Consider the following 72,089-nt stretch of genomic DNA (forward strand, 5'->3'; position numbering starts at 1 on the left):
CCACCACATTTGTGGTAATTTGTTAGAACAGTCCTGGGAAACTAACACAGATGTCACATATGGAGATTTGTTTTAATTCGTCACTTCTTTCCTATATGCATGGTGGTCACAGCTCAAAAATGTTCTATAAAACCAGCCTCCACAAAGAATGAAGCACAGAATCAGCTGTAGCTCCTGTGGCTTCTAAAGAAATCACCTCTGCTGTCTCAGCCATCAAGAATGAGACAGACTCACAAAGGCTTCACTCAGAAAAGGAGTCCATGGTGTTTCAGCCCCCAGTGAAACTCACAAGCATCCCAACCCAGCTCAGGAACTCAAACACCTAAATTCATAACATTTTCAAGAAACTTTCACTGGCTAAAAAAGGAACACTTTTTGGAATTCTTTTATGAATAGACTTTCTGGAACTCTGTCCAATATTTTTTTTTTTTTTTTTTTTTTTTTTTTTTTTTTTTTTTTTTTGAGACGGAGTCTCACGCTGTTGCCCAGGCTGGAGTGCAGTGGCGCGATCTCGGCTCACTGCAAGCTCCGCCTCCCGGGTTCCCGCCATTCTCCTGCCTCAGCCTCCTCCAATATTTTATATGAGTATTTGGTTTGGGAGTTCTGAGAGGGCTGCAATCATCCTCTCCCTGCAGAGTCCTGGACAGCATTACCTCCTACAGCATACAATATGTGATACTACTCAGAGTTTTGCCAACCAGAGAAGCTCATCCAAACTTTAGCATACAAGAGTTTTCACTGGGGCTTCTTTACATAGGAGCATGATTGATTAATTCACTGGCAATGTGATTAATATTATTTGGAACTCACAAAAATCCCTGGGAGGGTGGTTGTATTAGTCTGTTCTCACGCTGCTATGAAGAAATACCCAAGTCTGGGTAATTTACAAAGGAAAGAGGTTTAATTGACTCACAGTTCTGCATGGCTGAAGAGGCCTCAGGAAACTTACAATCAAGGTGGAAGGGAAAGCGAAGATGTCCTTCTTTACATGGGCGGCAGGAGAGAGAAGTGCAGAGCCAAGGAGAGGAAAGCCCCTTATAAAACCATCAGATCTCATGAGAACTCACTCACTATCATGAGAACAGCATGGGGGAACCACCCCCATGATCCAATCACTTCCCACAAGATCCCTCCCCCAACATGTGAGGATTATAATTCAGATTACAATTCAAGATGAGATTTCGGTGGGGATGCAACCAAATCATATCAGTGGTTTTGTTTTGGAGATGAGGTTGCTCTACATGCTGGGGTATCTATGTAGATAGGGGCTTAGTCAATGCAGACTGAACACAGGACACTTTAACAGAACTATTAACTGAAAGCAAGTTTAATGTGTATCATTCTGGCTGCATGGCATAAAAAAAAGTCTTCCAGTTCTCAAATGGGAAAGCACACGTTTTCTGAGCCAGTGGCTATAAAATTGACTCACATCTGCATCTTAATTGCATTTTACATATTCTGTGTTTAGTGCCTATTAATTAAGGTGCAAGATGAATAAGTTTCGAGAGGCTCACAGAATTCTCGCCTGGGAGTTTTCTTTCTTAAGGAGCCTGTATACAGCTCTCCACTAGCCTGGATGCCTGGTTTTCTTTGACAAATTTCAGCTGGGATGCACTGATAATATAAAGTGAGCTTTTCCCCTTACAGACTCCTGCTTATATACAAACAGGAAAGCCACAGCATGGTTACTCCCAGCACAGAGAATGGAAAATAATTAGAGAAGGGAATTTCCCCTCCCCCTTCTAAATATGAAACATACAAACATTGAAACTTCAGAAAGACAAATTCCAGGGTGGTCATTTGCCTTGCACAAGGCACCTCCAGGTGTTTATAAGCAACAAACTTTCCACTGTTACTTGTAAACACCAACTACCCAGAGTTAAGCCATACCTCACAGGTTAAGGGCACAGTCCTCTATAAGACTTCTCTCATTTTCAGACACCAGCTGCAAGTTTGGGGTCCCCAGGGCCACCCTCACTTCTGATCAGCTGGCTACAAATCTAGAGGTCCTCATGAAGCCCCTCATATTCAATAATTCCCTAGAATGACTCATAGAACTCAGGAAAGAACTATACTTAAAATTACAATTTTGTTATAACAAAAGAATACAAGTCACAACCAGCCAAGGGAGAGACACAGAGGGGGAGTTCTGGGAGGGTCGCAATCATCCTGTCTCTGCAAAGTCCCACACAACATTACCTCCTCCAGGATACGATGTGTGATAATACTCAAAGAGTTTTGCCAAACAGAGAAACTCACCCAAACTTTAGCATGCAGAGTTTTTATTGGGGCTTCATTACACAGGCATGATTGATTGATTCATTGGCAATGTGATTAAACTCAATCTTCAATTCTTCTCCCTTCCCTAGAGGTTGGCCTCAAAGCCCCAAACCTGTAATCATAGGATTGGTCTTTCCAGTGTGTCCAGCCCCCATGCTGAGTCACCACATTAGCATAAACTATCAGGTGTGATCTGAGGGGCCCACCATGAATAACATAGATAATGCTACCACTCAAGGAAATGTCCAGAGTTTAGAGGCCCCTTCCCAGGAATGGGGGACAAATGCTAGCCAAATTATTTGTTGTTGTAGTTGTTTGGTTTTGTTTTTTAAAAGATATTAAAACTCAGCTTTTATTTGTTCAGTTATAAAAACTTAAAGTTTAAATGTATGCTGTATTTCTTCTCAGAGCAAAGGTGTACTTCTGTATTACTATCCTGTATAAATTTGTTTTTGTTTGTGTGTTTGTTTGTTTGAGACGGAGTCTAGCTCTGTCTCCAGGCTGGAGTTTAGTAGCACAATCTTGGCTCACTGCAACCTCCACCTCCCAGGTTCAAGGAATTCTCCTGCCTCAGCCTCCCAAGTACCTGGGATGACAGGCACGTGCCACCACGCCCAGCTGATTTTTGTATTTTTAGTAGAGACGGGGTTTGACCTTGTTGGCCAGGATGGTCTCGATCTTCAGACCTCATGATCTGCCCACCTCAGCCTCCCAAAGTGCTGGGATTACTGGTGTGAGCCACTGTGCCTGGCCAATTCTGTATAAATTTGTTAGCCAAGATAGCTACTTGTATGAAAGGAGAGGGAAGGGTGATGGACGGAAATGATTGCTACAGGACCGTCCATCCTTCCAAATCTACTGGGACAGGGGAGTGAGGGTGGGAGAGAGATGGTCCCACAGAGGCTCCCGTGGGTAAATGATGGGTGCGTCCCTCTCTGCAGTCAGGCTGTACCTATACTTCCCAGTCCTCTAAGAGGTGTCACTCAAGCCACCTCACTCAGCCCAGTCCCTAATCCCATTCATGTTCCCTTTCCTCATGGGCTGCTCCTGTGCCTGACTTCCATCATGACTGGTTCTGATTAGGCCCCTGGTTTCTCTATCAGCCTTAGATCATTAAGACAAAGACATACTTGCTACCTTCAAACCCGTGCCTGGCATGTAAAATCAAGCGAAAAATGTTGGGAAGTCTTGGAGTATCTCTTCATATCCTTATTAATCACATCTAGATCACATTATTTTCTGATCACAGTTCCATATTATTTTTTAATATAAAATGTGCATGTAGTAAAGAGTGTTTCTCAAAGTGTATCAATAGGAGATCAGCTATGTTTGAGTGAGCTTTATTTTGCTACCGTGGTCTAAGGATCACCCAAAGGCTCAAGCTTGAACCCTGTGCAACTGGTTAGTTTCTTTGCTCCAGCTGGTTAGTTTATTTGCAGCTGGTTAGTTTTTTTGCTCCGTGACCACAGTCCTTACCCGAAGCTTAGCCAAGTCACTCCCCAGGAAGATCAAACCCTAAAGTAATCACGATTCAGTACAAATTCATCATTCAATGATACTAGAGGGGGACAAAAAGTTCATACTCACTGGAAGCATTATCTGCACATGTGTGTGTATATTAATATATTTTTTCTGCACATTAGACAAATGCCACTGGCAAATCTAAAACAACTTAGATGGCTGAATTTGGAGTCACACTGTCTTTATCTTATTTTAAATTATTCAGTGCACTTCACAACCTCAGCATCTCCCACACTCTTCTACAGCCTCTGCAATACTAGGCAAACTCAATGAGTGAATCCCCACCACGCGTGAACCACTTTATCCTCGTGGCCATTCTCTAGGAATCCACTGCAGCATTTTTCCCAGCAGATAACTTTCCCATTCTCTACCAACACAAACTTCCATTCCACCACTGCACCTGCTGGCAGGAAAACAATATGAGTCTAGAATGCACCCTTGCAATAGTAAGGTGTGATGTAAGTATTCCATCTTCTAAGGCCCTCATGGTTTCCAGTTTGCAATGAATTGCACATCAGTACTTATGATATAATGGATCTAGAACCTGACACTAACTTGCTGAGACTCTGAAGATATTGCTACTACCCTCTTTGTTTTCCGTGCACTCTTTCTTCCACTAGAGTACTTCTGCCATTATCCATTTCCTGCTTTAGGTTTAACCCTGGAGCCTCAAGACTGCCACCGAAACCAACATCTCCCCTAGAAGAGTTCCTTCTCATAGTCAACTAAGTCCAATTGTGCTAGGCTCACTTCTTTGGCTCTGTCTATGAGCAAGTTGCTAGAAGGCAACTTCTCTGCAAAACATGTAGCTGCTTTAGCAGATGTCTCTTGTCCTTTTCCAGAATACCCATTCTGCTATAGGAGATTCAAGTCTTTCATTTCTTGAAACTTCAGAATAACTCAAGTTACCAGTTTCAAAGGTAACTAGAGCTTCTGTGTCTGAAATCTGTCGAGCAGGAACATGTTCTCTTGAATTGTCACAGGATGTTTCCATGCTGCTTCCTGTGGGTCTTTGGTTTTAGAAATCAAATGTCCACTGTTTTCTTGAAGATGCTCTGGTTTGGTGAACAGCTCCTGCCTGGAAGATCCAGGGTTAAGTTTACCACTGACTCCCTGATTGCCTCCCAGAACCGCAGCCTCCCCAAGAGAAGCATCCTTCTCTTGTTTTATGTCCCAGTCCTTCCTCGTGTCCCTGTCCTTCCCCGTGTCCAGAGGCTGCCCTGCAGCAGCCAGGCAAAAAGCATTCTGGCAAGACCCTCTCCAACAAGCAGGGCAGACAATATGGCACCAATGGCTGAGAGGCTGTGACTCCAGGAGACAATGGGACCAGGAAGGGGCTCAGGTCACACAGGAAGAGTCACCCAAATTCTTTATTATATACTCCTATAGAAAGAGGACTCATCTCTAAAATGAGGAGAATAATAATGCCCCATGCATGGGCATTTCATAAAGATTAAAGTAATATGTATTTCTGGCATATAATGCTCATTCTTTGAGTGTTAGCTATTATTATTATCTTACTGAATTTGTGGTCACTGAACTTCAAAACATATCCACTGCTAACTCTGTTGTAAGCACCCGAGCATAGGGGAAACATTTTATTCATCTTTATATACTTCACAGTAACTGTGTCTTGCATAAAAGGTTTTCAATATGTATTTACTGGTTTGTTTTAAAAATATATCTACATTTAAGGTTAGTGCATGTAAGATTGATATCTATTTGGCCTTGTTTGATTTAAATGTCAGAACACCTTCATATGAGAGATCAGAGGAGCAGCAGAAGCTGCATTTAAAACAATTTGAGCAATAGGCAACTCCAGGGCTACTCAAACACTGGGGAGAATAGACCTGACATCTTGATGAAAAAAATGCTTGTATGCATTTCTGTCCACCCTTCTAAAGCTTTAAAGAGATTTTCTCAGCATTGAAAAGAATAAGTTCTATTATGAAAAAAGATTTAAAAGGTACTATCCTATCCTATCCTATATACCTGAAGAAAAAGTAATTTTTAAAATGCCATTTGCAACAACAACAAAACTGTAAAGTACTTCAAATGAATTTACAAAAATGTGCAAGACACTGTAAATTTTTACTGAAAAGTATATCAGATTATGAGGGACAAGATTCAATATTTGTAAACATTCAATTGTCCACAAATTTATCTGTAAATTCAATGCAATTCTAATAAAAATCCCCAACCTATTTTTTATATAACTTAGCAGTATCACGCTAAAATTAATATGTAAGAGTCAATGCAGAGCAGTAATCAAGGTAATTTTGGAAATAAAAAATAAATTCTAGTTCTTTAATTTCTAAAACCAAACTTTATTATAAGGTGGAGTAACAAGCAATATAGTACTGAAGTAAGAATAGGTAAGTGGATCTTTGCAATGGAACAGAAAGTATACATATACTGTATATGGAAATTTAGTATACGCTAAAAATGACATTTCAAATCTGTAGGTAGACAATTATGTAATAAGTGGTGTTATATCAACTGGGTATCCATTGGTAAAAAGAAATAAAATATATCATTTTTTCATGCTAATTACAAAGTAAATTACAACTAGATTAAAATCCTAGGGTAAGATTAAAAAGTGTATAAAAGTGTTTGGCCAGGCGTGGTGGCTCACGCCTGTAATCCCAGCACTTTGGGAGGCCGAGGTGGGCAGATAATGAGGTCAGGAGATCGAGACCATCCTGGCTAACATGGTGAAACCCCATCTCTACTAAAAATACAAAAACAAAATTAGCCAGGTGTGGTGGCAGGCACCTGTAGTCCCAGCTACTCAGGAGGCTGAGGCAGGAGAATGGCGTGAACCCCGGAGGCAGAGCTTGCAGTGAGCTGAGATCACGTCACTGCACTCCAGCCTGGGCAACAGAGCTAGACTCCATCTCAAAAAAAAAAAAGAAAAAGAAAAAAAAAGTGTATAAAAGTGTTCAAAACAAATAAATGAAAATGCATGCATGAAATTGAGTAGATAGATCCTTCTTAGGATTTTTTTTAAGTCATAAGAGAAAGAATTGGTAAATTGACTACTTTAAAATAAAACTTTTATAATATGACGAATAATATACAGAAAGTTTTTTTAATGGAAGACTAAGAGACGATATATCAACATATGATAGATAAAATATTGGTTTTTGGATAGACAGAGGAAAATTCTCTAAAAATGGAAGGAAGTACAAACAATCTAATGTAAAAATGGACCAAAAAAACCTGAGTGGGCAATTCACAGAAGGGAAACACAAATAGGGCATTAATCATATAGAAAACAATGCTCGATTCCGTTAGAAATCAAGAAAATGAAAATTAAACAATCACTTACTCTTGTTATACCCTTCAGGTTGGCAAAAAAAAAAAAATTGTTTGACATTATCAGCTGTAGCAGAGAGTATAGGTAAATGTGTATTCTCATAGCCAGCTAACAGGATTCTATATGGGGCATATCTTATGTTCTGATAATTCTGTTTTCTATGTTCAAGGTATGTAAGAGTGAGATTGGCAACACGCTAAATGTTCACCAATATAAGAATGGCCAAATAAGCACATCTTTACAACAGCTGATGTTTAAGTGGATAATATGAGATATGTATTATATAAGATACACTTATGCATACTGACATGGAAGATCTTGAACACAGACTGTTGAGGGAAAAAAGCAGTTGCAAAACTACACATATAGAATGTAATCATTGTGTTTGTTAAAAATACATATTTCCCCAAAATAGTATATATTTTCTACATGTACTAAATGTTTGTGACTGCATGAGTAAATATATTCAAGAATGCTCACAAATTTTTCCTGTGCAGAGGGCACTAGGATTTGAGGAAGTAGGCAGAAAAGAATTTAGCCTTACCTGTAACATTTTAATTTTTACAAGGTGAATGGTCTACTGTATTATACCTGTAATAGTAATAGCTGGAGAAAATGTATCCCAACTCCTCCCTAGACTTTAGGGCACTGTTTACTGTATCCTTGGTTCATTGTGATGTTAAACATTTAAAACTCTGTGAAGTCAGTTCTACAATTCTCATTCTACTGATAACCAGATATTGGATTATATTGGGCTTCACTGTTTTTTCCCAATTTCATTATTCAAGTTCTCTACATTGTATTTAATGCCTTCTTGAAGAGATTTTTTTATCTAACATTCTATTTTAGGAGGACAGAATGACAGAAAACTTTTTGATGCCTAATTTTCTCCTTAGCCTTAATTGGCTTGAATAATTCTCTTTCTCTCTCATGTTGTAATCCAAATGGATTTATCTTGATAAATCGTGTTGAGGAAAAAGCAAATATTTTTTGTATCCCAAGAGACTTCACAGAATAAAAAATAATTGCTTTGTTGTTTTTTTCTGTGCTTGTATTCGTACCCCAAATATTGCACAGTTGTCTTCAGAAACATTGTGTACTTTAAGAACTCAGCAAATGTTTTCTTTAAAAAGAGAGAGAGATCACAAGCCATCAGCCCATTTGTTTCCCCTCTAGACCTAGGTGAAATCCATCTACTCTGATGCTCATAAAATGGGGACCCTCCTGTCCAGAACATCATTTCTCTATGAGTATTTTTCTCATCCCTTTGATTTATTTCCCTGCTCTTGTCATTGTAGAGAGCTATCTTGAATCATAAAGAAAGCCCTATTTTTTATATATCTGAAAAAGACAGGGATATAATTGAACTCTACCCACAGGTATAAAATAAAATAAGCCCATAAATACAGCCATAACACTGGAAAAGTATAGAAAATGTTTGTGTTCTCATTATTTTAGGAAATAAGGCTTTAAGCAGCAAACAGCATATGAATCTGAACTGACGGGTAATATGAAAATGAGCAGAAGGAGGCAAATAAGGTGTGAATCATCCCTAGGGTCATTTATCTCCAGGAAACAGGTTGCACATATTTCTGAGCTTCTGCCCCTTGGTGGGGAGTACCTGAAGGGTAGAGGACAGAGCACCCACCAGCAACTTCTCAGTGCCCACTGACCTCTGGGTTGGTGGGCCTGCTATCCTCCTTCTCTCCACACCAGAGAATTTCCCTGGGCCCTGAAGCTTTGAACCCTAACAAATGGTGCTATGGTTATTCATCCTAATCCATTTTAAGCTCACAGGCTTCGCAGCCACCTCAGCATCTGTTACTGTCTAATGATCTTATATATCCGGTCACAGAGATGGCAGGATGTGGTAGTAAAAATATCTTTTCTCCCTCTCGGGGCAACCCAAGGTCTCAAATCTGGCACGTACAAGTATCAAAGTGAAAATGGAAGCAAGGAGAGGCATATAGGCAAAACAACAACAACCACACACACACACACACAAAGAGGTGACAATAGCTGGAATGAAACCACCTTTGAAAAATTATGAAAGTGAGACAAATCTGACATAGCTGACTCCACCTTGCTTCTAACCTCACAAGCTAATGGTCTTTGCTCATTCCTGGGCATAGGTTAAGTTAACTATGGAAGGAATTTAGTTTATAGTTTAACTTTAAAAACAAAGATATTAGTCCCTTCCCAAAACTAACCCTCTCCTTGCTTGGATATAAAAACCACCTTCGTAAAACTAACAAACTGGCCACAAAATTAGAATTGTGGTTCAAGAGTAATGTAGCCAGAGGTCAAAAGATTTGTAACCTCCCCAATTTCTCTTTTAGATAACATCGCAATTGTAAAACCTAAGACTAATGTTTGAGGTATTTTTCAGACCTTGCATTTTGATGCTATCCCAGCACCATTTATTGAATAGGGACTCCTATCCCCATTGCTTATTTTTTCCAACTTTGTCAAAGATTGGATGGCTGTAGGTGTTTAGGTTTATTTCTGAGTTCTCTATTATGTTCCATTGGTCTATGTGTCTACTTTTGTACCCGTACCATGCTTTTTTGGTTACTGTCTTCTTATAGTATAGTTTGAAGTTGAGTAATGTAATGCCTTCAACTTTGATCTTTTTGTTTAGGATTGCTTTGGCTGTTAGAGCTCTTTTTTGGTCTAATATGACTTTTACAACACTTTGAGTTCTGTGAAATACGAGATTGATAGTTTGATAGGAATAGCATTGAATCTGTAGACTTCTTTGAGCAGTATGGCTATTTCATAATATTGATTTTTTTTTTTTCCTATCCATGAGTGTGAGACGTTTTTCCATTTTTTTGTCTCATCTCTGATTTCTTTCAGCAATTTTGTAGCTCTTTCTTAGAGGTCTTTCACCTCCTTGGTTAGGTGTATTCATAAGGTTTTCTTTCTTTTTTTCTGGCTATTATAAATAGGATTGTGTTCTTGATTTGGATCTCAACTTCAACACTATTGATATATAGAAATAGCACTAATTTTGTACATAAATTTTGTATCCTGAAACTTTACTAAAGTGGTTTGTCAAGACTAGGAGCCTTTTGATGGAGTCTTTAGGGTTTTCTAAGTATAAAGCCATATCATCAGCAAAGAGAGATAATTTGAATTTTTACTTTCCTATTTGGATGCCTTTTATTTCTTTCTCTTGCTAATTGTTCTGGCTAAGACTTCCATTACTATGTTGAATAGCAGTGGTGAGAATGAGCATACTTGTTTTATTCCAGTTCTCAAGGGGAATGATTCTAGTATTTGCCCATTTAGTATGATGTTTACTGTGGGTTTGTGATAGATGGTTCTTATTATTTTGAGGTATGTTCCTTTGATGCTTACTTTCTGGAGGGTTTATATCATTAAGGGATGTTGGATTTTATCACAAGCTTTCTCTGAGTCTATTGAGATAATCAGATGGTTTTTGTTTTTAATTATGTTTATGTGGTGAATCACATTTATTGATTTGTGTGTTCTAAACTGACCTTGCATCACAGGAATAAAGTCTACTTGATCATGGTGAATTAACTCTTTGATGTGCTGCTGGATTTGGTTTGCTGAGGATTTTTTTTTTCTTTTTGCCTATGTTCATCATGAATATTGGCCTGTAGTTTTCTTATTTTGTTGTTGTATCTTTGTCAGGTTTTGGTATCAGAGAGATGCTGGCTTCAAAGAATGAATTAGGGAGGAGTCTCTTCTTGATTTTTTGGAATAGTTTCAGTAGAAGTGGTACCAGCTCTTCTCTGCACATCTGGTAGGATTCAGCTGTGAATCCATCTGGTCCAGGGTTTCTTTTGGTTGGAAGGATTTTTATGAACGACTCCATTTCAAAACTCAATATTGGTCTGTTCAAGGATTCGATTTCTTCTTGGTTCAGTCTTGGGAGGATGTATGTGTCCAGAAATGTATCCATTTAGTCTAGATTTTCTAGTTTGTGTGCATGGAAGTGTTCATGATAATCTCTGGGACTTCTTTGTATTTCTGTGGTATCAGTTGTAATGTCACCTTTGTCATTTCTGATTGTGTTTATTTTTATCTTCTCTCCTTTTTCTTTGTTAATCTACTTAGCAGTCTATCAACATTATTTCTCTTTTCAAAGAGTCAACTTTTGGTTTGTTGATTCTGTGTATGGATTTTTTCTGTCTCAACTTCATTCAGTTCCACTCTGATTTTAGTTATTTCTTTTCTTCTGCTAGCTTTGGGGTTAGCTTACTCCTACTTTTCTAGTTCCTCTAAGTGTGATGTTAGATCATTAATCTGAGATCTCTCTAACTTCTTGATGTAGGTATTTAGAGCTATTAAATTTCCTCTTAACACTGCTTTTGCTGCATCCTAGAAATTTTGATATGTTGTATCTCTGTTTCCATTTATTTCAAACTTTTTTGATTTCTGCCTTAATTTCATTGTTTACCAGAAGTCATTCAGGAGAGAGTTGTTTAATTTTTATGTAATTGTGTGGCTTTGAGAGATCGTCCTGATATTGATTTTTATTTTTGTTCTACTGTGGTCTGAGTGTATGGTTAGTATAGTTTTGAATTTTTGAATTTATTTATTGCTTTATGGCTGAGCACGTGGTCAATCTTAGAGTATGCTCTATGTACAGATGAGCAGAATGTATATTCTGTGACTGATGGGTGGAGTAGTCTATAAATGTCTGTTAGGTCCAATTGGTCAAGTGTCAAATTTAAGATCAGAATTTCTTTGTTAGTTTTCTGCCTTGATGACCCGTCAAATGTTGTCAGTGAGGGTGTTAAAGTCCCCCACTATTATTGTGTGACTGTCTTTTTGTATGTCTAAAAGTACTTGTTCTATGAATCTGTGTGCTCCAATGTTGGGGGGGTATATATCTAGGATAGTTAAGTCTTCTTGTGGTATTGAATTCTTTATAATTACGTAATGCCTTTCTTTGTCCTTTTTTACTGCTGTAAGTTTAAAGTCTATTTTATCTGATATAAGAATAGTGACTCCTGTTCTTTTTTGTTTTCCATTTGAGTGATAGATTTTTCTTCACCCTTTTACTTTGAGACTATGGGTTTTATTGCATGTCAGATGGATCTCTTGAAGACAGCAGAATGAATGGCTCTTCCTTTTTTTTATCCAACTTGCCACTCTTTGCCTTTTAATTGGGGTGTTTAGACCATATACATTCAAAGTTAATATTAGTATATGAGGTTTGGATCCTATCACGGAGTCATTAGTTGGTTGCTTTGTAGTTTGTATTGTATAATTGCTTTATAGCATCTCTGGACTATGTACTTAAGTGTGTTTTTGTGGTAGTGGGTATTGTTCTTTCTTTTCCATGTTTAGACCTCTCTTGAGGGACTCTTGTTAGGCCAGTCTAGTAGTGATGAATTGCCTTGGCAATTGCATGTCTGGAAAAGATTTTATTTCTCTTTCACTTCTGAAGCTTAGTTTGGTGGAATATAAAATTCTTGTTTGGAATTTCTTTTATTTAAGAATGTTGAAAATAGGCCCCCAAACTGTTGTAGCTTGAAAGATTTCTGCTGAGAAGTTTTCTGTTAGTCTTATTGGGTTCCCTTTGTGTGTGACCTGATCTTTTCTGTTGCCTTTACAATTTTTTATTTAGCATTGACCTTGGACAGTCTGGTGACTATATTCCTTGGTGATGTTCATTTTGTATAGTATCTTGCAGGTGTTCTCTGGATGTCTTGTACCAAATGTCTACCTCTCTGGCAAAACTGGAAATATTTTATTTGATTATTCCTTCAAATATATTTTCCAGGTTGTTTACTTTTTCTCTTCTCTTAAGAATGCCATTAATTCATAGGTTTGGTTGCTTTACATAATCCCATATTTCTTGAAGATCTCATTCATTTTTAAAATTCTTTTTTCTTTATTTTCTGACTGAGTTAGTTTAAAAGATCAGTCTTCTAGCTTTAAATTCTTTTTTCTGTTTGGGCTAGTCTATTGATAAAGGTTTCAGTTGTATTTTGAAATTCCTTAAGTGAGTTGAAAAACTCACTTGATTGATTTGTTTTTAAGATGTTTATCTCTGCCTTCATTTCCTAGATTGCTTTAGAAGTTTCTTTGTGTTGATTTTCAACCTTGTCCTGGATCTCATTGGGCTTCCTTGTAATCCACGCTTTGAATTCTTCATCCTTCCTTTCTGAATTTTCGTTTTGATTAGAGACTGTTGCTGGATAGCTAGTGTGATCCTTTGATGGTGTCACAGCACTCAGATTTTTCATGGTGCTAGAATTTGTGCACTGGTTCCTTCTCATCTGAGGCCACTGACACTTCTAAATTTTGTCATTATTTTCATGCAGATAGGATTTTTTTTCCTTTCTCTCATTTCCTGCGTTACTATTTTCTTCCCTTTTCCCCCTCTCCCTAGGGGATATGACTGTAGAGAATGTAGGGTAGGATCTTTTGCCTTTGTTTCAATATCTCTATGCACTTCTGTCAGCCAGTTTTATGTTGGGCAGTTCAACCTACAGACAAGTTAATGGTTCTAATGAGTAAGAGCCAGATGTGGCCAACATAGATGGGTATATGTTTAATCCTTGTTTACTGGAGAAGGTCTCTGTTTCTGGGGGCAAATGGCAGATCTGTGGAGTTCACAGTGGCCTGAGCACCCTATTCAGCACCATAGCTGAGGGATAAAGATCGTTGGGGCTAGATCAGGCCTGCTTACAAGTCACCCAATGGCAGGCACAAGCACCAGCACCAAGGGAGGTCCAGAGCACAGCCACCAAGTGCCCAGAGGTGTGTCTAGGTGTGCCTTGGGGCTGAAGAGGAACTTCTTTGGCTTCAAGTTCTCGGCACAGGGAATGCAGTCACCTAAATTCCAAATCTAGGAGAATGACTGCTCTAGATGCCTGGAGCTCTGCCTGAGCATGGAGTTTAGAGGGCCCCATTCCACTACAATGTCTGCATAGGGAGGGTGGAGTGGCTCAGGCTGCTTATGCAGGTGATGCACTCCAAATGCTTAGAGATCAGCCTGGACATGGGGCAGAGATGGCACCATTGCACCACAATCTATGTGTAGGATGACTGGGCAACTCAGGCTGCTGGTCTAGGTGGGTGGGAGATCCAAATGCCTGGAGATCTGCTGGAAGTAAAGTGGAGAGGGCCCTGCTGCACCACATTCTATGTACAGGAAGGGTAGGGTGGCTCAAGCTGCTGATTCCATCAAGGGGGTGCTCTAACTGCCTGGAGATCTGCCTGGATATGGAACAGAAGAGGCCCCATGGCATCCAAATCTGTGCACAGGAAAGGTGGAGCAGCTCAGGATGCTGATCCAGAAGAGCGAGTGCTCTGAATGCTTGGAGATCAGCCTGTGCGTGGAGCAGAAAGGGCTCTACTACATCACAATCTCAGGGGAGCAGGCTGGGGCACCCAGCAATGGCACATGTAGATCAGTTCCAGGTCCCCAAACTGGCCCTGGCTGCACATCTTCTCACCAAGGAGAAACTGGCTGTTGGCCTTCTCCTCCTGCACCAGACCTGCAACTGGGGAGAGAACAATTCCAGTTCCTACAGCTTGGCTCTTTTCCATACTTGTCACTCAATTCTGACTGTGAAGGCTCCTACTCAGCTCCGGAGCAGGTGCTCCAATCTCTAGTCCAAGACTAAAATGCTGCATGGCCATGGTGCCAGGCTACCAAATAATGACTGATGTTTTATGCACCCAGATTAAAAATGGTGCCACAGTCTCCAACTCAGGCCTGGGAAACTGCCTGCAGCTTTATCTGGTGTCCTTTCCTTTCAGTGTCTCCAAGCCTCTCCCCAAGTTGGTGCCAAGGCTTTGGAGAAACAAAGTGCTCTTCCTTAGCCTGGGTTGTATGGATTCCCAGTGCAAAGGTGAATCACAGAGGGAGGCTTTCTACCTCCTCCTGTCCCGTTCTGGGGCTTCACTCACTTTTGTCAGACAAATGCCATCATCGGGGCAGCTTGCCCGCCTTCTCCTCTCTGGGACCTGGGATGAGATGTCCTTCACTATTCTGGTGGATTCCTGTTTTCCTTCTTGAATTAAAGCTCACAGAGTTGATCTTTATGACTGATTTTGCTATTTCCAAGCAGCTAAGGCACACTGAAAACCTCTAATCAATTATCTTGGAAAAAAACAAAACCAAACCTCTGTTTTATAACATTACATAGAGCTCTGCAACTGACTCAAGCATGCGGTTTGTCACACAAATAGGGTTGTTAGACTGACATCAGGTAGTCACATGAACTAAAGGTGGCTAAACATATTCCCAGGAGTATTTGCCATAAAGCAGAATCTCATAATACAATCAACAATAAAGTGTAATCTCTGTTAGCATTACGGCCTTTCCATCTTATTTTCCTATAATGTCTACACTTCTGAAGAATTGATTTAGAAAAAACAATCAACATTTGTATAGCACTTTATAATAGGCAGAGCACTTCAAATACGCTAGTTTACTGATTCACTTAGTAATTTGAACTACAAGTGGATTCTATGGTGCTCAGGTTTGTGTTTATGGGTACTGTGTGGATGTGTAAACCTCTTAAACTCCCTTAATCTCATGCTTTCGAATTCTACTGTGATTCTTCTGGAACAGAAGAGACCCTTTTCTCTGATAGTCTGATCTTCACAAGGGCTTTATTACTGTAAAGAAACATTATTCCTTGCTATGACTAAATTCTTACACATGGAGACAATGGTAATAATTTAAAATAGTGGGAAGTGGAAAATTACAGTACTCGATGTGAAAGTAGCCTAATGATTACAGCTTTTCTTTTTAGCTCCAAGGTTTATGAGTTACAGTTGAAATGAAAGTGAAGCTATCCCTTATTATTATCCGAAGTAGGATATTAAAATATAAAGCAGTCCTCATAAGGTGTTTTGTTTTAGCTTTTTACTTGGGTGGTAGTATAGCACTTTCTTTAAGAATGTAAACTCTTGACTAAGAATCTAGGCTTCCTGGGTTTGAATCACAGTTTCACAACTTTATTAGTTAAATATTCTCTTGGGCAAGTTGTTCAAGCACTTGAAATCCAATTTCTTCGCCTTTAACATGAACATCAGAGCAGTGCTCTTCATAGAATCACAGGGAGAATTTAACAAGATCATCTATGAGGAGCTCTTGGCTTAGTGCCTAGACTCTGTGAGCTCTGTTTATGTGGTCTGTTGTTAAAGCATTTTACAGTCAAAAAGAAACAATCACATCAGCTGAATGGGAAGCTGAAATTCTATCCTTTTCTTGCACATAAATAAAATAGAATACTGCTTTTATTTCTATTTTTCCTTCTAGGAAGAGAGGGAAGAAGCTGTTCCTGTCATTTAGTGATGGAATCTAACAGTTTATTTCAGCAGTCCCCAACCTTTTTGGCACCAAGGACTGGTTTCATGGAAGACAATTTTTCCATGACTAGGGGATGGGGGATGGTTTTGGAATGAAAATGTTCCACCTCAGATCATCAAGCATTAGATTCTTAAAAGGAGCGTGTGACCTAGATCCCTCGTATGTGCAGTTCACAATAGGGTTTGCACTCCTGTGAGAATCTAATGCCACTGCTGATCTGACAGGAGGCGGAGTTCGGGTGGTAATGCTCACTCGCCTGTCTCTGACCTCTTGTTGTGCAGCCTGGTTCCTAACAGGCCATGGACCAGTATTGGTCTATGGCCCAGGAGTTGAGAACTCCTGGTTAATTTGACTTAATGAGTTTGCCAGGGTGGTAGATTTCCCGTTGTTGTTTGTTTGCTTGTTTCTTTGTTTTTACTTAGATTCATCAAGGAATTAGAATTTAATTCTGGCCCAAGATGCTCTTCCTTAAAGCACAGTAAGCTTTCTGTCAAATATATATGAAAACGAGATTTTTTAATATCCTGCTTTGATTTTTGCTACGTAATAAAACATCTCTAAACTTAGAAGCTTAAAAATAATCATTTATTAGCTGATGATTCTGTATGTCAAGCAATTTCACCTGGGTGTCACTAAGCAGTTCCCCTGCTAGTCTCACCAGGGTTCACTCATGCTATTGCAGCTGGCTGGCAGATTGGCAGATTGGCCAGGGGTTGGTCTTGCATGTCTGGTGGTCAGCTGTGGTAACAGAGTGACTGGGACACATGTCTCCAGTGTCCAGCTGGGCTTTTTCACATGACAGCTGGGTTCCAAACGCACTAAGGTAAAGAACAAGTCCCAGTACACAAGCATTTGTCAGACTCTGCTCATACCATGCTTGCTAATGTCCTGTTAGTCAAAACAAGTCATATGGCCAAACCAAGATTTAAAGAGTAGAGAAATAGACTCCACCTCTTGATGGGAGGAACTGCAAATATAGTGTTATCACTTGTTCCTTAGTACTGAATTATAATCTTCTTTAGAGAAAATTAAAGCTACCTTATTACAGATAGCATGAACGTACAGAGTAATGAAGAGAATCTACCAAACTGAAATACTGTGTGTAACTCAATGTTGGGGTAGGAGTTGTATCCAATTCACATAAGTAAGTCACAGTCCTTTGGCTCAAGGACACTGTAGAAATGAGATAACACATACAGAAGGCCATACTACAAGGCCGTTTGTGATCAACATTATGAGAATGACCCAGCTAAGAGTTATTGGAGTTATCTAAAGAAAGAAATCCCTGGTCCCTGTGGGAAACGGGGGATGAGAAAAATTCCTTGGAGGAGGTGAGGCTTAAATGGAGCTAAAGAAATGGCAGGATTTGCAAATACAATTTAAAATATAGTATATACCAAGGGGGTGGGTGTCAAGTTCAAGGATATTAACATGAGCATGAAGTCGGAATATTTAAATACAGTAAAGATGCCTTAATGGGTTGGCAGAAGTGAGACAGCAGAATGCATTTGAGATTCATAGTTGACCAATTTCTTTCCATGCCTAAGTTAAACATAGAACTGAAATCAAGGGTTTGGGGTCTCTAAAGCCCAGACTGTTATTCCTAAAATATTGTTCCTACCCTTTTCCTCTTTTGCTCATTGAAAAATCTTTGATAGTTGCCTTTTCTGCATAGAATAGAGTTTGTGCCACAGAGCCTGGTGTCAAATGTGGTTTTGTCATATGCCTCAAATCGTGTTTCCAGTCTTGTCTCTCACTACTTCCTATTCCATTTAAAAATTTTTCTCAGGAGTGGTATTCGTTAAAAATTAAGTGTAGAATCTCTCTTCACCTGGCTTAAAAATTTTAAGGCCTATTTTATTTTCAAAGTTAATGTTGGGCTTTGAGTAACAGCATCAGTGAGTTCTAGTCCCTTAGAAGCAGAATTTGGAATGAAATTACAAATGTTCTTTGAGAAAATAATCAAAAGTAGCTCTACCATCTAACTTTTATTTTACATTTTAAGTATTTTGCTCAAAGGTTTTTTGTTTTTGTTTTTGTTTTTTACTACATAGGTCCTAGCAAAGGATGGTGTATTAGCCTGTTCTCATGCTGCTAATAAAGACATACCTGAGACTGATAATTTATAAAGGAAAGAGGTTTCATTGACTCACAGTTAGTTCAGCATGGCTGAGGAGGCCTCTGGAAATTTATTATCATGGCAGAAAGGGAAGCAGACACATCCTTGTTCACATGACAGCATCAAGGAGAAGTGCCATGCATAGAGGGTGGAAAACCCCTTATAAAACCATCAGATCTCGTGAGAAGTCACTCACTATAACAAGAACAGCATGGAGGTAACCACCCCCATGATTCAATTACCTCCCACTGGGTCCCTCACATGACATATGGAGATTATGAGAACTACAATTCAATATGAGATTTGGGTGGGGCACAGCCAAACTGTATCAGATGATCTGCCATCAGTCAACATTGAGTTCCCACTGAGTACTCTGCACTGTCCAGGATTTACTTTTAAATCCTATCTCCTGTTTGTCTGGACTATCTGAACATTTATTACTTAAAAAATATGTGAGTTTGTGAACTTATCCTGGTATTTAGGCAGTAAGTGACAGGATATGTTCTCTTCAGTATATAGTATAATAACAATTAACATTTACCAGAAAATACTTTCTAAATGAAGTAGTTAAGCAAAAGTAATTTTTCTAATGTTTGAAGTTGTGAGATATTTCTTGACAGGCAATGTTCAACTTTTTAAAATAACAAAATCATATTTGCCTAAGAACCAAAACAAAGTTTGATTAGCAGTCTCTTGATTTTTCTAGGACATTGAGTGTGGCAGTGAAATTTTTTGGTGTAAAATTTATTAAAATAATGTGATTTGTTTTTTATGAATTCTCAAAATTCTAGAATGGAAGATGCTTTGTACATAAATTTAGATCTGCTTACTATTTCTGAACAAAATAAAACAGGGCAAATCAAGGACTCTTACCTAAGAATAGGCAGCCTCAGACCTCTGCACGACCTTTTTTTCTCTAAATTGTTGTGGCGTTAACACAGTCTGAGGAAAGCTCTGTACATACAATCCAATTACTGCTCTTTTTACATTTAGTTTACTTTTGTATTTTAGAGGGATGAAATCTTGCTATGTTGCCCAGGCTGGTCTCAAACTCCTGGGCTCAAGCAATCCTCCTGCCTCAGCCTCCCAAAGTGTTAGGATTACAGGCATGAGCCACTGCTTCTAGCTCAGTGATTATTCTTTTAACATAAAAATTCCAGCCATTTTGATACGATTTATTCTGGACTTCTCAAGAAATTGGATTCACTGCTTCTAGAAAGAAAATAGGTTTAGTAACCCAGTCCTCTGGAAAAGTTCAGCTACATCCAGCATCCCATGTTTTGGACTCAACGCAGGAAGATGAAAAGGCCATTCATGTGGATTTCCATCAGTTCGGATATTTCCAGGCACAATGAGTTTCCAGAGCACATCATGTTTAAGGGGAAGCTTAAAATAATTGTACCAAAAGCATTGCCCAAGGGAGCTCTTTTTCTTGTAGCCAGTTCTGAAAAAAGGTCTTTCTCTTTTGCTGAAGTACTATTCTGTTTAAGAATCTTTTCTCTACCATTAAATTTAGCCTAATTGTACCCTTTTGTCTGTGAGTCTTTGATGTTAACAGCAAAGAAGAGTTTCCAATTCTGAGATCTGTTTGAGCCAAATTTTGAACAAATACTTATATGCAATATTTGTTCCCCCTCTCTGAAATAGTAGGATATGTATGATAATGTAATTATTTGTTTATTTTTAGTGCAGGTAGGATAGCCCTGGAAAATGGAAAATGGTACCCAGGTGCAGTGGTTCACCTCTGTAATCCCAGCACTTTGGGCAGCCGAGGCGGGCAGATCACCTGAGTTCAGGAGTTTGAGATCAGCCTGGCCAACATGGCAAAACCCCATCTCTACTAAAATTACAAAAATTAGCCAAGTATGGTGGCACGTATCTGTAATCCTAGCTACTCAAGAGACTGAGGCAGGAGAATTGCTTGAGCCCAGGAGGCAGAGATTGCAGTCGGCCAAGGTTGTGCCACTGCACTCCAGCCTAGGCAGCAGAGCAAGACTCTGTCAAAAACAAAAAAAAAAGTTAAAATAACAAACAAAGCCTTAATAATTTTTTATATTAAGATATATAAAAAACATATAGTTTATACTTTGTATACTACAATTCTCCAGACTTGATATTAGCTTCTAAGTATATATGTTTACCTCATATTTTGGTCATGCATATATCAGATACTCCTCCCATGCTTAAAAAGGTTTCATATGCTTTGGTTTGATTTGATTTGGTTTGGTTTTCACACAAACGAGCCAAGCTATGGCCAATGATGCAAATTAAAAACAATGGTATCAGTGAATTACAGAAAGGTATCCTACAGGAGCACAATCTATGCATTAAACACAAATTGGCAAAAAAAAAAAATGTAATTTCTACATCTCTCAAAACCTTTCTGTTCCCCCCCCCCCCCGCCCCCGCCCCATGGGCCCCTACTCCACTGGATATCAGGAGAAAAAATAATTTAACCAAATCTGATAAATTCCATTCTATTTAATCCTTTAAGCAGTTTTAAGAAAACTCCATATCAACAGGATAAATGTCCAGACCTTCAGCTTTTCTTCTCCCTCACTCTTCATGATATCACCCAGGTGTGTAAGAAAGAGACTCTGTAATATCATGATGATTTTGAGACTTGACCTATTCCTGGTGCTGTCTTCTGCCTCCTCTGTTCTCTACAGCATTAGCCCCATGTCCACCTTGTTCCTGGGTACTGTGAAGGTAAGTAAAAACATTTAGAATTTTCCCTGTTGCCCAAAGGGAAAGAAACTTCATCTCCTCCTCTCTTTTTTAAAGCATTTCCATAAGAAACCTAATATCTATGAATCCTTCCTCTCCTCCTTCGACATGTATATCAATCTTTGCAAAGGTTAGGTAAGCTTTTTGCCAGCTTCAAAAGCCAGAAATGTTTTGCTCAAGGTCTTGGAACCCATCTCTTCTGAAATATGAATACTGAGAAACAAATATCTCCTCATCACTGTGGGAGATTAGTTTAGGTGCCCTGCTCCAAGCTGTCGCCACCTATTTGTCACAGAGGGGCATAGACTCTAAAACAAGGAATCTAAGCAGAAGAAACTTTAAGGAACCAGAAAAGAATGTTATACACACCTTAATTTAAGGCATGAGCATTCATTTGCACAAAACTAAGACAATTATTTTATTTTGAACAGGTAAAAGGTGTAAGTAACTGAGAGTGTGTCCCATAATAGGCTTTCTCCTCAACATTTTGACTCAAGGAAATTGTGGGATTGAGGCTAGAAAGTGTCTTTTATTTGGTTACTTTTGTTATCTACATTATAACATGTAGTACAGGGATGTAATTGACTTATATTTGACTTATAAGCTAAAAATAATATTCACATAAAATATGCTAAGTAGTTATAATTTGGGAGATTAAGCTATGACTCAGATCACAGTTAATGCATATATTACCACAGTTCTACTAAACCAGGGGTTCCCAGCCCCTAGACTGCAGATCAGTACCAGTCTGTGGCCTGTTAGGAACCAGGCCACACACCAGGAGGTAAGTAGTGGGTGTACAAGAATTACCATCTGAGCTCTGCCTCTTGTCAGATGAGTGGCATTAGATTCTCATGGGAGCATAAACACTATTGTGTATTGCACATGAGAGAGATCTAGGTTGCTTGCTCCTTATGAGAATCTAATGCCTGATTATCTGAAGTGGAAGAGTTTCATCCTGAAACCCCCTAGGTCATCCAGGGAAAAACTGTCTTCCGCAAAGCCAGTCCCTTGTGCCAAAAAGGTTGGACACCATTGTACTAAATAAAACACTAGTTTTGATTTAGTCTCAATCTCAATGAGTTTCAGACATGATTTATCCACATTTTCACAGTTTATGGCAAAATCAATTTTATTATTCCACTAAAAACTGCTCAAATACAAACAAATTCAAAAGATAGCAGAAGACAGGAAATAACTAAGATCAGAACAGAACTGAAGGAAACAGAGACAAAGAAACCCCTTTAAAAAAAAACAACGAACCCAGGAGCTGGATTTTTGAAAAGATTAACAAAACAGACAGACCTCTAGCCAGACCAATGAAGAAGAAAAGAGAGAAGAATCAAATAGACACAATAAAAAATGATATAGGTGACATCACCACTGATCCCACAGAAATACAAACTACCGTCAGAGAATACTATAAACACCTCTATGCAAATAAACTAGAAAATCTAGAAGAAATGGATAGATTCCTGGATGCATACACCCTCCCAAGACTAACCCAGGAAAAAATCGAATCCCTGAATACAACAATAACAAGTTCTGAAATTGAAGCAGTAATTAATAGCCTACCAACCAAAAAAAAAAAAAAAAAAACCCAGGACCAGACAGATTCACAGCCAAATTCTACCAGAGGTACAAAGAGAAACTGGTATCATTCCTTCTGAAACTATTCCAAATAATAAAAAAAAGAGGGAATCCTTCCTAACTAATTTTATGAGACCACCATCATCCTGATAACAAAACCTGGCAGAGACACAGCAAAAAGAGAAAATTTCAGATCAATATCCCTGATAAACATCAATGTGAAAATCCTCAATAAAATACTAACAAACCGAATCCAGCAGCACATCAAAAAGCTTACCCACCATGATCAAGTTGGTTTCATCCCTGGGATGCAAGGCTGGTTCAACATATGCAAATCAATAAATGTAATCCATTACATAAACAGAGCCAATGATAAAAACCAAGTGATTATCTCAGTAGATCCAGAAAAGGCCTTCAATAAAATTCAACACCCATTTATGCTAAAAACTCTCAATAAACTAGGTATTGATGGTATCTCAAAAAAAGAGAGCTATTTATGACAAACTCACAGCCAACATCACACTGAATGAGCAAAAGCTGGAAGCATTTCCTTTGAAAACCATCACAAGACAAAGACGCCCTCTCTCACAACTCCTATTCAACATAGTATTGGAATTCTGGCCAGGGCAATCAGGCAAGAGAAAGAAATAAATGGTATTCAAATAGAAAAAGAGGAAGTCAAATTGTCTCTGTTTGCAGATGACATGATTGTATATTTAGAAAACCCCATCGTCTCAGCCCACAATCTCCTTAAGCTGATAAGCAAATTAAGCGAAGTCTCAGGATACAATGTCAATGTGCAAAAATCACAAGCATTCCTATACACCAACAATAGACAAGCAGAGAGCCAAATCATGAGTGAACTCCCATTCACAATTGCTACAAAGAAATAAAACACCTAGGAATACAACTTACAAGGGATGTGGAGGATCTCTTCAAGGAGAACTATAAACCACTGCTCAAGGAAATATAAGAGGACACAAACATATGGAAAAACACTCCATGCTCATGGATAGGAAGAATCAATATTGTGAAAATGGCCATACTCCCCAAAGTAATTTACAGAGTCAATGCTATTCCCATCAAGCCACTATTGACTTTCTTCAAAAATTAGAAAAAAATAGTTTAAATTTTGTATGGAACCAAAAAAGAGCTCATATAACCAAGACAATCCTAAGCAAAAAGAACGAAGCTAGAGGCATCATGCTACCTGACTTCGAACTACTACAAGACTACAGTAACCAAAGCAGCATGGTACTGGTAACAAAACAGATATATAGACCGATGTAACAGGGCAGAGGCCTCAGAAATAATACCACACATCTACAACCATCTAGTCTTTGACAAACCTGACAAAACAAGCAATGGGGAAAGGATTCTCTATTTAACAAATTGTGTTGGGAAAACTGGCTAGCCATATGCAGAAAACTGAAACTGGACCCCTTCCTTACACCTTATACAAAAATTAACTCAAGATGGATTAAAGACTTAAACATAAAACCTAAAACCATAAAAACCCTAGAAAAAAATCTAGGTGATACCATTCAGGACATAGGCATGGGCAAAGACTTCATGACTAACACACCAAAAGCAATGGCAACAAAAGTCAAAATTGACAAATGGTATCTAATTAACCTAAAAAGCTTCTGCACAACAAAAGAAACTATCATTAGAGTGAACAGATAAACTACAGAATAGGAGAAAATTTTGCAATCTATATATCAGACAACGGGCTAATATCCAGAATCTACAAGGAACTTAAACAAATTTATAAGAAAAATCAAACAACCCCATCAAAAAGTGGGCAAAGGATATGAACAGACAGCTCTCAAAAGAAGACATTTATGCAGCCAACAAACATATGAAAAAAAGCTCATCATCACTGGTCATTAGAGAAATGCAAATCAAAACCACAATGAGATACCATCTCACACTAGTTAGAATGTGGAGAAATAGGAACTCTTTTACACTGCTGGTGGGAGTGTAAATTAGTTCAACCATTGTGGAAGACAATGTGGTTATTCCTTAAGGATCTAGAACTAGAAATACCATTTGGCCCAGTAATCCCATTACTGGTTATATACCCAAAGGATTGTACATCATTCTACTATTAAGATGCATGCACACATATGTTTATTGAAGCACTATTCACAAAAACAGAGACTTAAAACCAACCCAAATGGCCATCAATGATAGACTGGATAAAGAATATGTGGCACATATACACCACGGAATACTATGCAGCCATAAAAAAGGATGAGTTCATGTCCTTTGCAGGGACATGGATGAAGTTGGAAACTATTGTTCTCAGCAAACTAACACAGGAACAGAAAAACAAATGCCGCATATTCTCACTCATAAGTGGGAGATGAAAAATGAAAACACATGGTCACAGGTAGGGGAACATCACACATTGGGGCCTGTCGGGGGGTGGGGGGCTAGGGGAGGGATAGCATTAGGGGAAATACCTAACATAGATAAAGGGTTGATGGTTGTAGCAAACCCCCATGGTACATATATACCTATGTAACAAACCTGCATATTCTGCACATGTATCCCAGAACTTTAAGTATAATAAAATTAAAAATAAAATAAAAAATAAAAAAATTTAGAAAAAACTGCTCAAGCAATCTAACAGAGGAAAAATAATATAGCTTCAAGCTGATAAAGCAAAGTGAAAATGACTACATTTCTGCTTAACTGTCACATTTGGGATTTTCTAAAGAATCCATTCATTTCTAGAAAGCACCATTACGTTGTTTGTGCCCAAAAGTTGATGAGCTATCCTTAAGCAACAAATTGGTCAGTTGGTCTGTTACATATGGTTATACTGGTTCTCCAACAGATGGCTTCATTGTCTTTACATAGTTCTTTATATCCAATAAGAGGTGGTAATAAATCCCTTGAGGAACAGTTATCATGTCTCCTTTCTTCATACAAATCTGAATTAATTTATTCTCTTTATCCCTTACATAAAAATATCCACTTCTATCAAAGATATATTGAATTTTAGCATCCACGTGTAGATGCTCTTGATCAATTATCTTAATCTACAAGACAAAACTTCTGTTTCTTTGTACAAGTATTTTTCTTTTTTTTTTTAATTTATTTATTATTATTATACTTTAAGTTGTAGGGTACATGTGCATAACGTGCAGGTTTGTTACATATGTATACTTGTGCCATGTTGGTGTGCTGCACCCATCAACTCGTCATTTACATCAGGTATAACTCCCAGTGCAATCCCTCCCCCCTACCCCCTCCCCAGGATAGGCCCCGGTGTGTGATGTTCCTCTTCCTGAGTCCAAGTGATCTCATTGTTCAGTTCCCACCTATGAGTGAGAATATGCGGTGTTTGGTTTTCTGTTCTTGTGATAGTTTGCTAAGAATGATGGTTTCCAGCTGCATCCATGTCCCTACAAAGGACACAAACTCATCCTTTTTTATGGCTGCATAGTATTCCATGGTGTATATGTGCCACATTTTCTTAATCCATTCTGTCACTGATGGACATTTGGGTTGATTCCAAGTCTTTGCTGTTGTGAATAGTGCCACAATAAACATACGTGTGCATGTGTCTTTATAGCAGCATAATTTATAATCCTTTGGGTATATACCCAGTAATGGGATGGCTGGGTCATATGGTACATCTAGTTCTAGATCCTTGAGGAATCGCCATACTGTTTTCCATAATGGTTGAACTAGTTTACAATCCCACCAACAGTGTAAAAATGTTCCTATTTCTCCACATCCTCTCCAGCACCTGTTGTTTCCTGACTTTTTAATGATTGCCATTCTAACTGGTGTGAGATGGTATCTCATTGTGGTTTTGATTTGCATTTCTCTGATGGCCAGTGATGATGAGCATTTTTTCATGTGTCTGTTGGCTGTATGAATGTCTTCTTTTGAGAACTGTCTGTTCATATCCTTTGCCCACTTTTTGATGGGGTTGTTTGTTTTTTTCTTGTAAATTTGTTTGAGTTCTTTGTAGGTTCTGGATATTAGCCCTTTGTCAGATGAGTAGATTGCAAAGATTTTCTCCCATTCTGTAGGTTGCCTGTTCACTCTGATGGTAGTTTCTTTTGCTGTGCAGAAGCTCTTTAGTTTAATTAGATCCCATTTGTCAATTTTGGCTTTTGCTGCTGTTGCTTTTGGTGTTTTAGACATGAAGTCTTTGCCCATGCCTATGTCCTGAATGGTACTACCTAGGTTTTCCTCTAGGATTTTTATGGTATTAGGTCTAACATTTAAGCCTCTAATCCATCTTGAATTAATTTCCGTATAAGGAGTAAGGAAAGGATCCATTTTCAGCTTTCTACTTATGGCTAGCCAATTTTCCCAGCACCATTTATTAAATAGGGAATCCTTTCCCCATTTCTTGTTTCTCTCAGGTTTGTCAAAGATCAGATGGTTGTAGATGTGTGGTATTATTTCTGAGGACTCTGTTCTGTTCCATTGGTCTATCTCTCTGTTTTGGTACCAGTACCATGCTGTTTTGGTTACTGTAGCCTTGTAGTATAGTTTGAAGTCAGGTAGCGTGATGCCTCCAGCTTTGTTCTTTTGACTTAAGATTGTCTTGGAGATGCGGGCTCTTTTTTGGTTCCATATGAACTTTAAAGCAGTTTTTTCCAATTCTGTGAAGAAACTCATTGGTAGCTTGATGGGGATGGCATTGAATCTATAAATTACCTTGGGCAGTATGGCCATTTTCACGATATTGATTCTTCCTATCCATGAGCATGGTATGTTCTTCCATTTGTTTGTGTCCTCTTTTATTTCACTGAGCAGTGGTTTGTAGTTCTCCTTGAAGAGGTCCTTTATATCCCTTGTAAGTTGGATTCCTAGGTATTTTATTCTCTTTGAAGCAATTGTGAATGGAAGTTCATTCATGATTTGGCTCTCTGTTTGTCTGTTACTGGTGTATAAGAATGCTTGTGATTTTTGCACATTGATTTTGTATCCTGAGACTTTGCTGAAGTTGCTTATCAGCTTAAGGAGATTTTGGGCTGAGACAATGGGGTTTTCTAAATATACAATCATGTCATCTGCAAACAGGGACAATTTGATTTCTTCTTTTCCTAACTGAATACCCTTGATTTCTTTCTCTTGCCTAATTGCCCTAGCCAGAACTTCCAACACTATGTTGAATAGGAGTGGTGAGAGAGGGCATCCCTGTCTTGTGCTAGTTTTCAAAGGGAATTTTTCCAGTTTTTGCCCATTCAGTATGATATTGGCTGTGGGTTTGTCATAAATAGCTCTTATTATTTTGAGGTACGTTCCATCAATACCAAATTTATTGAGTGTTTTTAGCATGAAGGGCTGTTGAATTTTGTCAAAAGCCTTTTCTGCATCTATTGAGATAATCATGTGGTTCTTGTCTTTGGTTCTGTTTATATGCTGGATTATGTTTATTGATTTGCGAATGTTGAACCAGCCTTGCATCCCAGGGATGAAGCCCACTTGATCATGGTGGATAAGCTTTTTGATGTGTTGCTGAATCCGGTTTGCCAGTATTTTATTGAGGATTTTTGCATCAATGTTCATCAGGGATATTGGTCTAAAATTCTCTTTTTTTGTTGTGTCTCTGCCAGGCTTTGGTATCAGGATGATGTTGGCCTCATAAAATGAGTTAGGGAGAATTCCCTCTTTTTCTATTGATTGGAATAGTTTCAGAAGGAATGGTACCAACTCCTCCTTGTACCTCTGGAAGAATTCAGCTGTGAATCCATCTGGTCCTGGACTTTTTTTGGTTGGTAGGCTATTAATTATTGCCTCAATTTCAGAGCCTGCTATTGGTCTATTCAGGGATTCAACTTCTTCCTGGTTTAGTCTTGGAAGAGTGTAAGTGTCCAGGAAATTATCCATTTCTTCTAGATTTTCCAGTTTATTTGCGTAGAGGTGTTTTTGTATTCTCTGATGGTAGTTTGTATTTCTGTGGGGTTGGTGGTGATTTCCCCTTTATCATTTTTAATTGCGTCGATTTGATTCTTCTCTCTTTTCTTCTTTATTAGTCTTGCTAGTGGTCTGTCAATTTTGTTGATCTTTTCAAAAAACCAACTCCTGGATTCATTGATTTTTTGGAGGGTTTTTTGTGTCTCTATCTCCTTCAGTTCTGCTCTGATCTTAGTTATTTCTTGCCTTCTGCTAGCTTTCGAATGTGTTTGCTCTTGCTTCTCTAGTTCTTTTAATTGTGATGTTAGAGTGTCAATTTTAGATCTTTCCTGCTTTCTCTTTTGGGCATTTAGTGCTATAAATTTCCCTCTACACACTCCTTTAAATGTGTCCCAGAGATTCTGGTATGTTGTACCTTTGTTCTCATTGGTTTCAAAGAACATCTTTATTTCTGCCTTCATTTCGTTATGTACCCAGGAGTCATTCAGGAGCAGGTTATTCAGTTTCCATGTAGTTGAGCGGTTTTGATTGAGTTTCTTAGTCCTGAGTTCTAGTTTGATTGCACTGTGGTCTGAGAGACAGTTTGTTATAATTTCTGTTCTTGTACATTTGCTGAGGAGTGCTTTACTTCCAATTACATGGTCAATTTTGGAGTAAGTACGATGTGGTGCTGAGAAGAATGTATATTCTGTTGATTTGGGGTGGAGAGTTCTATAGATGTCTATTAGGTCTGCTTGCTGCAGAGATGAGTTCAATTCCTGGATATCCTTGTTAACTTTCTGTCTCGTTGATCTGTCTAATGTTGACAGTAGAGTGTTGAAGTCTCCCATTACTATTGTATGGGAGTCTAAGTCTCTTTGTAAGTCTCTAAGGACTTGCTTTTTGAATCGGGGTGCTCCTGTATTGGGTGCATATATATTTAGGATAGTTAGCTCTTCCTGTTGAATGGATCCCTTTACCATTATGTAATGGCCTTCTTTGTCTCTTTTGATCTTTGATGGTTTAAAGTCTGTTTTATCAGAGACTAGTATTGCAACCCCCGCTTTTTTTTGTTCTCCATTTGCTTGGTAAATCTTCCTCCATCCCTTTATTTTGAGCCTATGTATGTCTCTGCATGTGAGATGGGTCTCCTGAATACAGCAGACTGATGGGTCTTGACTCTTTATCCAGTTTGCCAGTCTGTGTCTTTTAATTGGAGCATTTAGTCCATTTACATTTAAGGTTAAGATTGTTATGTGTGAACTTGATCCTGCCATTATGATATTAACTGGTTATTTTGCTCGTTAGTTGATGCAGTTTCTTCCTAGCCTTGATGGTCTTTACATTTTGGCATGTTTTTGCAATGGCTGGTACCGGTTGTTCCTTTCCATGTTTAGTGCTTCCTTCAGGGTCTCTTGTAAGGCAGGCCTAGTGGTGACAAAATCTCTAAGCATTTGTTTGTCTGTAAAGGATTTTATTTCTCCTTCACTTATGAAACTTAGTTTGGCTGGATATGAAATTCTGGGTTTAAAATTCTTTTCTTTAAGAATGTTGAATATTGGCCCCCACTCTCTTCTGGCTTGGAGAGTTTCTGCCGAGAGATCTGCTGTTAGTCTGATGGGCTTCCCTTTGTGGGTAACCCGACCTTTCTCTCTGGCTGCCCTTAACATTTTTTCCTTCATTTCAACTTTGGTGAATCTGGCAATTATGTGTCTTGGAGTTGCTCTTCTTGAGGAGTATCTTTGTGGCGTTCTCTGTATTTCCTGGATTTGAATGTTGGCCTGCCCTACTAGGTTGGGGAAGTTCTCCTGGATGATATTCTGAAGAGTGTTTTCCAACTTGGTTCCATTTTCCCCCTCACTTTCAGGCACCCCAATCAGCGCTTCATTTCATTCATTTGATCCTCAATCGCTGATACTCTTTCTTCCAGTTTATCAAGTCGGTTACTGAAGCTTGTGCATTTGTCACGTATTTCTCGTGTCATGGTTTTCATCTCTTTCATTTCGTTTATGACCTTCTCTGCATTAATTACTCTAGCCATCAATTCTTCCACTTTTTTTTCAAGATTTTTAGTTTCTTTGCGCTGGGTACATAATTCCTCCTTTAGCTCTGAGAAATTTGATGGACTGAAGCCTTCTTCTCTCATCTCATCAAAGTCATTCTCCATCCAGCTTTGATCTGTTGCTGGCGATGAGCTGCGTTCCTTTGCCAGGGGAGATGCTCTCCTATTTTTTGAATTTCCAGCTTTTCTGCCCTGATTTTTCCCCATCTTTGTGGTTTTATCTGCCTCTGGTCTTTGATGATGGTGACGTACTGATGGGGTTTTGGTGTAGGTGTCCTTCCTGTTTGATAGTTTTCCTTCTAACAGTCAGGACCCTCAGCTGTAGGTCTGTTGGAGATTGCTTGAGGTCCACTCCAGACCCTGTTTGCCTGGGTATCAGCAGCAGAGGCTGCAGAAGATAGAATATTTCTGGACAGCAAGTGTACCTGTCTGATTCTTGCTTTGGAAGCTTCCTCTCAGGGGCTCCACCGTGTGAGGTGTGGGGTGTCAGACTGCCCCTAGTGGGGGATGTCTCCCAGTTAGGCTACTCAGGGGTCAGGGACCCACTTGAGCAGGGAGTCTGTCCCTTCTCAGATCTCAACCTCCGTGTTGGGAGATCCACTGCTCTCTTCAAAGCTGTCAGACAGAGTCATTTGCATCTGCAGAGGTTTCTGCTGCATTTGTTATTCTTTACTGTGCCCTGTCCCCAGAGTTGGAGTCTACAGAGACAGGCAGGTTTCCTTGAGCTGCTGTGAGCTCCACCCAGTTCGAGCTTCCCAGCAGCTTTGTTTACCTACTTAAGCCTCAGCAATGGCCGGCGCCCCTCCCCCAGCCTCGCTGCTGCCTTGCCGGTAGATCACAGACTGCTGTGTTAGCAATAAGGGAGGCTCCGTGGGTGTGGGACCCTCCCGGCCAGGTGTGGGATATGATCTCCTGGTGTGCCTGTTTGCTTAAAGCGCAGTATTGGGGTGGGAGTTACCCGATTTTCCAGGTGTTGTGTGTCTCAGTTCCCCTGGCTAGGAAAAGGGATTCCCTTCCCCCTTGCACTTCCCAGGTGAGGCAATGCCTTGCCCTGCTTCAGCTCTCGCTGGTCGGGCTGCAGCAGCTGACCAGCACCGATCGTCCGGCACTCCCCAGTGAGATGAACCCAGTACCTCAGTTGAAAATGCAGAAATCACTGGTCTTCTGTGTTGCTCGCGCTGGGAGTTGGAGACTGGAGCTGTTCCTATTCGGCCATCTTGCTACACTCTTGTACAAGTATTTTTCTAATTCACCCGTGCCTACAGAAACATTTTCTTTACACTTTGATAGTTTATATTTGCACATGATTATTATGTCAATATAGAAATAATTTCAGTCTTTTAAGATCTTTTCTAATTTTGGATCATTCTTACATTTGTCCTTGTCCAGTTTCCACTGAAAGATATCCAGTGAATGGGGTTGCTCCAGGCTGACGGGGCACCTGAGCTCTCATTAATGAGTTTCCTTTAGCTTGAAGAATTGATTACATTAATTGTAAATTAATTGTAATCCTGGATGGCATGGCTCAAGCCTGTATCTTAAACCTCATCCTTTTACTTTTAATCTATTTATCTTTATTTTGGAAGCAGGATATAATTGGCTCTTGCTTTTAAAAAAAAAATACAATCTGACAATCACTATCTTCAATTGTGGTGTTTAGGCCATTTACTTTTATTGTGAGTAAGGAGATGATTGTGATTACATCTACCATCTTGCGATTTGTTTTTTATTTGTTCCATCTGTCTTTGTTCCCTCTTTTTTTTCTGCCTTCTTTTGGATTGAGTTTTTCTTAATGATACCATTTTACTCAATTTATTAAGTTGTTAGCTGTACAATTTTGTGGTTATTTTAGTGGTTGCTCTAGGAATTACATATTTTTAATGTAATGCAGTCTATCTTCAATATCATACAACTTCACATGTAGCATAAGAAACTTAGAACAGTATACTTCTATATCCTCCCACCCATCTTTTTGCTATTGTTGCCATACATTTTAGTTCTTCATATGTTAGGAACCCCACAACACATTGCTGTTGATTTTGCTATAAAAAATTAATTATCTTTAATAAGATTTAAATAAGTAAAAAAAAGTATTTTATATTTATCAATATAGTTTCCAATTCAGGTACTCCTCATTTCATTGGTTGATCCATATTTCCACCTGATGTAACTTTTCTTCTGCCTGAAGGACTTCCTTAAATGTTTCTTTTATCTCTGACTACTTTTAAGACTTTTTTAAAATACTGTTTATAAGTAAATTGATTACCATGTATCTTGGTATAGTTTTCTTGATATTTCTTATACATGAGGTTTGTTGAGTTTCTTGGATTTGTGGGTGAAGGTTTTCATTGAATTTGGGAATTTTTGTCTTTTTGTTTAAATATTTTTTCTGTCCTCCCTCCATTGGGGACTCCAATGACACATACATGAGGCCACTTGAAGTTTTCCCACAGCTCAGTAAGGATCTCTTCAATTTATTTTATTTTATTTTATTTTGGTCTTTTATCTCTGTGTGTTTAATTTTGTATAGTTTATATTGGTTTTTCAAGTCATTAATCTTTTTTTCTGCAGTGTCTAAAGTGATGTTAATCCAATCCACTCTATTTTTCACCTTAGACATTGTAGTTTTCGTATCTGAAAGTTTGATTTTTTTAACTTAGCATGTTAAATCTTTCCTCTAATTTCTTGAACATATGGAAAATAGTAACAAAAGCTGTTTTAATATTTGGTCTACTGGTTCTATATCAGTTCTGAGTTGGTGTCAATAGGTGGATTTTTCCCTCATTCAAGGCTGTATTTTTCTTATTCTTTGTATGCTGGCAAGTTTTGATTGGGTGCCAAACACTGTGAATTTTATCTTGTTGAGTGCTGGATATTTTTATTATTTATATTTATTTTATATTATTCCTATAAAAATTCTTAAACTTCACTTTGGGATAGAATTAAAGTACTGTAAACAGTTTGAGTCCTTCAGGCCTTGCTTTTAAGCTTTATTAGGAGGGACTAGAAGAACACCATACTCCACTACTGATGTTAAATTCTTCTGAGTACTCTACCCAATACCTCAAGAATGAAGAAGTTTTCCACCCTAGCTGACAGGAACAAGAACCATTCCTTGCATTATGTGAGCTCCAGAAATTCCTTTTAATCTTTTCAGGTGGTAGTTTCTTGACCTTGAGTTTCTTCATCAACTCCATGCACTGATCAGTAGTCAGATGATTACAGGGGGGACCCTCCGAAGGTCCCCTGGGTGCGCTCTCTCTCTCTCTCTCATTGTTTCCTCCTTAGCATTCAGCACTGTGCACTCCAATTTCCTTTCCTACCCTCCCAGAGAAGTATACTCAATTCAGGGAGACCACCTGGCTCCATCTCAGTCCCCGCTCCCTGTGACATAGACCAGAAACTCTCCAGGCAGTAATATGGGACAATCATAGCCCACTTCATTTGTTTCCCATCCCTGTCCATTGTCTGATGTCCAATGTCTTGAAAACTGTTTTTTCATATATTTTGTTTGATTATTTAGTGTTTCTGGTGAGAGAGTAAACTCAGTCCCCACTGCTCCTCTGGGCCAGTATAGAAGTCTGGTTGAGTTATCCTCAAAATGTCTTGGTTTGTACAATATATTACATTGCCACTCTACTTACAGATAATATGTAATAACATTGCAAATTGGTTTGATGTAAATGTGTTCCTTTTTTTATATTATTTCCCCCAATATTCAGACAAAAGCTTTTCTTGAAGTAGGACCTTTCTATTAAAGTGAGATAGGAACATCTTTCTCAGGCCCTCCAAATAGCAAATGTAAAATAAGTTGAAAACATGACACTTTGAGAATTATTTTTAACTCAGGTCTCTAATACGTTCCCAAGGCTCTTTGGGGAAACTAAAGCTGTCCTTGAATTGCATTCTCATTCTTAAGAGTAAGCAATTCAGAATATGAAAACAGTAGAAGGGCAAGAATTTCAGATCCTATGTCAAGAGAAAATTCCTATTTCCTTTCTTTAGCAGAGTATTAAGACAGTAGAAGTGGGACTGACATTGTTAATAGATGAAAAGAGATAGTATCAACCAAAACCCACAATTTTCTAGGAGATGTGACTAAACCCCTATTTCATCTTGAATTCTGAAATAAGTGTAACTAGAAGTATTAAAAAATAAAAAACACTCTCCATTCAGCCTCCTCAAACAAAAAGTAGGCTTTATAGGAAAACTAATCAGGCTTTTACCTGATTATTATAATTTTGGAGCTTTAACTTAGCTTCCATGGAGATTAAGGAGCAGCCATTAAGAAGTCAGTGGCTCAGTAACGGCTCCATTTCTTATTCCAGTTAAGTCTAAAGTGCACAAATTGAGAGTTGAGGTGAGGATGAACATAATGTGCTAAAACAGCTGTGAATAACAATGTAGAGAGACTAACATTTCTGTGGGCAACAATTCCTTATGGACTATGCTGCACTTGGAAAAATGTTTTCTTCCTTCTTATAAATGGTAGTGACTTCAAAGCATCTAAGAATTAATATTTTCTCTTAAGGAGTGTGTGTATTTAGTGGGAGAGAAAGACAGAGAGACTGAGATTCTGGTCCTTCAGATCCCTGTTGGACTCAGAAAACAAAGACACTATCAATTTGGTAACTATGTCTTAGCAACAGAAAACTCAACTCAAACTGACTTAAAAGATAAAATATATTGTCTCATATAACTGAACAGTGGAAGAAAATTCAGGCACAGCTTGCTCTAGAATCCAAGATTTCCTCTTCTGCTCTCTCTCTCTCTCTCTCTCTCTCTCTGTCTCTGTGTGTGTGTGTCTGTGTGTGTCTGTGTGTGTGTGTGTTCCTGCTACTTTGGTGCAACATCATCCTCAGGCAGACTCTGTCCTCTGGGTTCCAAGATGGCTGCAGCAGCTCCAAGGTTATATTCTTCCTCATACAGGTCCATCGAAGGAGAAAGATTTGGGAGACAAAAAGCTACTTCAGGAATCTCCTGCAGAAGCAGCCGGCATTGCCAGAAGCCCCAGCAAATGTCTCTTCTTGTTTCATTGTTTGTTATTGGCTATGTTGAACTGTATCCTGAACCAATCATCAGAACCAGGGGTACAGAATATATTTATTGGATTCAGTTCACTCCTGGAACTAGGGAGAGGAGAATCATACCCCAATCTCATGGCCCAGCATAGGGAGAGAGTGACTCCCCAAACAGGAAACCAGGTAGTGTTTGTGGGAGAAGAGTAGAGGAGGTGACAGATAGGGTGTGGGTGTGTACAAGGAACAACCAACAAATATCCCTTAGAGAGACATATTTGGTAAGATTTTGTAGAAGACTGCTCAGTGACTGACAGTGTCCATCCTGGACTCTCCTGCTGATGGTCCCAGTTAGGGAAATGGGATGAATTCAGGGCCAAGAGTTTTACACAGATAGAATGAGATTGTCTGCAAAATAGATGTTGGAAGGAGATCCAAAAAAATAGAGAACTTAAAACAAAGGCATTTCAAGAGAGAATGAAACCCCCAGGAGAAAAATGAAGATTAGGAAGTGAATCATTTCCTGGTAGGCTTTAACTTCTGGAGGACTTTTCCATTGGGTCTTGGGGAAATTGAGTTTTACTTAACATTTCTAAGTCCTCTGCCTTTTAAAATTCCACTCAACTTTCTCCAACCTTCTCATAAACTTTAATGCATTTCTACAACGCAAGGTGATGGTGCTGTAGAGGTATGAGAGACTGGAACTAGAAGTAACAGTAAGATGAAACATTGTACTTTTTGAATATGTACTATGTGCCAGGGCTGCTTTGTGTCCTTTACCTGTATTAGCTCAGAACAACTCTACAAGGTAGGGTATATTTTCTGCAGCAGCATCCTCATTTTACAAACGAGGAAACTGACATACAAAAAGATTAGGTGACATGTCCAGCTACAAGTGTTTATGTTCTTAATCACTGTGGTATGCTACCACCAAGGTGGTGTAGACCAAATCTCACCTTCATTCATCCCACTATGGATACTAAAGTTCATAAATTCCAGGCTAAGGCATGCAGCCAAGGCTGGGACTAGTGCACACCAACACTGCCCTTACACAGCCCTCAGAATAAAAACCTCCTTGCACTTTTCTCCCTAGGTGCCTCACCCTAGTCCCAGCCCCATGGTATCACAGGGAGGAGTAGCCCATAGGAAGCAGAGGGTGATAGTGCCAATCCCATGACTCAGAGGACTGGCCATCACTGGAATGAGTATATGATAACAAAATCCCCCTTTTCCAATAAAGCAAGAATACAGATAATTTAAAAGGGAAGGAAAAGCTGACACTGGAGCTATCCATAAATGAGCAGAAATTGCTCTCTATTAAGATGGTCATAGAAAGCCTCCTGGGAGAGAGTGCATATGAACTGAGACCTGAGAAACTAGATCATTAGATATGGTTTGGCTGTGTCCCCACCCAAATTTCATGTTGAATTGTAGCTCCCATAATCTCCACATGTCATGGGAGGAACCTGGTGGGAGGTAATTGAATCATGGGGACAGGTTTTCCCCTGCTCTTCTCATGATAGTGAACAAGTCTCATGAGATCTGATAGTTTTATAAAGGGGCAGTTCCCTGTACATACTCCCTTGCCTGTCACCATATAAGATATGCTTTTGCAGGGGGGAGGTTCCAAGATGGCTGAATACAAACAGCTCTAGTCTTCAGCTCCCAGTGTGAGCAATGCAGAACATGGGTGATTTCTGCATTTCCAACTGAGATACTGGGTTCATCTCACTGGGGCTTGTCAGACAGTGGGTGCAGCCCACGGAGAAGCATGGGGCATCACCTCACCTGGGAAGCACAAGAGGTCAGGGAATTCCCTTTCCTAGCAAAGGGAAGCTGTGACAGATGGTACCTGGAAAATTGGGACACTCCCACCCTAATATTGTGCTTTTTCAATGGCCTTAGCAAATGGCCATTGAAAGGAGATTATATCCCACACCTGGCTCAGAGGGTCCCAAACCCACAGAGCCTCACTCACTGCAAGGACAGCAGTCTGAGATCTAACTGCATGGTAGCAGCGAGGTTAGGGAAGGGGCATCCACCATTGCTGAGGCTTGAGTAGGTAAACAAAGTGGCCAGGAAGCTCAAACTGGGTGGAGCCCACCGCAGCTCGAGGATGCCTGTCTGCCTCTGTAGACTCCACCTCTGGGGGCAGGGCATAGCTGAACAAAAGATAGCAGAAACTTCTGCAGACATAAACGTCCCTGCCTGACAGCTTTGAAGAGAGTAGTGGTTCTCCCAGCGTGAGTTTGAGATCTGAGAATAGACCGACTGCCTCCTCAAGTGGGTTCCTGACCCCCCCCTGCCACGAGTAGCCTAACTGGGAGACACCTCCCAGTAGGGACCAACTGACACCTCAAACGGCTGGGTGCCCCACTGAGATGAAGATTCCAGAGGAAAGATCAGGCAGCAACATCTGCTGTTCTGCAATATTTGCTGTTATGCAGCCTCCACTGATCATACCCAGGCAAACAAGATCTGAAGTGGACCTCCAGCAAACTGCAACAGACCTGCAGCCGAGGGTCCTGACTGTTAGAAGGAAAACTAACAAACAGAAAGGACATCCACACCAACACCCCATCTGTACATCACCAGCATCAAAGACCAAAGGTAGATAAAACCACAAAGATGGGGAGAAACCAGAGTAGAAAAGCTGAAAATTCTAAAAATCAGAGCGCCTCTTCACCTCCTAAGGAATGCAGCTCCTCAAGAGCAATGAAACAAAGCTGGATGGAGAATTACTTTGGCGAGTTGAGAGAAGAAGGCTTCAGAAGATTGGTAATAATAAACTTCTCCGAGCTAAAGTAGGATGTTTGAACCCATTGCAAAGCTAAAAACCTTGAAAAAAGACTAGACAAATGGCTAACTAGGATAAACAGCATAGAGAAGTCCTTAAATGACTTGATGGAGCTGAAAACCAAGGCACAAGAACTAAGTGAAGGAGGCACAAGCTTCAATCGCTGATTCAATCAACTGGAAGAAAGTATATCAGTGATTGAAGATCAAATGAATGAAATGAAACAAGAAGAGAAGTTTAGAGAAAAAAGAGTAAAAAGAACCAAACAAAGCCTCCAAGAAATATGGGATAATGTGAGAAGACCAAATCTACGTCTGATTGGTGTACCTGAAAGTGACAGGGAAAAGGGAACCAAGTTGGAAAACTCTTCAGGATATTATCCAGGAGAACTTCCCCAACCTAGCGAGGCAGGCCAACATTCAAATTCAGGAAATTAGGGGTAGACAGAGAGAAAGGTTGGGTTACCCATAAAGGGAAGCCCATCAGACTAACAGTGGATCTCTTGGCAGAAACTCTACAAGCCAGAGTAGAGTGGGGGCCAATACTCAACATTCTTAAAGAAAAGAATTTTCAACTCAGAATTTCATATCCAGCCAAACTAAGTTTCATAAGTGAAGGAGAAATAAAATCCTTTACAGACAAACAAATGCTGAGAGATTGTGTCACCACCAGGCCTGCCTTACAAGAGCTCTTGAAGGAAGCATTAAACATGGAAAGGAAAACTGGTACCAGCCACTTTAAAAACATGCCAAATTGTAAAGACCATCAATGCTAGGAAGAAACTGCATCAACTAGTGAGCAAAATAACCAGCTAATATCATAATGACAGGAGGAAATTCACACATAAAAATATTAACCTTAAATGTAAGTAGACTAGATGCCCCAATTAAAAGACACAGACTGGCAAATTGGATAAACAGTCAACACACATCAGTGTGCTGTATTCAGGAGACCCATCTCACATGCAGAGACACACATAGGCTTAAAATAAAGGGATGGAGGAAAATCTACCAAGCAAATGGAAAACAAAAAAAAGCAGGGGTTGCAAGCCTAGTCTCTGATTAAACAGACTTTAAACCATCAAGGATCAAAAGAGACAAAGAAGGCCATTACATAATGGTAAAGGGATCAATTCAACAAGAAGACCTAACTATCCTAAATATATATGCACCCAATATATATTGGAGCACCCAGATTCATAAAGCAAGTCCTTAGAGACCTACAAAGAGACTTAGATTCCCACACAATAATAATGGGAGAATTTAACCCCCCACTGTCAACATTAGACAGATCCATGAGACAGAAAGTTAACAAGGATATCCAGGAATTGAACTCGGCTCTGCACCAAGCAGACCTAATAGACATCTACAAACTCTCCACACCAAATCAACAGAATATGCATTCTTCTCAGCACCACATCGCACTTATTCCAAAACTGACCACATAGTTGGAAGTAGAGAACTCCTCAGCAAATGTAAAAGAACAGAAAGTATAACAAACTCTCTCTCAGACCACAGTGCAATCAAATGAGAACTTAGGATTAAGAAACTCACTCAAAATCACTCAACTACATGGAAACTGAATAATCTGCTCCTGAATGACTACTGGGTACATAACAAAATGAACACAGAAATAAAGATGTTCTTTGAAATCAACGAGAACAAAGACACAACATACCAGAATCTCTGGGACACATTTAAAGCAGTGTGTAGAGGGAAATTTACAGCACTAAATGCCCTCAAGAGAAAGCAGGAAAGATCTAAAACTGACACCCTAACATCACAATTTTAAAAAGTTGAGAAGCAAGAGCAAACACACTCAAAAGCTAGCGGAAGACAAGAAATAACTAAGATCAGAGCAGAACTGAAGGAGATAGAGACACAGAAAACCCTCCAAAAAATCAATGAATCCAGGAGCTGGTTTTTTGAAAAGATCAACAAAATTGATAGACTGCTAGCAAGACTAATAAAGAAGAAAAGAGAGAAGAATCAAACAGATGCAATAAAAAATGATAAAGGGGATATCACCACTGATCCCACAGAAATACAAACTACTGTCATAGAATACTATAAACATCTCTATGCAAATAAACTAGAAAATCTAGAAGAGATGGTTAAATTCCTGGACACATACACCCTCCCAAGACTAAAACAGGAAGAAGTTGAATCCCTGAATAGATCAATAACGGGTTCTGAAATTGAGGCAATAATTAATAGCCTACTAACCAAATAAACTCCAGGACCAGACGGATTCACAGCCAAATTCTACCAGAGGTACAAAGAGGAGCTGGTACCATTCCTTCTGAAACTATTCCAGTCAATAGAAAAAGAGGGAATCCTCCCTAACTCATTTTATGAGGCCAACATCATCCTGATACCAAAGACTGGCAGAGATACAACAACAACAAAAAAGAGAACTTTAGACCAATATCTCTGATGAACATCGACACGAAAATCCTCAATAAATTACTGGTAAACCAAATCCAGCAGTTCATCAAAAAGCTTATCCATCACGATCAAATTGGCTTCATCCCTGGGATGCAAGGCTGGTTCAACATACACAAATTAATAAACGTGATCCATCATACAAACAGAGCCAAAGACAAAAACCACATGATTATCTCAATAGATGCAGAAAAGACCTTCAACAAAATTCAACAGCCCTTCATGCTAAAAACTCTCAATAAACTAGGTATTGATGGGACATATCTGAAAATAATAAGAGCTGTTTATGAAAAACCCATAGCCAATATCATACTGAATGGGCCAAAACTGGAAGCATTCCCTTTGAAAACTGGCACAAGACGTGGATGCCCTCGCTCACCATGCCTATTCAACGTAGTGTTGGAAGTTCTGGCCAGGGCAAACAGGCAAGAGAAAGAAATAAAGGGTATTTAATTAGGAAAATAGGAAGCCAAATTGTCCCTGTTTGCAGATGACATGACTGTATATTTAGAAAACCCCATCATCTCAGCACAAAATCTCCTTAAGCTGATAAGCAACTTCAGCAAAGTCTCAGGATACAAAATCAATGTGCAAAAATCACAAGCATTTTTATACACTAATAACAGACAAACAGACCCAAATCATGAGTGAACTCCCATTCACAATTGCTACAAAAGTTTTACAATCTACCCATCTGACAAAGAGCTAATATCCAGAATCTACAAAGAACTTAAACAAATTTTCAAGAAAAAAATCGAACAATCCCATCAAAAAGTGGGCAAAGGATATGAACAGACACTTCTCAAAAGAAGACATTTATGCAGCCAACAGACACATGAGAAAATGCTCATCATCACTGGCCATCAGAGAAACGCAAATCAAAACCGCAATGAGATACCATCTCACACCTGTTAGAATGACGATCATTAAAAAGTCAGGAAACGACAGATGCTGGAGAGGATGTGGAGAAATATGCACACTTTTACACTGTTGGTGGGACTGTAAACTAGTTCAACCATTGTGGAAGACAGTGTGGCAATTCTTCAAGGATCTAGAACTAGAAATACCATTTGACCCAGCCATCCCATTACTGGGTATATACCCAAAGAATTATAAATCATTCTACTATAAAGACACATGCACATGTATGTTTATTGAAGCACTACTCACAATAGCGAAGACTTGGGACCAACCCAAATGTCCATCAATGATAGACTGGATAAAGAAAATATGGTACATATACACCATGGAATACTATGCAGCCATAAAAAAGGATGAGTTCATATCCTTTGTAGGGACATGGATGAAGCTGGAAACCATCATGCTCAGCAAACTATCACAAGGACACAAAACCAAACACCGCATGTTCTCACTCATAGGTGGGAATTGAACAATGAGAACACTTGGACACAGGGTGGGGAGCATCACACACTGGGGCCTGTTGAGGGGGGAGGGATAGCATTAGGAGATATACCTAATGTAAATGATGAGTTAATGGGTACAGCACACCAACATGGCACATGTATACATATGTAACAAACCTGCACATTGTGCACATGTACCCTAGAACTTAAGTATAATAATAATAACAAAAAAAATAAAAAAATAAAAAAATAAAAATAAAAATAAAAAAGATATGTCTTTGCTTCTTCTTTGCTTTCTGCCATAATTTTGAGGCCTCCCTAGCCATGTGGAACTGTGATTCCATTAAACCTTTTTCCTTTATAAATTGCCCAGTCTCATGTATGTCTTTATGAGAAGCATAAGAACTAATACAGTAAATTGGTACTGCAGAGAGTCCATTGCTACTGTAAAGATACCCGGAAATGTGGAAGCATTTTGGAACTGGGTAACAGGCAGAGGTTGAAACAGTTTGGAGGGCTCAGAAGAAGACAGGAAGATGTGGGAAAGTTTGAAACTCCCTAGAGACTTGTTGAATGCTTTGACCAAAATGCTGATAGTGATACAGACAGTGAAGTCCAGACTAACGTAGTCTCAGATGGAGATGAAGAACTTGTTGGGAACTGGAGTAAAGGTCACTCTCCCTATGCAAAGAGACTGGTGGCATTTTGCCCCTGCCCTAGAGATCTGTGGAACTTTGAACTTGAGAGAGATGATTTACAGTATCTGGTAGAAGAAATTTCTTAGCAGCAAAGTGTTCAAGAGGAAGCGGAGCATAAAAGTTTGGAAAATCTGCAGCCTGACAATACAATAGAAATGAAAACCCCATTTTCCGGGGGAAAAATTCAAGCCTGCTGCAGAAATTTGCCTAAGTAACAAGGAGCTAAATGTTAATCACCTCCAGAGCATGTCAAAGACCTTCACGGCAGCCCCTTCCATCACAGGCCTGGAGGCTTAAGAAGGAAAAATGGTTTCATGGGCCAGGCCTAGGGCCTCCCAGTTCTATACAGCTTCAGGACAGGATGCCCTGCATCTCAGCTGCTTCAACTCCAGCTGTGGCTAAAAGGGGCCAATGTACAGCTCAGACCATTGCTTCACAGGGTGCAAGCCCCAAACCTTGGCAGCTTACATGTGGCATTGGGCCTGTGAGTGCACAGAAGTCAATAATTGAGGTTTGGGAACCTCTGCCTGAATTTCAGACGATGTATGGAAATGCTTGGATGTCCAGGTAGAAGTCTGATACACGGGCAGTGTTCTCACGGAGAACCTCTGCTAGGGCAGTGTGGAAGGGAAATGTGGGGTTGGAGCCCCCACACCAAGTCCCCACTGGAGCACTGCCTAGTGGAACTGTGAGAAGAGGGCCACTGTCCTCCAGATCTAAAATGGCAGATCCACCTACAGCTTGCACCATGGCCGTGGAAAAGCCACAGGCATTCAATGCCAGCCTGTGAAAGCAGCCAGGACTGGGATGTAACCTGCAAAGCCACAGAGACAGAGCTGCCCAAGGCTGTGGGAGCCCATCTCTTGCATCAATGTCCCTTGGATGTGAGACATGGAATCAAAAGAGTTCATTTTGGAACTTTAAGGTTTAATGACTGCTCTATTGGATTTTGGACTTGCATGAGGCCTGTAGCCCCTTTGTTTTGGCCAGTTTCTCCCATTTGGAATGGGTGTATTTACTCAATGCCTGTACCCCCATTGTACCTAGGAAGTAGCTAACTTACTTTTGATTTTATAGGCTTATATGCAGAAGGGACTTGCCTTGTCTCAGATGAGACTTTGTACTTGGACTTTTGAGTTAATGCTGGAATAAGTTAAGACTTTGGGGAACTGTTGGAACAGCATGATTGTGTTTTGAAATGTGAAGACATGATATTTGGGAGGGGCCGGGGCAGAATGATACAGTTTGGCTGTGTCCCCACCCAAATCTCATTTTGAGTTGTATTCCCACAACCGCCTATGTGTTGTGGCAAAGTGAGTTCTCTTGAGATCTAATGGTTTTATAAGGAGCTTTTCCCTCTTTCGTTCATTCTTCTCCTTCCTGCCACCATGTGAAGAAGGACATTTTGCTTCCCCTTCCACTGTAATTGTAAGTTTCCTGAGGCCTCCCCAGCTTTGTGGAACTGTGAGTCAATTAAATCTCTTTCCTTTATAAATTACCCAGTCTGCTGGGCGAGGTGGCTCAAGCCTGTAATCCCAGCACTTTGGGAGGCCGAGACGGGCAGATCACGAGGTCAGGAGATCGAGACCATCCTGGCTAACACAGTGAAACCCCGTCTCTACTAAAAATACAAAAACTTAGCCAGGCGAGGTGGCAGGCGCCTGTAGTCCCAGCTACTCGGGAGGCTGAGGCAGGAGAATGGCGTGAACCCGGGAGGCGGAGCTTGCAGTGAGCTGAGATCCAGCCACTGCACTCCAGCCTGGGTGAGAGAGCGAGACTCCGTCTCAAAAAAAATAAATAAATAAATAAATAAATAAATTACCCAGTCTTGGGTAATTCTTTATAGCAGCATAAGAATGGACTAATACAGGTCTGGCCATATTATTTTAATGTAAGACAGAAATGCTTCATGAATTGTTACCAAATGTCCCATAGTGCTTAAATAGCAATGAAGCTAGTTATGTAGTATTAACGTTTACTGAATTTATCAAAAAATAATATCTTTAAAGCTACCACGTATTGAGTACAGCTTACCATATTCATGCACTATTCTAAGCACTTAACAGATATTACTTTATTTAATCTATTAACATCTCATGAGACTGGTGCTATTATCCCCCATTTTAGAGATGAGGAAATTGAGGCCAAAGGAGGTTAACTCTTCCAAGGTCACACGACCAGTGAACAACGAAGCCAGATTTTCTACTGGGCAATCAGAATCCAGAACCTTCCTTACCATTACTGCCCATTGTTGGTCTTTACCTTCAAGTCTTCTCTAGTTCCCTATGTGATAACACAATAAAAAGGAATTAAAATTTTTTATATTCTTAAAAGTTTTTTAAGCTTTGTGGTCAGCATTGGATACTTTAAGAGCTTTCTGGCCTATAATTCAAATATATGAGCCATTGATTTTTACAAGAACAGTGTTTTCTCTTCCTCACATTAGTCTTTCTGCTTCATGTGTCATTATTATTATTTTGATTCTTGCTTTTGTTCCCTCCAAAGTAATCTTGAAATCACCACTCTGAAATGACTTTGGCATTTTACAAAAGACAAGTGTTCCTCATAGGCTGTGATATTGGGTTTATTCTTCCCACCACATTCTTTCAAAGGCTGAATTTATTCTTCAAATAAGTTTCCAGCTGCTTTATCTGTACACATTATGGTTCAAATGTCAGATCTGGTATGATCTCTGAATTTAATTCAGAAAAGCCATCAAGTTCACTAAAACATCAGAAAACACAGTGATAGGGAACAATTTGTAAACAAAATATAATGGCTTTCTGCAGACTTGCTTTGTGCCTTTTGTATTGAGAATTTGGAAATTTCTTGAGTTGAGAGCAGGACTTACTCTAATTTGTAAATCAAATTATGGGTAATAAACTCCAGTTTAGATTGACAGAGGTACTGTCCCTGCTTGCAGAATGTAACAGATATTCATAATGTATACACCATCCATAACTATGCACTGATTAAATAAAGATTTTATAATCATCCTGAAAATAATGGTGTATTAGTCAGGGTTCTCTAGAGAAATAGGACGAATAGGATAGATGTATATATGAAAGGGAGTTTATTAAAAAGTATTGACTCATGCAGTCACAAAGTGAAGTCCCACAATAGGCCATCAGCAATCTGTCAGTGGATCTACCATTCTGGGGTCTAGAGGAGAGTGGCTCTCTTCTCACAGCTCCCCTAGGCAGTGCTCCAGTGGGTACTCTGTGTGGGGGCTCTGCACTGTCCTAGCAGGGGTTCTCCACAAGGGCCCCACCCCTGCAGCAAACTTCTGCCTGGACACCAAGGTGTTTCCATACATCCTCTGAAATCTAGGTGGAGATTCCCAAACCTCAATTCCTGACTTCTGTGCACCTGTAGGCTCAACATCATGTGGAAGCTGCCAAGGCTTGGGACTTGCACCCTCTGGAGCCATGGACTTAGCTGTACCTTGGCCTTTCTTTAGCCATGACTGGAGCAGCTGAGTTTCAGGGCACCAAGTCCCTAGACTGCACACAGCAAATAGGGGTGGGTTCTGGATGGAGCCCACAAAATCATTTTTCCCTTTTGCTCCGGGCCTGTGATGGTCACTTCCACATTTTTGGGTATCTTTCAGCAGTGCCCTACTCTCTGCGGTACCAATTTACTGGATTAATCTGTTCTCACACTGCTGTAAAGAACTGCCTGAGACTAGGTAATTTATAAAGAAAAGAGGTTTAATTAACTCACAGTTCCACAGGGCTGGGGAAGCCTCAGGAATCTTACAATCATGGTGGAAGGGGAAGCAAACACATCCTTCTTCACATGGTGGCAGGAAGGAGAAGAATGAACTAAAGGGGGAAAAGCCCCTTATAAAACCATCAGATCTCAGAGAACTCACTCACTATCACAAGAACAGCAGGAGGATAATCACCCCCATGATACAATTACCTCCCACCACATCCCTCCCATGACACATGGGCATTATGAGAACTACAGTTCAAGATGAGTTTTGGATGGGGACACAGCGAAACCATATCCAATCCCTTGTACGTCCTGGATCCTTTTGCCTTTAGCTTTATGTGTGCTATGTGCTCACCGGTGTGCATAATTTATCTAAATTTCACCTACCCCAATTCATCAGTAATTTATTAATATAAGTTGCCTTGCTGTGTTGCACATTACATGAGAATTGTTATAGATCATCAAATAATATTTTTAATGTGTTTTTGTGGCTGGAGGTTATACCTAATTTTACCAATGCCTTCAAATTCTCAAATTATTCACTGCAGCATTGACTAGAACAAAAGACTGGAGATAATCAGCATTTCCTAAACATTTGACCACTGAAAGCAGAGCACCTCATTTGACAAAAGCACCTCAGAATTTGGTCTGAAACCCTGGACCACTCAGAGTCATGCTGCAAATAAAGAGGCAGTGCTTGAACTTACACACTACACATGGAATCGTAACTAGTGCCTAAGAAAGACACTTCCTGCCTGTAGGCCTCAGCTTTATCTACTCTGCATAATGGAGGACAGCTACACATATCTTCCTCAACCTTTCCATAACTATAGTGTTGAATTTGTAGTAAGATGTGACATTTTTTTTATTCTGTCTTGTGTTACATTTACCTGCATCTTTGTCCTATTTAAACCCAGTAGGCTGCAAACTCCTTGAGTACGAAGATTTTGCCTTTGCTTGCAAAGCACTCAAAAATGTTTCATGGATGGAATAATCTAATTATGCAACAGACAATAAATATAAAAGAATTAGGGAAGGAAAAAGCCAGTGGAGTCTGGTGATATTCTGGAAGCAGAAACGTGAAGGATAAAAAATGCAGAGTGAAGTGGTAAGGAAGGGGAGGGAACAGAATCAGGGGGGCTCACCTAAGTGAATGAAAGAAGCAGTGAGAATAAGATCTATAGTGGTCACAATACCAGTTTGAGCTATTCTGGCTGGTGGTGGTGGTGGTGGTGGTGGTGGTGGTTGTCGTTTGAGACAAGGTCTAACTCTGTTGCCCAAGTTGGTGTAATCGCAGCTCACTGCAGCCTCCACCTCCTAGACTCAGGCAATCCTCCCATCTCAGCCTCCCTAGTAGCTAGGACTACAGGCACATGCCACCACGCCCAGTTAATTTTTGTATTTCTTGTAGAGATGGGGTTTCACCATGTTGCCCAGGATGGTCTCAAATTCTTGAGCTCAAGTGATAATCCCGCCTTCTTGTCCCAAAGTGCTGGAATTACAGGTGAGAGCCACTGTACCAAATACTAAATACCAGTACTTAGTATTTTGGTATTTAAAAGTATATTTTATCTTAATAACTTACATATTGAAAGGCTCCCAGAAAGTTATAGGCATTTCTTTTTTTTTTTTTTTTTTCTTAAGATGGTATTCTGACCACAGTCCTCCCTTGGTTGAACCTATTTGGAGGTATTACTATTCTAATAACAAATATAATTATGTTTTACATTTCTAGGGAAGTTGAGAATATTTTCTTCAATTTATGAGTCATCTCTTTTTCCCCTAAAGCAAGCTGGGCCACCAGCCAACCTTCATAGCTCTCCAATGGTGTCAGCTGGAAATAAGGCTGGGGGTAGAGAGGGGGATACTACTCTACAGCCATGGTGTTCAGAGTGTGGCCCCCTCATTTTAACAACTTTTCTTTAATGGTCCTCAAAGTTGAATGAATTCTTCTCAGCTGTGACTGAAGAGATTCCCAATCTCACTCTCACTCATCACAGGGATTCCTATCAGCAGATACCAACCCATGGAAAAAGAGGACAAAGTGAGGGTTACCTTTGCTTCTACCCTGCCTCCCTGATCAGTGCTCTGAGTCACCATCCCTCAATCACCCACACCTGTGCTGGCTGTGTCAGATCCTTCCCAGGGAGCCTCACCTGGATTTGTCTTCCTAATGCTGTCAACCACCAGCTATTCCCCTACAGTAATACAAGTGTCCTATCCCAGTTCCTCCATAATAGTTTAACTGTAACCTCAGTAGGTAAATGGGCTTGCTGCTAAGAGAGCATTTACATTTTTAAGAAGACCATAATAGTTCCATATGGTAATAATAATAACCACCATTGAATAAGTGTCTAGCATGTTCTAAGTATTGTAAATATGCTGCCTAACTCTCATTAAGCCCTGGACTTAGGTTATAATTATCTCAGATTTTATATATGAGGAAAATGAAGATGTAAAGAACCAAGCTTTTGTCCAAGGTCACAAAGCTAATGGCACCAAGAGCCACTATGCTCTAAATGGTGCCACCTCACTGCATTTTAGTCACTGCAGGAAATGAGGGAAAGAGTTGAGGTCTCACAGCATCATTCAAGCCATAAAACAAAACACTTAGAATTATAAGGCCTGAATTATAATCCTTGCATCTGCCCATATTTCTTTCAAAATCCTGGCTAAATTACAAGTTTTCTTGCCTAGGTTTCCTCAGCTGAAAATTAGCGTAGTAACTCCTGCCGTGTCTACCTTTGAAGATGGAAAATGCTACAGTGAGAAAGGTAGGTAGCAGCGTTTTGCTAGCTCTCAAATTCTTCACAAATGTAAGGCATTTTTCTTCGGGTAGCAAAGCACTCTGCTTGTAGGATGAATGCTGGTCAGCCCTTTAAGATACTAAGTTTCTGAGCCCAGGATGTTAATTTTTGGTGGAAAAACATTTGCAATCCAGTTTCCAATTGTCCATGCTTTTTTTTTTTTTTTGTCTTTTTACATCCGTAAATATGACAGTTGATATTATAAAATTCTTTCTAGTACTGACGACTCAGTATATTTGTTTTCCCTGAATTGTGCTCATATTACAAGTAAATCAAATATATCAAATATTTCTTGTCTCTTTTACTTCCATTCAAATGGATCACAAAATTGATATTTTTATTTTGATATAGTTGTTTTGGGTGGTTCATCACTTTTTTTTTACTTGTACAAATGTATGGTATGAAGTACATATGAAATGTTGTCATGTTTATATAATTTGTAGTGGTCAAGTCAGGGTATTTAGGATGTCCAAGTTTAATACATTTTTGTTAACTATAGTCACCCTACTCTGCTATGAGATATTGGATTTATTCCTTCTATGTTATTGTATATTTGTACCCTTTAACACACTTCTCTTCACATTCCCCTCTCCCCCACCATTCACCCTTCTCAGTCTCTGTTATCTGTTTTCCACTGTCTACCTCCATGGGGATCAAATATTTTAGTACCCACCCACATACAAGTAAGAACATGTGGTATTTGTCTTTTTGTGCCTAGCTTATTTAACTTAAGATAATGACCTCCAGCTCTATTCATGTTGCTGCAAATATTATTTTATTCCTTTTCATGGCCAAATAGTACTCCATTATACATACATACCACATTTTCTTTTTCCATTTATCCATTAATGAACATTTAGGTTGATTCCATATCTTTGCTATTGTGCTTCAATAAATGTAAACATAATAGTGCATCAATTATGGGAGCACATGGGAGTGCAGGCATGCTTTTGATATATTAATTTCTTTTCTATTGAGTAGATAGATACCAAGTAATGGGATTGCTGCTGTCTGTAGTTTTTTGAGAAACTTCTACATTGTTTTTCAGAGTGGCTGTAATTACCACCAACAAAGTATAAGTGTCCTCTTTTCTCTGCATCCTCACTAACATCTTTTATTATTATTATTATTATTTTACCTTAAGTTCTGGAATACATGTGCTGAATGTGCAGATGTGTTACACAGGTATACGTGTGCCATGGTGGTTTGCTCCATCTAACAACCTGTCATCTAGATTTTAAGCCCTGCATGCATTAGGTATTTGTACTCACGCTCTCCCTGTCCTTGCCCTGAACCCCCTGACAAACCCTGGTGTGTGATGTTCCCCTCCCTGTGTCAATGTGTTCTCATTGTTTAACTTATGAGTGAGAACATGTGATGTTTGATTTTCTGTTCCTGTGTTAGTTTACTGAGAATGATGGTTTCCAGCTTCATCTATGTCTCTGCAAAAAAACATGAACTCATTCTTTTTTTATGGCTGCATAGCATTCCATGGTGTATATGTGCCACATTTTCTTTATCCAGTCTATTATTGATAGGCATTTGGGTTGGTTCCAAGTCTTTGCTATTGTAAATAGTGCTGCAATAAATACATGTGTGCATGTGTCCTTATAGTAGAATGATTTATAATCCTTTGGGTGTATACCTAGTAATGGGATTGCTGGGTCAAATGGTATTTCTGGTTCTAAATCCTTTAGGAATCACCACACCATCTTTGGTTGAACTAATTTACACTCCCACCAACAGTGTAAAACTGTTCCTATTTCTCCACAGCCTCGCCAGCATCTGTTGTTTCCTTACTTTGTAATGATCACCATTCTAACTGGAGTGAGATGGTATCTCATTGTGGTTTTGATTTGCATTACTCTAATGACCAGTGATGATGAGCTTGTTTTCATATGTTTATTGGCTGCATAAATGTCTTCTTTTGAGAAGTGTCTGTTCATATCCTTTGCCCACTTTGTCTTTGCTCACGCCTATGTCCAGAATGGTATTACCTAGGTTTTCTTCTAGGGTTTTTATGGTTTGGGATTTTACATTTAAGTTTTTAAGCCATTTTGAGTTAATTTTTGTGTAAGGTGTGAGGCAGGGGTCCAGTTTCTGTTTTCTGCATATGACTAGCCAGTTTTCCCAGCACCATTTATTAAATAGGGAATCCTTTACTCATTGCTTGTTTTTGTCAGGTTCATCAAACATCCGATGGTTGTAGATGTGTGGTGTTATTTCTGAGTCTCTGTTCTGTTCCATTGATCTATATATCTGTTTTTGTATCAGTACCATGTTGCTTTGGTTACTGTAGCCTTGCAGTATAGTTTGAAATCAGGTAGCGTGGTGCCTCCAGCTTTGTTATTTTTGCCTAGGATTGTCTTGGCTATAGGGGCTCTTTTTTGGTTTCATATGAAATTTAAGGTAGTTTTTTTCTAATTCTGCAAAGAGAGTCAATGGTGGCTTGATGAGAATAGCATTGAATCTATAAATTACTTTGGGCAATATGGACATTTTTATGATATTGATTCTTCCTATCTATGAGTATGGATTTTTTTCCATTTGTCTGTGTCCTCTCTTATTTCTTTGAGCAGTGGTTTGTAGTTCTTCTTGAAGAGGTTCTTAACGTCCCTTGTAAGTTGTATTATTAAGTATTTTATTCTCTTTGTAGCAATTGTGAATGGGAGTTCACTCATGAATTGGCTCTCTGTTTGTCTATTAATGGTGGACAGGAGTGCTTGTGATTTTTGCACATTGATTTCATATCACGAGACATTGCTGAAGTTGCTAATCAGCTTAAGGAGTTTTTGAGCTAAGATGATGGGGTTTTCTAAATATACAATCATGTCATCTGCAAACAGAGACAATTTGACTTCCTCTCTTCCTATTTGAATACGCTTTATCTTTTCTCTTGCCTGATTGCCCTGGCCAGATCTTCCAATACTATGTTGAATAAGAGTGGTGAGAGAGGGCATCCTTGTCTTGTGCCAGTTTTCAAAGGGAATGCTTCCAGGTTTTGCCCATTAAGTATGATATTGATTATGGGTTTGTCATAAATAGCTCTTATTGTTTTGAGATACGTTCCATCAATACCTAGTTTATTGAGAGTTTTTAGTATAAAGGATGTTGAATTTTATCAAAGGCCTTTTCTGCACCTACTCAGATAATCCTGTGGTTTTTATCATTGGCTCTGTTTATGTGATGGATTACATTTATTGATTTGTGTATGTTGGACATGCCATGCATCTCAGGGATAAAGCTGACTTGATCATGGTGGATAAGCTTTTTGATGTGCTGCTGGATTTGGTTTGCCAGTATTTTATTGAGGATTTTTGCATCGATGTTCATCAAGGGTATTGGTCTGAAATTTTGTTTTTTGTTGTTGTTGTGTCTCTGCCAGGTTTTGATATCAAGATGATGCTGGCCTCATAATAGGAGTTAAAAAGAGTGTTTCTTTTTCTATTGTTTGGAAGAGTTTCAGAAGGAATGGTACCAGCTCCTCTTTGTACCTCTGGTAGAATTCAGCTGTGAATCTGTCTGGTCCTGGGCTGTTTTTGGTTGGTAGGCTATTAATTACTGCCTCAATTTCAGAGCTTGTTATTGGTCTATTCAGGGATATGCCTTCTTTCTGCTTTAGGTTTGGAAGTGTGTATGTGTCTAGGAATTTATCCATTTCTTCTAGATTTTCTAGCTTATTTGCATAGAGGTGTTTCTAGTATTCTATGATGGTAGTTTGCATTTCTTTGGGATCAGTGGTGATATCCCCTTTATCATTTTTTTATTGTGTCTATTTGATTCTTCTCTCTTTTCTTTTTTATTAGTCTGGCTAGTGGTCTATCTATTTTGTTAATCTTTTCGAAGAAAAGCAGCTCCTGGATTCACTGATTTTTTTTAAGGTTTTTTTGTATCTCTACCTCCTTCAGTTCTGCTCTGATCTTAGTTATTTCTTGTTTTCTGCTAGCTTTTGAATTTGTTTGCTCTTGTGTCTCTAGTTCTTTTAGTTGTGATGTTTGGATGTCGATTTCAGATCTTTCCAGGTTTCTGATGTGGGCATTTAGTGCTATAAATTTCCCTCTTAACACTGCTTTAGCTGTGTCCCAGAGATTCTGGTACATTGTCTCTTTGCTCTCATTTGTTTCAAAGAACTTATTTATTTCTGCCTTTATTTTGTTATTTAACCAGTAGTCATTCAGGAGCAGGTTGTTCAATTTCCATGTGCTTGTGCAGTTTTGAGTGAGTTTCTTAACCCTGAGTTCTAATTTGAGTGCACAGTGGTCTGAGAGACTGTTATTATTTTCATTCTTTTGCATTTGCTGAGGAGTGTTTTGCTTAAAATTATGTGGTCGATTTTAGAATAAGTGCCAAGCAGGTCCCTCTTCTGCATGTTTGCTAATGAGAAGAATGTATATTGTGTTGCTTTGGGGTGGAGAGTTCTGTAGACGTCTATTAGGTCTGCTTGATCCAGAGTTGAGTTCAAGTCCTAAATATCCTTGTTAATTTTCTGTCTCATCGATCTGTCTAATATTGACAGTGGGATGTTAAAGTCTCTCACTATTATTGTGTGAGAGTCTAAGTCTCTTTGTAGGTCTCTAAGAACTTGTTTTATAAATCTGAGTACTCCCATATTTAGGATAGTTAGCTCTTTTTGTTGCATTAATCCCTTTACCATTATGTAATGCCCTTCTTTGTCTTTATTGATCTTTGTTGATTTAAGATCTGTTTTTATCAGAGTATAGGATTGCAATCCCTGCTTTTTGTTTTGTTTTGTTTTTTTGTTTTGCTTTCCATTTGCTTGGTAAATATTCCTCCATCCCTTTATTTTGAGCCTACGTGTGTCTTTGCACTTGAGATAGGTCTCCTGAATACAGCACACTGATGAGTCATGACTCTTTACCAAATTTGCCAGTCTATGTCCTTTAATTGGGGCACTTAGCCTGCCCATTTACATTTAAGGTTAATATTGTTAAGTGTGAATTTGATCCTGTCATTATGATGCTAGCTGGTTATTTTGTACATTAGTTGATGTAGTCTCTTCATAGTGTCATTGGTCTTTATATTTTGGTGTGTTTTTGCAGTGACTAGTGCTGTTTCTTGCTTTCCATATTTAGTGCTTTCTTCAGGAGCACTTGTAATGCAGGCCTGGTGCTGACAAAATCCCTCAGCATTTGCTTGTCTGGAAAAAATTTTATTTCTCCTTCGCTTATGGAGCTTAGTTTGGCTGGAAAGGAAATTCTGGGTTGGATATAAGAATGTTGAATATTAGCCCCTACTGTTCTGGCTTGTAGAGTTTCTGCAGAGGGATCCACTGTCAGCCTGATGGGCTTCCCTTTGCAGGTAACCTGACCTTTCTCTCTGGCTGTCCTTAACATTTTTTCCTTCATTTCAACTTTGGAGAATCTGATGATTATCTGTCTTGGGGTTGCTCTTCTTGAAGAGTATCTTAGTGGTGTTCTCTGAATTTCCTGAATTTGATGTTGGTCTGTCTTGCTAGGTTGGGGAAGTTCTCCTGGATAATATCCTGAAGTGTTTCCAACTTGGTTTCATTCTCCCTGTCTCTGTCAGGTATGCCAATCAATCATAGGCTTGGTCTTTTCACATTGTCCCATATTTCTTGGAGGCTTTGTTCCTTTTCATTCTTTTTTCTCTAATCTTGTCTTCATGTCTCATTTCAGTAAGTTGATCTTCAATCTCTGATATCCTTTTTTCTGCTTGATCGATTTGGCTATTGATACTTGTGTATGTGTCACAAAGTTCTCATGCTGTGTTTTCAGCTCCACAAGGTATTTATGGTCCTCTCTAAACTGGTTATTCTAGTTAGCAGTTCCTATAACCTTTCATAAAGGTTCTTAACTTCCTTGCATTGGGTTAGCACACGCTCCTTTAGCTTGGAGGAGTTTGTTATTACCTACCTTGTGAAGCCTACTTCTGTCAATTCATCAAACTCAGTCTCTGTTCAGTTTTGTAGCCTTTCAGGAGGGAAGTTGCCATCATTTGGAGGAGAAGAGGCATTCTGGCTTTTGGAATTTTCAACCTTTTTGTGCTGACTTTTCCTCATCTTTGTGGATTTATCTACTTTTTGTCTTTTAGGCTGATGACCTTTGGATGGGGTTTTTGTGTGGGGATCCTTTTTGTTGATGTTGACGTTTTTTTCTGTTTGTTAGTTTTTCTTCTAACAGTCAGGCCCCTCTTCTGCAGGTCTGCTGCAGTTTGCTGGAGGTCTACTCCAGACACTGTTGCCTGGGTATCACCCATGGAGGATGCAAAAGAGCAAAGATTGCTGCCTGCTCCTTCCTCTGGAAGCTTCATCCCAGAGGGGCACTGGCCTGATGCCAGCTGGAGCTCTTTTGTATGAAGTGTCTGTCGACCCCTGCTGGGAGGTCTCTCCCAGTCAGGAGGCACAGGGGTCAGGGACCCACTTGAGGAGGTAATCTGTCTCTTATCAGAGCTCAAGCACTGTGCTGGGTGAATCCCCCTTGTCAGGTCAGCTTCTCTCTTCAGAGCTGGCAGGCAGGAAAGTTTAAATCTGCTGAAACAGTGCCCAGAGCCACCCCTTTCCCCAGGTGCTCTGTCACAGGAAGATGGGAGTTTTAACTATAAGCCCCTGACTGGGACTGCTGCCTTTCTTTCAGAGTTGCCCTGCCTAGTGAAGAGGAATCCTGAGAGGCAGTCTGGCCACAGCCACTTTGTCACACTGTGTTGAGTTCCACCCAGTCTGAACTTCCAGTCTCCCTTAGGACTCTTAGGGGAAAACCATCTACTCAAGCCTCAGTACTGGTGGATGCGCCCCACCTCCCACCACCCCCACCCACCAAGCTCGATCATCCCAGGTTGACTTTAGACTGCTGTGCTGGCAGTTAGAATTTCAAGTCAGTGGTTCTTAGCTTACTGGGCTCCATGGAATTGAGACCCACTGAGCAAGACCACTTGGCTCCCTGTCTTCAGCCCCCTTTCCAAGTGAGTGAACGGTTCTGTCTTGCTGTGGTTCCAGGCATCACTGGGGTATGAAAAAACCTTCTGCTGCTATCTTTGTGTCTGCCCAGACAGCTACCCTGTTTTGTGCTTAAAACCCAGTGCCCTGGTGGTGTAGGCACATTAGGGTATCTCCACATCTGCAGATTGCAAAAGCCGTGGGAAAAGCATAGTATTCAGTCCGAGCAGCACAGTCCCTCACAGCTTCCCTTGGCTAGGGGAAGGCTGTCCCCCAGCTCTTTGCACTTCCCAGGTGAAACGATGCCCCACCCTGCTTCTGCTCACCCTCTGTGGGCTGAACCCACTGCCTAACCAGTCCCAATGAGATGAACTAGTTACCTCAGTTGGATATGCAGAAATCACCCACCTTCTGCCTTGGTCTCACTGGGAGCTGCAGACCGGAGCTATTCCTATTCGGTCATCTTGCCTCGCCAACCCAATATCTGTTATTTTTTGTCTTTTTGATAATAGCCAATCTGACTAGGGTAAAATGATATTGTGGTTTTGATTTGCATTTCCCTGATAATTAGTGATGTACATATACCTGTTGGCCATTTCTATGTCTTCTCCTGAGAAATGTCTATTCATGTCCTTTATCCACTTTTTAATGGGACTATTTGGGTTTTCCTGTTTACTGTTTAAGTTCCTGTATATTCCAGATGTTAGTCCCCAGTCAGATGAATAGTTAGCAAATATTTTCTCCCATTCAATAAGTTACCAATTCACTATGTTGATTATTTCTTTTGTTGTGCAGAAACTTTTTAGTTTAAGTAAGTCTCATTTGTCTATTTTTGTTTTTGTTGCCTCTGCTTTTGATTGCTTATTCATATATTCTTTGCCTAGACCAAGGTCCAAGAGAGTTTTCTTAAGGCTTTCTTCTAGTATTATTATAGTTTGTGGTCTTACATTTAAGTCTTTAATCTATTTTTAGTTGATTTTTTTACATGTTGAGAAATAGGGGTCCAGTTTCATTCTTCTGCATATGGATATTCAATTTTCATAGCACCATTTATTGAAGAGGATGTCTTTTCCCCCACTGTAATTTATTGTCAGCTCTGTCAAATACCTGTTGGCTATAAATATGTGGCTTTATTTCTGGGATCTCTATTCTGTTCCATTGGCCTATGTATCTACTTTTCTACCAATACCATGCTACTTTGGTTACTATAGCTTAGTTTTATTTTTATTGTATGTGTGTGTATATATATTTAGAGATAGAGTTTTGCTCTGTTGCCCATGCTGGAGGATAGAGTTCAGTGGTGTGATCATAGCTCACTGCAGCCTTGAATTCCTGGGATTAAGCAATCCTCATGCCTGAGCTTCCAAAGTAGCTAGGACTATGGAAATGCACCACCATGCCTGGCTAATTGTTGGAAATTTTTATAGAGATGGGGGTCTCACCATGTTGCCAAGTCTGCTCTCAAACTCCTGGCCTCAAGTGTTCCTTGCACATTATCCTCCCAAAGCACTGGGATTACAGGAGTGAGTCACTGTGCTTGGACATGTAATATATTTTGAAGTCAGGTCACATGATGCCTCCAGCTTTGTGCTTTTTGCTCAAGATTTATTTTGGCTATTAGGGTTCTTTTTGGTTCCATGTGAATTTTGGAATTGTTTTTCTAATTCTGTAAAAAATGATGCTGGTAATTTGATAGAAATTGCACTGAATCTGTAGATTGCTTTTGGCAATACAGTCATTTTAGTATTGATTCTTCGTATTTGTGAACATGAGATATTTTTCCATTTGTTTATGTCATTTACAATTTCTTTCACCAGTGTTTTATGGTTCTTCTTGTAGAGGCCTTGCAACTTCTTGGTTAAATGTATTCCCAAGGGTGCGTGCGTGTGTATGTGTGTGTGTGTGTGTGTGTGTATTGTAATGGAATTGAGTTCTTGATTTAGCTCTCACCTTAAGCACTGTTGATATACAGAAATGCAGATAATTTTTGTACATTAATTTTATATCCTGAAACTTCTTTGAAGTCATTTATCATGTCTAGGAGTCTTTTGAAGGAATCTTTAGGGTTTTCTAGATGCAAGATCACGCCATCAACAAAGAGATAATTTAACTTCTTCTTTCCTGATTCGCATGTCTTTTATTCCTTTCTCTTGCCTGATTGCTCTGGCAGTGACTTCTAAGACTATGTTGAATAGAAGCGGTGAGAGAGGACACCCTTGTATTATTTTAGCTCTTACCGAGAATGCTTTCAACTTTTCCCCCATTCAGTAGGATGTTGGCTGTGGGTTTGTTGCATACAGCTTTTATTATTTTGAGATGTGCTCCTCCAATGCCCAGGTTGTTGAGGGTTTTTATCATGAAGGGATGCTGAATTTAATCAAATGCTTTTTCTGTATTTATTGAGATGATCATATGGTTTTTGTTTTTAATTCAGTTTATCTGATGAATTACACTTATTGATTTGTACATATTGAACCATTTTGTATCCCTGGAATAAAACCCACTTGGTTGTGTTGCATTATCTTTTTTATGTGCTGTCAGATTCAGTTCACTAGTATTTTCTTGAGGATTTTTATATCTATGTTCATCAGAGATATTGGCCTATAGCTTTTTGTTGTTGTTTTTGTGTCCTTGTCTGCTTTCAGTATCAGAATAATGCTGGCCTTATAGAACGAGCTAGGGAGAATTCCCTCCTCTTTGATTTTTTGGAATAGTTTCAGGAGGATTGTTTTAGTTCTTCTTTGTACATTTCATAGAATTTGGCTGTGAATCCATCTGGTCCTGATCTTTTCCTTGATGAGAACCTTTTTATTACTGACTTAATCTCACACTCATTATTAATCTGTTCGGGTTTTCTAGTTCTTTTTGATTCAATCTTGGTAGATTGTATGTTTTAGGAATTTGTACATTTCCTCTAGGTCTTCCAGTTTGTCAGCGTATACTTGTTCATAATAGTCTCTGATGATCTTTTGTATTTCTGTGGTATTGTTCCAGGGTTGGGGGGGTCCTTGCTCCCAGAGCTCCCAAGATGGTAGCGGGCCACTTCCAAGATGGTGGCAAGTCTGGTGTTCTCTCACCTGGGGTTCTTGGCCTCACGGATTCCAAGGAATGGAATCTTGGGCGATGCAGTGAGTGTTATAGCTCTATTAGAAGCCATGGGTCAGGGAAGAGAACCGTGGAACCCAGTGAATAGTGTTCAGCTGGATTAGAAGGAACCCAGGCAGTTAGCCATGCAGGAACAATGGCAAGCCTTTATCCTGATTGGGAGAGGCAATGGGCGCCTCCCTGGATCAGGAGAACAGCGGACACCCTGCTGGATCTGGAGGGATGGAAGTCAGTGCTGGGTGTGCTATGGTGGCAAACAGCAATGGTGGACGGTGAGAGTAAGCTCAGCTCCAGCAGTAACAAAACACAGACCAGAAGAGTGCAGTTGCAAGATTTAATAGAGTGAAATAAAGTGAAGACAGAGCTCCCACATAAGAGGAGGGGACCCAAAGGGGGTTGCCTGTTGCTGGCTCCAGTGCCTGGGTTTATATCCCGATCCTTGTCCCTCCCACTGTGCTCTCAGGCAATAGATGATTGGCTATTTCTTTACCTCCTGTTTCACCTAATTAGCATTTTAGTGAGCTCTCTGATTGGTCAGGTGTGGGCTAAGTTGCAAGCCCTTGTTCAAAGGTGGAGGTGGTCACCTTCCCAGATAGGCTTAGGGATTCTTAGTCAGCCTAGGAAATTCCAGCTAGTCCTGTCTCTCAGTATGAGTTGTAATGCCTCCTTTTTCATTTCTGATTTTGTTTGTTTGAGTCTTCTGTCTTCTTGATTAGTCTAGCAAGCAGTTTATCAGTTTCATTTATCTTTTCGAATAACTAACTTATTGTCTCATTGATTCTTTGTATTCTTGGGGTTTTTTCTCTATTTTGTTTCACTCTGCTCTGATTTTTATTCTTTCTTTTCTTCTGCTAATTTTAGGTTTAGGTTGTTCTTACTTTTCTAGCTCCTTGAGGTATATTGTTATATTGTTTGTTGGGGTCCGCATGTTTCCTAAACAAAGGAATGAACACACAAGACAACACAAGACAAGACAAACATGGCGGCCGCCTCGAATGGCGCGCTCTCCTTTATTTTATACAGTCGTTTGTGGAATGTTGCCAAGTCACGAGACACATTGTTGTTTTTCTGACCTTTCCCTGACTTTCTGGATTTTCAAGATATTTACATATAAACAGGCCCCCAATGCCCTGCTTCGTTTGTAAGAGCAGGACTTATTGGGAACACCCTGCTTCGTTTGCAAGAGCAGGACTTGTCGGGAATGCCCTGCTTCGTTTGCGAGAGCAGGACTTATGGGGAACACCCTGTTTGTGAGCACGTAGTCCTCTACATTTCCCCTTTCCTTATTTATAAGTTTGAATTTCTTTTAAAACCATCATTACATGTTGGGCTCGCTGGGATTCGGTGTTTGCCCTTTGGCACCGTCTCCAGCAGACTGTGAAAAATGACAAAGGCAAGAACAACAATCAATACATTACTAGAAACAGAGGTCAGCAAAGTTTTTACAGGACTCATAGGGTTCAAAGACGTCAAACTTTGTGCAATACCAATCATCAAATCTGCACCAGTCAGCAACGGTAACTGATTGCAAAATGTTTCAGAAATGTTCTGTGTTAATTCTTGTATTTCTAGGGAAAGATTATTATGACCAATTAAAAGTCTCTTTATCTCAGTCCAATTATGTACAGTGCTGTCAAAAGGAACAGGAGTAATACAAAATTGGGTAGTGTTCCAATCACATTTTAACAAAGCTCGGGTATTCAACACTGTTAGCTGATCTCCCAACCAAGAAACCACTTGTTCCAGATTATCTACTCGTTCAGTCAAATGAGCATCTATGTCTCGTTGCTGCTGCCACAACAAATGTGATTGTTCATGCCATTGTTGCACAAATTCTGCATTTTGTATATTCTGGTGTAGAGCTAATCCAGCAACAGCGGCAGTGGAAGCAATTGCTACAAGTCCTATCACCGCGGTCACGATGATTCCAACCATTCTCCGACTGCGGTGGACAAGATCTTGCATAACCTTATAAATTTGAGTAACCCCAGCAGATTCACTCCAAGTACGTGTTAAGTTTACAGGTAGCCAGGTTTCTTTCTGGCTCTTAGTATATATAAATCGGAATGAGACTCATTCCAATTATTATTCCACCAAGTAGTATTTATACAACTTAAGAATGTACAATTGTTTGTACAGTTAGCTACCCCTGTATTATTATCCCATTTAAAAATTCCTGTCAACAACAAGTAAGGCTTTCTTACACATGCAATAACATATCTAGAACTATTTCGATGCAAAGATATATGGAAAGGGTTAGCAATATTAGTAAGATTTAAGGACATGTTTCCCGTGAAAGTGAACATTGGTTTACCAGCAGCTAGCAACTTCCAAATATGACCTTGTATTTGTGAGGTATTAGCCAAATGTGGCAAGGGGGTGATAGACCACCATCATGCCAAATAATAGTTTCATTGCCATCTGCAGAAATGCTGTGATTACCTTATGCCAACACAGGTTGACATGGCTGAATTTAGTCTGAAAATCTCCATGTACACTCCAATCTGTAACAAAGTATTTACGACTCTTCCCTTTTACTTCTAACAATAATCGTGGCCCACTACTTCTACATCTAGTCCACTCTAGTTGGGAAACACCTCCGGACACATCAGGGATAGGGCATAAAGATAATGTACTTGGCAGAGTTTCATTAAGTACTGCAGTATGATTATACTTGAAACTTTGAGCCACAACAATCATAGTAAAGGCAGACATATGACTATGGTTATAGCGAACAGCCCAAGCCTCATGAGAAAGATGCAGACAATGCGGACTACCCCCAAGACATATAGGTAACCCTTCAACCCCAAATTGATATGAACTATTTACTATGCCAGTGTCTAATTCAGGATCCTGGTTTTAAAAAGGTGATGGCATCCAAGCAGTATCATTAGTAAATACTGGGACTTCTGTCTCCCCAGGCCACACCTTGATATAAGGGTGGAAAAGGAATATAAGCCCAGTATGTAAATTCTCCAGCTGTTACCTGACAGTTTACTATGGCCAGCATAGCCAGGAATAAAGTCAGTGGGGTTTTGGGCTGCCTAGCTTGTTGAACAACCCCTTTAGCTTCTTAACTGTTTCAGTTGTCCCCATGTCGGGGGCTCCGCACGAGTTCCAAAGGTGAATGTTCTCTGAGCGCTCAGATTTAGCTCCTGGAATTCCTTCAGGAACTGTTTAAATTGGCTCCTCTTCGCCATTGCACTGTTTCAACCGTCGAGATGGAAACCACTTGTTTCCGGCACCTGTACGGACAAGAGCATAGCCTCGGCCCCATTGTAAAACTTTTCCTTTTAAATATTTCCTTTGTAATGAAGGATAATACACCCACAGATTACTGTTTTGCGGCTTTTCTAAAGGCTGTTGAAAATGTTTCACCGCTGCAGACTGCTGTAATTGGCGCCAATGGTTGAGAAAATTTAAAGTAAAAAAGGCTTTCAGAATTTGATGTTTTGGGGAATCTCGCCCATCTCCCCCTTTTTGCTTTAAAAGTTGTAATTTTAAGGTAACATTGGCTCTTTCAATAATTGCTTGACCTTGACTGTTAAATGGAATACTAGAGGAATGATGAATATGGTATAAAGAGAGGAAGGCAGACAATTTGCGAGAGCAATAAGCAGGGGCATTATCAGTTTTTAATTCAGCAGGGACTCCCATAACTGCAAAGCAAGTAAGTAAATGAGTAATAACAGAGTCAGCCTTTTCAGAGGGTAATGGCATAGCCCACTGGAAATGTGACCACATATCAATAGTATGATGAACATATTTTAAACGACCAAAGGAAGGAACATAAGTAACATCCATTTGCCAAATGTGATTTTGTTGAATGCCTCGAGGATTAATACCTGGACTTAAAAAAGGTGCAATAATAGGAGCACAAGGTGGGCAGGCTCTGACAATAGCTCGGGCTTGTCGGCGTGTTATAGAAAATCGCCGTTGTAATCCTAAACTATTAGTATGATGTAGTTGGTGCTCATCTTGAGCCTGATGGACACTGCCAATAAGTAAAGAATCAATCTGACTATTGCCAAAAGATAAAGGTCCTGGCAAAGCTGAATGAGAATGAATATGAGTGATAAAAAGGGGGGCAATGCGGGAAGTAAGAGTTACAAATAATAAAGACTGATTCAAATGGATAGTGAGAAATTTTTGAATTGTTTGAAGTCCAGTATCCAGCCTTTCCATTGCTTAAAGCATCAGTAAAAAAGGTGGGACCTTTAACTGGAGTGTAAGAGATAGGATTATATGGCAGTAAAGAATATTGTTGCAGAAAAGCAAACAATTTATTACTAGGATAATGCTGAGAAAAAGAACCAGTATACTCAGCGTAAGCCACTTGCCAACCCTCATGAGTTTCCAGCAGAGATTCAATGTATTGATTAGATAATCGGGTAATAATTTTTACAGGGTCAGCACCAAGCAACTGACGAGCTCGATGTCGTCCTTTAATAATTAATTCAGCCAATTTATCAATATATGGGTGAATTGTCTTAATGGCTTTATTAGCCCAAAACAGCCACTCCAGAATATTATTATCTTGGTGTAAAACGGCCCTTGGCGAATGGGGAGTATGAAAAAGACACAACGAAAGTGGAAGATTGGGTACAATATAATCAAGGTGAGCTTCATTAATTCTATTTTCTACAAACGACAATTCTTCTTCTGCTACAGGGGATAAAGTCCCCATAGGTTGAATACAAGTATTTACAGCTCTAAGATCAGTTAATAAGTGCCATTTTCCTTTTTTTTTTTTTTTTTTTTTTTTTTGACAAGACAAACACAGGGGAATTCCATGCAGAAGTACTTGGTTCAATATGCCCCTCGGCCAATTGTTCCTTAACTAAATTCTTTAAAGCCTGAAGTCTTTCTTTAGATAATGGCCACTGTTCCACCCAAACAGGAGTTGTAGTTTTCCACTTCAATTGTAAAGCTTGAGGCTTGTGGACAGTGGCTAAGAGTTTAAAGGATTGTAGCCCATTTTGAACATCATATTTTTGGCAGCTGTAGAAATATGAGGAATGCTTAAAAAGGCACCAAATTGTTGTAAAAGATCGCGGCCCCAAATACAATATAAAAGAACACTTTTCTTTGTTGTCCTTCAGGTCCTACACAGCTCAGGGACTTGACAGTTTGGTAGACTATAGAAGCAGTACCTAGGCCGGATAGAGTAACCGATACTTGTTTCTTTTTCCAATGATCAGGCTATTGAGCCAAACATTATTATATACATCCGCTCCTGTGTCGACTAAGCCCTCAAAAAGTATCCCATTAATTTGCAATGAACATAAAGATTTTTGATCAGAAACTAAAGTTTCCCAGAAAACAGTTTTCCCAGTACTACCGAAACCTCCTTGTCGAGACACATCTCCAGATAAGAAAGGAAAAAAAGGCAATAAAAGCAATTATGCAATACATTCCTCTGCCTCTAGGCGCATAAGTTGTGAGACTTGTACCATAATAAGGATTTCATCAGTAAAATCAGGATCAATTATTCCTGGGACCACCATTAACCCCCACATAGCATTGCTACTTTAACCTAGTAAAAGTCCTACATGTCCCTTTGGCAAAGGACCACACACTCCGGTAGCCAACTTATATATTCCTCTATTAGGAGTTAAAGTATAAGGCTGGACAATAGCTAGGTCAGCAGTGGCACTCTGCTTAGTGGCAGCATAAAGCTGAGAAACTGGGGTAGGGTAAGATGTCTTTAAGGAGGACTTGAGGTCATTCTTTGATGTTGTAAGCCACTGCTCACTGGGTACTGGGGTAGGCCTGCATTGTAGTTGCTGGGGCCCCAAGCCTGCGGGCCCCAGCTTCCGTTTCCCAAGAGGGGTGACAGTACATTCCCACTTTTATCAGTTTTTGAACCGCATTCATTGGTCCAATGTCGACCCTTGCCACATCGTTTACACATATTAGATGGTAACCTTTTTTCTTTTAGAGCAGAAAAGCCTAATTTTTTCCAGCATTCCTTTTAAAAATGACTGGGTTTCCCACATTGATAGCATATACCTTGTTTAGAATTGCCTTTTAAAGCCTTAGTAAGTGCCCCAGCAAACAATTGAGCATTGTAAATACCTCCTCCAACATCTGCACAAGCCCGAATGTATTCATCTAAATCAGCCCCACTAGCTTTTAGAGGACGCAGCAATTTTTGGCACTCAGGATTAGCACTCTCAAAAGCCAGAGTATCCAAAAGAATTTTAGCAGCAGGGCCTGAACCTACAGTCTTTAATACAGCATCTTGAAGATGGGCTACAAAATCTGGATATGGCTCTGTGGCTCCTTGTAGGATCTTTACAAAAGATAAAGAAGTTTTACCCGCTATTTCAACCTTAGTCCACGCTTTTAAAAACAAGGCTTTAATCTGAGTGAGAGCAATATCATCTAGGCCTGCCTGAGCATTAAGAGTGGCGTATTGTCCTGAACCCGTAAGCTGCTCTTCAGTAGGTCCTGGGGGATTTCGCGTAGCATTTTTTCTAGCTTGTACTCTTGCTTCCTCCCACCACCAACTTTTTAATTGAAGCCATTGCGAACGATCAAGGACAGCCTGTCCCAACGTTTCCCAGTCAATAGGAATCATCATATGTTCTGAAGAGAAGGAATCGAGAAGGCCAAGGACAAATGGTGATTGAGGTCCATAATTAGAAATTGCAGCTTTCATTTCTTTCAAAAATTTAAATTGTAGGGCTGTAAAAGTCACATTCTGGCCACCGTTTGGGAACTGAGCATTGGGGCCGAAAGCAGCCTGTGTTATTGGGAATAAATCTAATTCCTCGAAATCACCCTTTTCCTTCTATTCCTTCTTTTCTCCTACAGGAGGAAGAGGCACAGAGAAAACCTGACCTGACATAGACAAAGAGGTTGGAGGTGGAGGTAAAGGGAAATCCTTTTAGCATAAGGGAAGGTAACAGGGAAGGCTCATGGCGGAGAGATAGGAGAAACAGGAGCAGCGGTATCTTGCAATTTTAACAACTGTTGTAACATCTCTAAAATGTGCTGCAAATCAGAATTTCCTTCAGATGAAGGAGGCATTAGCTCTTTTTCCAATTCCTTGTCCTCAACAACCGGGGCGTAAATATGTTCCTCTCTAGGATCATTCCTCTCTAAAGCTTCAGATGCCTCACCTCCTGTGGCAGTATCGCCATGCTCTGAGTCAGTTTCAAGTAACTCTAATGCCTGAGTAATGGAACTACACAAAGTCCACAAAGTCAGAGGCATCATTTGCCCCTGCTGATGAGCTCGACGCAGGACTTTAACCACTTGTAACCATTCCTTTCGATTTAACTGCACTTTGGTTTGATATTGAAACCAATAACAATGTTGTTCAACATGGGCAAACAATCACTTCAAAGTCTTATGTTCCTTAACTAACTTCTACTCCTATAGACATCAACAGTCCCTGGAGTAACCGCAAATATTCAGAGGCCAGAGAGGTGGAATTCCCCATAATTTTCCCGTGGGTCCCCCTTTCTTTATTTACCTGCCTGGGGTGTTCCCCCTCCGGTTCCTTGCTCTCGTGGAGCCACGGACCCTGCTCGCTGTGCCAGATGTTGGGGTCCACGTGTTTCCTAAACAAAGGAATGAACACACAAGACAACACAAGACAAGACAAACATGGCGGCCACCTCGAATGGCGCGCTCTCCTTTATTTTATACAGTCGTTTGTGGAATGTTGCCAAGTCACGAGACACATTGTTGGTTTTCTGACCTTTCCCTGACTTTCTGGATTTTCAAGATATTTACATATAAACAGGCCCCCAACACCCTGCTTCGTTTGCAAGAGCAGGACTTATTGGGAACGCCCTGCTTCGTTTGCAAGAGCAGGACTTGTCGGGAACACCCTGCTTCATTTGCGAGAGCAGGACTTATGGGGAACACCCTGTTTGTGAGCACGTAGTCCTCTACAATTGTTCATTTGTAATCTTCTACTTTTTTGGTGTAGATGTTTATTGCTGTAAACTTCCTCTTAGTACTCTTTCTTCTATATCCCACAGCTTTTGAAATTGGGTTTCCATTTTCATTTTTCAATAATTTTTTTTATTTCTATCTTAATTGTTTCATTGACACAATGGTCATTCAGGGGCATGCTGTTTAATTTCTATGTAGCTGTAGTTTCCAAAGTTCCTCTTGTTACTGATTTCTAGTTTCATTCCAATGTGGTCTGAAAAGATACTTGATATATTAATAATTTTGACTTTTAAAAATTTGTTGGGCCAGGCATGGTGGCTCAAGCCTGTAATCCCAGCACTTTGGGAGGCCGAGACGGGTGGATCACGAGGTCAGGAGATCGAAACCATCCTGGCTAACACGGTGAAACACCGTCTCTACTAAAAAAAATACAAAAAACTAGCCGGGCGAAGTGGCGGGCGCCTGTAGTCCCAGCTACTCGGGAAGCTGAGGCAGGAGAATGGCGTAAGCCCGGGAGGCGGAGCTTGTAGTGAGCTGAGATCTGGCCACTGCACTATAGCCTGGGTGACAGAGCGAGACTCCGTCTCAAAAAAAAAAAAAAAATTTGTTGAGATGTGTTTTGTAATCTAACATATGGTCTATCTTGAAGACTGTTGCATGTGCTGGTGAATAGAACGTGTATTTTGCAATCGTTTAATAGAATGTGCTGTAAACAAATGTCTGTCAGGTCCATTTGGTCTCAAGTCCAGTTGAAATCCAATTTTGTTGTTGTTGATTTTTCTGTCTAGGTGATCTGTCTAATGCTGAGAGTGGGGTATTAGAGTACCCCCACTTTTATTGTATTGCAGTCTATCTCTCTCTTTCGATCTGGTAATATTTGCTTCATAAACTGGGTGCTCCAATGTTGAGTTCATATATTTATATTTTAATTGTTATAACTTCTTGCTGGATTAATCCCATTATCATTATATAATATTTTTGTCTCTGTTTTACTGTTTTTGACTTAATGTCTGTATTATCCAATATAAGCATAACCACTCCTATCTCTGCTTTTGGATTCCATTTGCATGTAACATCTTTTCTATCCTTTAACTTTGTCTATATGCACTTTACTAATAAGGTGAGATTTTTGTAAGCAGCATATAGTTGGATCATATTTGTTTTATCTGTTCAGCCTTTCTGTATATTTTAAGTGGAGAATTTAATCCATGTATGTTCAAGGTTATTATTGATGTGCAAGGCTATGTTCTTGTCATTTTGTTAATTGTTTTCTTGTTTTTAAATACATTATTCTTTCTTTTTTTCTCCTTGTTTGTTGTTATGGTTTGGTGGATTTCTGCAGTGATACCATATGAATTCTCTCTCTCCTTCCTTTGTGTGTTTGTTTTGCCAACGTATTTTTGTGTGTTTTCATGATGGTAAGTGTCATGCTTTTGCTTCCAGGTTTAGGACTCCCTTGAACATTTCTTGCAGGGCCTTTCTAGGGGTAGTGAATTTTCTCAGCATTTGCTTGTCTGGGAAAGGCTTTATTTCTCTTTCCTTTATAAAAGGTAATTTGAGTAAACATAGTATTCTTGGCTACCAGATTTTTCTTCCACCAATTTGAATATATCATCCCATTCTCTTCTGACCTGTAGTTTCTTTGCTGAGAAACATGCTGCTAATCTGATAGGGTTTCTTTTGTACATGACTACATGCTTTTCTCTTGCTGTTACTAGGATTTGCTCATTATCTTTTACTTTTGACAGCCTGATTATAATGTTCCATGGAGAATACCTTTTTGCATTGTAACTGCCTGAGGATTGCTGAGCCTCCAATACCTGGATGTTTAAATCTCTTGTTATACTTGGGAAGTTTTCACCTATTATATTATTAGATAGGTTTTCAAATCCTTTTGTTCTTTCTTCACCCTCAGGGATACCAATAATTTGAATGTTCAGCTGCTTTATCTTGTCCCAAATGTCATGAAGCCTTTGCTCGTTCTTTTTTTCCCCCTCTTCTTTATTTTTGTCTGACTGGATTATTTCAAAAGACTTGTTTTCAAGTTCTTTCCCCTACTTGATCTAGTCTATTGTTGAAGCTTTCAAATGTATTTTGTATTTCCTTCAATTAGTTCTTCAGTTCCATAATTTCTATTTGGTTATTTTAAAAATATATATTTCTCTTTGATAAGTTTCTCATTCATATTCTGATTTTTTTATTTCTTTTTATTGTTTTTCAGGATTCTCTTGAATCTCACTGAGCTTCTTTTAAACCAGTATTTTTAATTCTTTATCTGATGTTTTAAAAATTCTTTTTTGATTAGGGTTTATTATTGTGTAAATTTGGAGGCGTCATATTTCCTTGTCTTCACCATGATTTCTGCACATCTGGTGTAACAGTTGCTACTTCCCAGTTTTGAATTTACTTTTGTGGGGAGGACCTTCTCCTGAAGACACATCTGTAGTGTGTCCTGTGTCTTCACCATGATTTCTGCACATCTGGTGTAATAGTTGCTACTTCCCAGTTTTGAATTTACTTTTGTGGGGAGGACCTTCTCCTGAAGACACATTTGTAGTAATTGCTGCAAGTATTGCATACTGTGGATTTGATTCTGAATGCATGCAATAATGTAATCTCTGTATGATTTCTTAGGTTCTAAATAGTGTTAGTGGTATCTGTGACTTCCTGGTGGGTTAGGGTGCAGTCATTAATGGAAACTGTGGTAAAATTGTGTTGGGGACCAGGATGCTAATTGAGCCAGTCTTCAGGTCCCAGTTGTGGCAATGGTGAGCTGAGCATGCCTATCCTTTTGCCCAGAGCAGAGTATTCTGGCATCAGTGTTGGTGGTTACTAGTGGACCAGTTATTGGGCCCCCAGATGGCTTTCTGTGTTGCTGCTAGTGGCAGCTGTGAACCAGGTGGGTGGATGTGTTTTAGGGCCCCTGGGCAACTGATGTGGCATGGGTAATGACAGTGGTAGTGATGGGATGATTCACTGGGTCCCAAGCAGTGTGTGTTGATGTTGGCGGTGGCTGTGATGGGCTGGGTGGGCCAGTCTCCAGGCCGGCAGGTGGTTGGTGCTTGCAGACAGATACCAGCTGAGATGGCAGTAGCTGGGAGTTTAGGCCCAATCGCCAGCATCTGGGGGAAGTGCTTAGATATCTAAAATGGTGTATTGGTTGAGGCAATCCCCAGGATATTGGGCTATGTGCTCTGTCTCAGAGGTGAGGGGGAATGAAGCTGGGCTTGGAGGACTTGTGTTCAGGCACCTCATGAGTTGAGAGAAGGCACCAGTTGTGGTGAAATGAGTGGGGTGTTCCTCAGGCCCCAAGAAAAGTGCTTGGGTGAGGGGCTGTAGCAGTTGCACTGAGATCCTGTCACTGAAGAGGGTGAAGCCTGCCTCAGTGGCCACAGCCTCAGTGAGGGGTAGTGAACCTGCATCCCTCTCATACACCAGTCTTCCCAGGGCTCAACCATCCCTGGTGGTGATAACCTGCACCTACCTCATGCCTCAGCCCCAGCTGCAGGAGCTCCTATCTAGCTTGCGACTAAGTCCCAGCAGCAACTTCTGCCCTGCTCAGATCACAGTCTCAGTCCTGGTAGTGCTCACATCCCAGCACCAACAGCTGCAGCTCACACCTCACTTGCTTCTCAGTCCCAGCTATGGGAGCCTGCTCCCAACTTGCACCCCAGCAGCAATAGCCCAAGTATGCCTAACACCTCAGTCCCAGTACCGCTGGGTCCCAGGACAGCATGCAGTCTGCCAAAGGCTAGGATTGAAAAGGTCACCTTGCTGTAGCCACTTTGGTCTCAGAAAGGGTACAGATCCCAGCACGAGTTCTCTCCCTGGAGCAGTTGTATCTCATGATCTCCTGGAAGCTCTCTATGTTAGTTTCAGGGCTTGGAGAGTCAACGTCTTCTCCTGTGGCCAGGATTGCATGATTCCATGGTTGGGATATGGGCCACTGGAAGTCTCTTACTTACCCTTTCCCCACGTTGGGAAGATACTCCTGGTGCCCAGCCAATTCTGACCAAGCAGGCTGCCTCTCCTCCTTCTACTTCCTTGCTTTTGGTGTTTCCTTTCACTGTTCTTTGAATTACAGCATTCTATCTTAGATAATGTATTTGAAGTGGATGGTCTATACACTATTTTGGCTCTTCTATAAGTGGAGGAGATGAGCATGATATGCTTCTAGTCAGCCATCTGGAAGCTCCTTCTAAATACTTTTTTTTACTTTTCTTATTCTCAATTAATCAAAAAGAAAATTGTTCAGCATTAACCTCTCTGGTGAACAATTACTCTCTCTACAGCCCCCAAACCTCCACCACGATGATTGTGCCCACAATCTGATATAGGCTTTAGAAACCTATGCTTATTTTCTCTTTCTAGTCAATGTTGAAAGTGGAATTGAAGAAAAAGAGAAAAATAAGATTGGGTCTATGCATATGAATGAATTGGAATTTTGATTTAAAAATAGATAAGGCCGGGCGCGGTGGCTCACGCCTGTAATCCCAGCACTTTGGGAGGCCGA

At 39.8% G+C, this 72,089-nt stretch overlaps 1 pseudogene; it reads right to left on the reverse strand.

Moving 5' to 3' along the window:
• Window positions 1-4,067: 4,067 nt before the first annotated feature.
• LOC100423369 (starch-binding domain-containing protein 1 pseudogene) lies at window positions 4,068-14,659 on the reverse strand (annotated as a pseudogene).
• Between the last annotated feature and the right edge of the window lie 57,430 nt (window positions 14,660-72,089).

Source organism: Macaca mulatta, chromosome 11 (genome assembly GCF_049350105.2).
Source record: "Macaca mulatta isolate MMU2019108-1 chromosome 11, T2T-MMU8v2.0, whole genome shotgun sequence".
Taxonomy (NCBI): domain Eukaryota; kingdom Metazoa; phylum Chordata; class Mammalia; order Primates; family Cercopithecidae; genus Macaca; species Macaca mulatta.